The sequence below is a fragment of the Acipenser ruthenus genome, chromosome 58 (genome assembly GCF_902713425.1).
Source record: "Acipenser ruthenus chromosome 58, fAciRut3.2 maternal haplotype, whole genome shotgun sequence".
Classification (NCBI taxonomy): Eukaryota; Metazoa; Chordata; class Actinopteri; order Acipenseriformes; family Acipenseridae; genus Acipenser; species Acipenser ruthenus.
Window position 1 is genome coordinate 2,757,057 of NC_081246.1, and position 60,948 is coordinate 2,818,004.

Below are 60,948 nucleotides of genomic sequence, written 5' to 3' on the forward strand. Positions count from 1 at the left end.
GGCGTTCCACACCGTATAGATCGGATTCCTATTCAGTCAGCAGGTGGAACAAACCCTGTTGTTTCCACAATTCTGTTATTATTTGTTCTCTACTTACCGTTTCTCAATTCCTGTTTACCTCCATGGAGATTTAAGATGCTCGGCTTCTCCCAGCCTGTTCATTCTCACATTGAGCGCTCCTTGGGTGTTACACAGATCAAAGCTAGGAACCCCCTTTCTTTCCATTCCCCGCTCACTTTTAAACTGGATAATTGCAAAGCATACAACGTGGTTTATTTAGATTTCCAGAAAGCTTTTGACAAAGTCCAGCATAAAAGATTAATTCTCAAATAGAATGCAGTACGGATTCAAGGAAATGCATGCACATGGATTAGGGAGTGGTTAACATGTAGAAAACAGAAAGTACTGTTTAGAGGAGAAACCTCAAAATGGAGCGAGGTAACCAGTGGTGTACCACAGGGATCAGTATTAGGTCCTCTGCTATTCCTAATCTACATTAATGATTTAGATTCTGGTATAGTAAGCAAACTTGTTAAATTTGCAGCCAAAACAAAAATAGGAGGAGTGGCAAACACTGATGCAGCAGCAAAGGTAATTCAAAATGATCTAAACAGCATTCAGACCTGGGAAGACACATAGCAAATGACATTTAATAAAGAAAAGTGTAAGGTACTGCACACAGACAATAAAAATGTGCATTATAAATATTACATGGGAGATACTGAAATTGAAGAAGGAATCTATGAAAAAGACCTAGGAGTTTATGTTGACTCAGAAATGTCTTCATCTAGACAATGTGGGGAAGCTTTAAAAAAGGCTAACAAGATGCTTGGATATATAGTGAAAAGTGTTGAATTTAAATTGAGGGAAGTAATGTTAAAACTTTGCAATGCATTAGTAAAACTTCATCTAGAATATTGTGTTCCATTCTGGTCATCTCGCTACAAAAAGGATATTGCTGCTCTAGAAAGAGTGTGAAGAAGGGCAACCAGAATTATCCTGGGTTTAAAAGGCATGTTGTATGCGGACAGGCTAAAATAATTGAATCTATTCAATCTTGAGCAAAAAAGACTAAGCAGCGATCTGATTCAACCATTCAAAATTTTAAAAGGTATTGACAATGTCGACCCAAGGGACTTTTTCGACCTGAAAAAAGAAACAAGGACCAGGGGTTACAAATGGAGATTAGATAAAGGGGCATTCAGAACAGAAAATAGGAGGCACTTTTTTACACATAATTGTGGGAGTCTGGAACCAACTCCCCAGTAATGTTGTTGAAGCTGACACCTTGGGATCCTACAAGAAGCTGCTTGATGAGATTCTGGGATCAATAAGCTATGAATAACCAAATGAGCAAGATGGGCCAAATGGCCTCCTCTCATTTGTAAACTTTCTTATTTTCTAATGAGTCTCCACCTGCTGGACTAATATTCCCATTAAGCCGCGCACATGTGACACTTTCTCGCATTCACACAAAGCTTGAGGCCAAGTTGCCAAAGTAAGGTAAAAGTTTGAACTCTTTTTAGAAATCCTATATCAGGTAACAATAGGTAACTTTGATAATATTACTACTATAGTATTGAAAAACAATTAATATTGTGCATCTAATGTTGTATCTCAATTTATGGTACTGACATTGGAATACCTGGACACCTTCCTCAAACCTGTGATGATCCATGGAGAGGTGGCAACCCTAATATCTATAGAATTAAAAAAATACAGCTTCATGAGTAGTAATTGCATCCTCATGTTTGCAATGTGCATGATCATGAGCTAAATCATTGTGTGTGTGTGTGTGTGTGTGTGTGTGTGTGTGTGAATGTGTTTAATATTTAATAAACAATACAGAAGTGAAGAATTGAATGGTGTCTGTTCTGTTAATTTTGATAAGTTCTGCTTTCTAAACTATTTTTAGCGGATTTTGACAGGATAGCGCAAGGTGTTATTAACAGGAAGCAGACAGAGTCAGGAAGCTGCAGTTCAATCGCTAAAGTTCACATTTATTACACAAACAGGAATCAAACAAACGGGACATGAGGGCCAGAATAAAAGGCTAAACAAATAATAATAATAATAATAATAATAATAATAATAATAATAATAATAATAATAATAATAATAATAATAATAATAAGCACCAGTTGGCTGGGCATTTGCCTTCACTGCTCAGTTTCTACAAAAACACTGGTCCAAACTCACCAAACCCCCTCTCTCTCCAAACAAAGGATTTTGCACCCCTTGTATACAGGTGTAGCCATTCTCCAACTAGCACTCAGTTACCTAATTGGAGAATGGCTACACCTGTGATTGTTGGCAGGGGTTTAATTAACCCTGTCAACCTTCCATTTCCACACACACTATTTACATTTTAGGGCTTTTGCCCTGCCACATGGATGCATTTAGTCTAACCTGACAGGGGCCTCAGTCATTAATTGCATAACGTCTAACTCCCAATATGACCTGCCTATGAGGCATAAATAGAAGATCATATGAAATAACAAGCTTAACTGGATCAGTTTCAATACATTTTGTGTTATCATCATAATCTTTAACCACATGTTGTGGACACATGCCAATCAGTAAATCGAATGAAGTTTCATGACCTTGTAGAGCAGACAGTTTCATATGGGTTTGCGGGTATCTTTAGTGAGTAAAGTTTCATGACCTTATACAGAAGCCAGTTTTGCTGGGCTGGCAAAATGTTCTTAATAAAATCAGAAGCACAGAGCCTTCACCCTCACTGATAGGCGTGTCAAGTAGTGGTAAGTAGCTTTATCTTCAAGTTGTTTTACTTTGATGTCAGCCTTAGAATAAGCAGCACAGCTAATAATACAGTGACTATACTAATACTAGAACAATACATGGATTAGCATTTAAACATCATTCAGACAGAAGTGTTTACATGCTTGGAAGAAGAATTTGCAAACACAAACAAGTTGCGCAGATTACCCATTTGTTAAATAGTAGAACACGCTGAAAAACTGAATCAATTTAGCCTAAAACAAAGAAGATTTTTAAAAAGTAGATCTAAATAGATAAACACATATATGTCAAATGCATACTTAATAACTTTACAATTGTATATAAAACTTATATATAATATATATAAAACTGTTGAATCCCAGTTGTACATTATATATAAAACTGGGATTCATCTCTACCAGGGAATGTTAAGGTAGAAAAAAATGTGTATTCTTTTATTCTTTTTATCTATATCATTTTTATATATTAATTTATTTACATCAAATTGTGTTATTTCTTTATATGGTGTTTTAATCTCTAGATAATACTGCTAATATAATCCCACAACATTGCAGAACTGCTAATTCGACAACCATATTTGTTGTTATGATTTCCTTTATTGTTCTTTGTAAGGATAGGGCAGCTCATTGTGGATTAGACTTGTGTTATGAATTTCGTTACTAGACATTTTAAATATATGCATTATTGCTATACTTATCAATACTACAACTAATGTCAGAATAATACTGTTTTTTATGGCCATGTTCTAAACATTTCACACAGACATGTGTGTTTTAATTGGGTTTCATATCACTAGCGTGTTGTGTTGTCTTCATTTCAGTGGTCTAGTGGAGTCCAGTGAAAACCTCTATTGAGTGTTATCTACAGTGACAGGGAGTCAGTATTAGTGCACTGAATAAATGCTTAGGGGAGTCCAGAAAGAGCAAGATAAAAAAAAAAACAGGATGAATAAATTGCTTTTCTCTTTTTTATTTGCAGTGCTGTGGGTATCAAAATTATCATCTTCCTGCGCGTGTTGTGAAGGAAGGTAAGGAATATTTGTAAAATCTGCCTTGTGAATGATATCATTGATAAGATCAGCTGTGATGAGTCAATTACAACACCATGGTCTTTCTGTTGGTGAGCCTGTTCCAGTTCTATACCCCCCCATCCCGCCCATTTGGTAATTGGATCTTCCATTTTTGTGACTGGCATTCATCACTTTAATGCCACATGTTCTTGGATTCCTTGGGTGGCTGAAGGCATGTTAGCCACTGTGACAAGCTTTGTGTCATCTAAAAATTTGCCACATTTGCTAATCATCCCATGATCTAAGTCGTTGATGTACAATTGAATTAACTCGTTACACCAGCTTGCCATGGATCACTGGGTTTTACATTACTGTACTCCAGATATAATATAATAATGACCAACATGTTCAGTTTACTGTTTTCATTATGCATTCCCACAGTAAACCGTCATCATGAGTACGGACGCAGAGATGGAGATATACGGGGCGGCGGCCATCTACCTCCGGAAACCCGAGAGGGAAAGAATTGAGGCGCAAAGCAAACCCTTTGATGCAAAAACCGCCTGCTACGTAGCAGATGCCAAAGAGATGTACTTAAAAGGTGTTATCCAGAGTAAAGAAGGTGGCAAAGTCACTGTAAAAACTCTGGAAGGACAAGTAAGTCACATTAGAGTAAAAACAGCATCTTCTTATGGCTTAGATTTCTGTTATTTACTACTGCATTGTATAAAAAAGGGTAACCTGCTCTTTCCCATTATTTGGGTAGCATGCACTTTCTTTATGCTAGATAAATGCTTCCAATTACCTGGATAACCGTAGTATTTTTAATTAGTTTTCTAACATTTACATTTTATTTAAAAACATGCAAATTGCATATTAGTGAGGATATACCCCAATATTCTGAGTACCAGCAATTATAATATCTTGATATGAAACACATAAAAATAGTTATAAATGTACATAGGCATTTACTCCAATTGTGTTGTAAATATGTATGATGTATTAAACCCTTGCCTTTCAAAAACTTTTGTTTCTCAGGATTTAAGTTTGTCCTTTTTTTGCATTTCAGACCGTCACTGTTAAAGAAGATGACGTCTACCCTATGAACCCTCCCAAGTATGATAAAATTGAGGACATGGCCATGATGACCCACCTCAGTGAACCAACTGTGCTGTATAACCTCAAAGAGCGTTATGCCGCATGGATGATCTACGTAAGAGTGTTCATACAAAATAAATAAATACAATCAAAAGACTATTTTCTTATGAATGAACTGTATGTAATATTCCATTGTACAATTTCAGACTTACTCAGGACTGTTTTGTGCTACTGTGAATCCATACAAGTGGCTTCCAGTGTACGACCAGTCTTGTGTTAATGCATACAGAGGCAAGAAGCGTATGGAGGCTCCCCCACACATCTTCTCTGTCTCTGACAATGCCTATCAGTTCATGCTTACTGGTAAGTACATTAAATTCATTCCATCTGTTTCTATATCTCATGCCTTTTGGTGTAGTAATGGATCTGATATCATGCAGTTCTGATCCTAAATGGAATGAGTTATGAAAAGCATTGTTTTTGTAAATTCTAATATCATGACAGGGGAAAGAAATTAAAATATGGACATTGATTTACTGTGACCCCACACTGGATCTGTAACTCATTATTATCAGTTAAACTAAATAATAATTCAGATACCGTCTTTAATCAAATTCTTAATATAATTACCTTTACAGATCGTGAAAACCAGTCAGTCCTGATCACGTAAGTATGGGTATAATTACAAACATTATTAAAATATAAACCTCTCCAGAAATATCATCTTATGTGTTTCTGTTTTATTTAGTGGAGAATCTGGTGCAGGAAAGACTGTGAACACCAAACGTGTCATCCAGTACTTTGCGACAATCGCAGTGGCTGGTGGTGAGAAGAAGAAAGAGCCGGCTCCTGGAAAAATCCAGGTTGGAAACTATTGTCATTGACATCAAATAGTACAGAACATTCAACGAGTTCCAGTTCCATTATCTAACTCTTGGATTGTGTCTTATATAGGGAACCCTGGAGGATCAGATTATTTCAGCTAACCCTCTGCTGGAAGCTTTTGGTAATGCCAAAACTGTGAGAAATGACAACTCGTCTCGCTTTGTAAGTGACAACGCTTTTGTTTCCATTATATTACTACATGTTAGGACTTTCTTAAACCATTAACCATGTATTAGCATATTTATATGATTTAATTTTATTTTCATTAAGGGTAAATTTATCAGAATTCACTTCGGAGCAACAGGAAAACTGGCTTCTGCTGATATTGAGACCTGTAAGTTTATTTTTTTCTACTGTAGTATATCTTTTACATCTGTGTCTCATTTTTGGACATTTCAAATTCTGACTGTAATACTTATTCATCACAGACTTGCTGGAAAAATCCAGAGTCACGTTTCAGTTGAAAGAAGAAAGGAGCTACCATATCTTCTATCAGATCATGACCAACCACAAGCCAGAGCTTATTGGTAGGTGAAACGAAATCATTCTGTTAACTGGCTGATTGATCTGTCTGTCTCAAAATAATCTATTATGTGTTTGCTGCTCTTCTTCCTTCCAGACATGCTTCTCATTACCACCAACCCCTATGATTTCCCTATGATCAGTCAAGGGCAGATCACCGTTGCCAGCATTGATGACAAAGAGGAGTTGGATGCCACAGATGTAAGTTCCATCAACTAGCTTTGTTTAATGATTTTGTTACCCTTTTATGTGCATAATGTTGTTTTTATTATCCAGTCTGCCATTGACATTCTTGGGTTCACAAATGAAGAGAAAATGGGCATCTACAAACTAACTGGTGCGGTGATGCACTACGGTAACATGAAGTTCAAGCAGAAGCAGCGTGAGGAGCAGGCTGAACCAGATGGCACTGAAGGTAATTTGGATGTACAAGTAGAGACAATATGTGTGCTTTAAATCATACTTTAAAACATTTGCTATTCTTATCATAGCTATCTTAATTTCTTTTGATTTTCATATAGCAGTAAATTGAATATGCATAATTGTGTCAGTTCTGAAAATAACTATTGATTGTAAGTTAGCTAGAATGAAAGTTTGCTAGAAAAATGTCCTTAGGTCCCCTAAACTCAAAAGTTGCACCAATAAAAGCACTATAAAAAATATAATACAGACATTTTTGTTTGCTTGTTTGACTTCTGCATCTGATATTGAATAACACAGAGAAATCATATATACAGGGCAGTTTACACGTCAATCATGCACTTTTTAAATGATGTGAAAGATACACCATTTAAATATTTTGAGAGCTTAAATCCTTCTACACTCTGTAAAAAAAATGAAATGATCTGATGCTCACAGTCGGCGCTACAGTGAGATTTATTTTAGGACGTATGCCCTACACCCCCTAGCAGTTTGAGGACATTTTTTGGGAGTATGCCGTACGCCCACTAGCACTGAAGAGGTTAAAGACAGCACTACTTATTTCTACTTTATACATGTAGCATATTTGGGTAAGACAACATGTTATACATTTCAAGACAATAAGATATAACCTTTCTAATAATTTATAGATTACAATGAATTTAGGCTCTAAGCTACAAAGTACAGAAAATATAACATCTTGTGTTTGGTTTCAGTGGCTGATAAAGTCAGCTATCTGTTGGGATTGAACTCAGCTGACTTGCTGAAATCCTTGTGCTTCCCGAGAGTGAAAGTGGGGAATGAGTATGTGACCAAGGGGCAGACTGTCCCCCAGGTAATGTGTTTGCTCTCAACCTCCATGCACACTGCACACAATTCAACTTCATATTATTTTCATTTAACAATTAATCTTGTATCTTTTATTAGGTCAATAATTCTGTTGGCGCGCTGTCTAAATCTGTCTATGAGAAATTGTTCTTGTGGATGGTTATCCGTATCAATGAGATGCTAGCTACAAAGCAGACAAGACAATTCTACATTGGAGTCCTGGATATTGCAGGATTTGAGATCTTTGATGTAAGTTTAATTTGCCATACTGCTTATATATTTTTTACTACTTTGTTTTATTATTGCTATTGTTAATATTCATATATTTCATACATGTATTTAGTACAATAGCTTGGAGCAGCTGTGCATCAACTTCACCAATGAAAAACTGCAACAGTTCTTCAATCATACCATGTTTGTACTGGAACAAGAAGAGTACAAGAAAGAAGGGATTATTTGGGAGTTCATTGACTTTGGTATGGACTTGGCTGCTTGCATTGAGCTTATTGAAAAGGTTTGTAAAAACATAATCATCTTTGCACCATCCTTGGCCTCTCGCTATTCTATTTCTAACATTTACATCTTAATTTCCACTAGCCTATGGGAATATTCTCCATCCTTGAAGAGGAGTGCATGTTCCCCAAGGCCTCAGACACTTCTTTCAAGAACAAGCTGTATGACCAGCACCTTGGCAAGAGCAACGCCTTTGAGAAACCTAAACCCGCCAAAGGGAAAGTTGAGGCCCACTTCTCCCTGGTGCACTATGCTGGCACTGTGGACTACAACATCACCGGCTGGCTGGACAAGAACAAGGACCCACTGAACGACACTGTAGTGGGGCTGTACCAGAAATCATCCGTGAAACTCCTGGCCAACCTTTATGCCGCTTTTCCAGCTGCAGGTGCTTGAAAAATGCCATACCTTCATTCACCTTTGAAATCACATTATGTGTGACTCATTTCATTACAGTAACACTTTCACTTATTATACTGAATGTTCATTGCTGTTTAGGGCTTTGAGTGGTTTTCCTTTTTGACAGAGGCTAAATGCTATTGTTATTCATAATATCTAAATGTGTTTCAATGCATCTTAGAAAAACAGCATTATTACCCCTCTTTTCAGGTAGACACTTGTTCATTTCAAGCACCCCCTAGAAATAGGAACAGATGCTAGGAATCAACCTTGGAGTATTAAAGATTGTTTTAGAATCATTTTTATTTTATCAGTCTGAAGATTATTCTTTGTATTTAAAGAGGCTGCTGCTGCAAAGGGGGGTGGAAAGAAGAAGAAGGGTGGCTCCTTTCAAACAGTGTCAGCTCTTTTCAGGGTATGTGTTTTTGCTTTCTCTTCTGCAGTCTTGTCAGTTTATTTCTGTTCCTCCCACCATTTAAAGTCTGTGCTAGTTATGTAAATTACAAATGTTAAATGTATCATATATTTGTCACTCTACAGGAGAACTTGAACAAACTGATGTCCAACTTAAGAAGTACCCATCCACACTTTGTGCGTTGCCTAATTCCCAATGAGTCAAAGACTCCAGGTAATTATAATATGATCATAAGAACATAAGTAGAACATTAGAAAGTTTTCAAACAAGAGGAGGCCATTCAGCCCATCTTGCTTGTTTGGTTGTTAGTCGCTTATTAATCCCAGAATCTCATCAAGCAGCTTCTTAAAGGATCCCAGCGTGTCAGCTTCAACAACATTACTGGGGAATTGGTTCCAGACCCTCACAATTCTCTGTGTAAAAAATTGCCTCCTATTCTGTTCTGATCATATATGTTTGTGACAGGTATCATGATTTGAAAATAAGTTTGTGACACACTTCTAATTGTAATTTTAGGTTTAATGGAAAACTTCTTGGTCATCCACCAGCTGAGATGCAATGGTGTGCTAGAAGGTATCAGAATTTGCAGAAAGGGATTTCCAAGCAGAATCTTATATGGTGACTTCAAGCAAAGGTATCAACACCATTGAGTTTACCCTCTCATTAATATGTTTTCTTTCTTTTACATTTGTCTGTGCAGCTATTAAACTTGTATAATCACATGTATTTGCTATTTTTGACAGATACAAAGTGTTAAATGCAAGTGTTATACCTGAGGGTCAGTTCATGGACAACAAGAAAGCATCAGAGAAGCTTTTGGGATCAATTGATGTAAATCACGAGGAGTATAAATTTGGCCACACTAAGGTTAGTACACATAATATGTCTTTACAATTAGCATCACCTTGAGAATAGTATTGGATAGTGTAACAGGGTTGAAGCCCTGCACATGTAAATGGTGTGTTTGTGTCTGTAAATAAAGATTGTGTATTTTGTATTTAAGGTTGGCAGGGACAGGGTTAATTCCATCCCTGCCAAATACAGATGTAAAATTTGGCCATGTCTTGATTTGATAATTGATCATCAATCATGTCCCAGCCACATGGTACAAAATGGATTCCAAATCCTGTGTTTGCAGGAGGGTTCAGTGAAGGTGAATGGCCAGCCTGAACAGGAGGCATTTAAAAGGGGAACTTCCAGTGAAGCTTGGATAGTAGGGATTTGTTTTGTTTAAACCTTTTATTGTGGTCCTTGTTCTTGTTCTTGTGTTTATTTGTTTTTGCTTGTTTCATTAATAAAAGTGTGTTGAGAGCCCCCTTGAGATTCAGACTCAGGAAGCTGTAGTGCAATTGCTGATATGCATGTTTATTAATGAACAAACAAAAACACAGGAACAAGATCAAAATAGGTTTAAACAAAACAACTCTCTTCTTTCCAGGCTGGGCTGTGCCTTGACTGGAATTTCTCTTTGTTGTTTTCCATCTGCAGGGCTTCCGACCTGTCACATAGAGTAACAATTCATTTAAAGGTCAATGTAAACCACATTACACTTATGAAAATCAATCATTTTCAAGATAGAGACTCTTTGTTTATTACCTGATTAAGTGAACTCCCTTCTCTTAATTGAATGCTGTGCCATGCTGAGACAAAACCATATTTCACCTTAAATCTCTTGAATACAGGTCTTCTTTAAAGCTGGTTTGCTGGGTGTACTTGAGGAGATGCGAGATGAAAAATTGGCCGCACTCGTCACTAGTACCCAGGCTCTCTGTCGTGGGTTTCTGATGAGAAGGGAATTCCAAAAGATGATGGAAAGGAGGTGAATGAAGAAATACTGTAACCTCGGAATAATTGCAAAAACATTTGAACTGCTTGATATATTTGAGTTACTGAGCAAATTGTAAACATTTAGAACAGTTCTGAATCCCACACCACTTCAGGAGAAAATTTAAAAAAATAAATAAATAAATAACTTTCCAGATCAATGCAATTATGTAATCTGACTGCAAGCAGGGCTTAACAGGTATTAATATTACAGTCATGACTACAGCACCCCTTGTTTCTCAATAGAATCAAAAATCAGTTTATCTAACGGTTCCCCATGCTTGTTTTTTAAAATTTAGTAGTGATCTTGTTCACAACAGCCTAGCTTAAGAAGTAGCCAGATCGTGAATTGTATTATTCATATTGCATGTAGTATTGAGTCAGCATGTGCACTTGCATAAAATAATTATAGAAGTAGTCTAGAACTGAAGTTATTACCTTGTTCTTGTATTGTAGGGAGTCCATTTTCACCATCCAGTACAACATTCGTTCATTCATGAATGTGAAACACTGGCCGTGGATGAAGCTCTACTTCAAGATCAAGCCACTCCTGAAGAGTGCCGAATCTGAAAAGGAAATGGCCAACATGAAGGAAGAATTTGAAAAGTGCAAAGAAAATCTGGCCAAAGCAGAAGCAAAACGAAAGGAGCTTGAGGAGAAAATGAATTCTGTGATGCAGGAAAAGAATGACCTGCAGCTTCAAGTCCAGTCGGTACGATGGCTTTTTAGTCCACATACATGATGTTACTTTCGATGTCCAATTTAGTCACAACCTAGAGAAATGAATGATGTACTAGATTTAAAGTGTCTTCTTATGGATTAAATAAGTACACTTTATGGACAGGAGCCCGCTATCTGAAGACTGTGGAGACCCATAAAAAGTATTAAGTCACAATGGGCCCCACCGTACAGTATTGATTAATAGTTACTCAATTAAGTGAAGACAGGTTATAATTGAACTTTATTAACTACTTTATATACTTTCTCTTAATGTAATTCAAGCACTTCCATTAGCAACATAGGCCACAAATGTGCAGTTTTGAAAGAAACACATTATAGCACACAGGAATTTTCTATTTAAAACATGAAGCTGGAAGCTCTCAGTTTCTAAGCCGTATTCTCTGGTTATCTGTTTGCACTTCCTGGGTCATTTCACCTCAAAAGTGTTTTCTGGGCTAAAACAAGTTACAGGCTGAAAGCATGTCAATCAATAGGGGCAGCAGCTGATTTGGTTATTTACAGGAAAGAAGCCAGTGAAGATGAGAAAATATACATTAGAAAACAAAATTCAATTGTTGAGACAGTGAATCCCAATCTCTAGCAAAGATGCTCTCTGTGGATTTAATAAAGTGTCTTCTGTTACACTTGCCTACTATTAAATGGGTGGCAATGTTTGCATCAGCATGATCTCATTATTAGTGCCATGTAGTAGCTCAGTATTTAAAGCACAGAAATGAAGATTCATTTTTGGAAGTGGGGAATGGGCCCATTTTAACTGATATCTCAGGAGATTGCTGGGGATGAGAGCACCACAAATAACTTCGCTGTTGCTAATCATTTCAGGTATTCTCAGTATTGTGCAAATGTGCTGCACTAAATAAGTTATGCATTCAAATCTACATTTGTTGATAACAATACTTTGACAATGTCTTAACAGGAATCGGAAAGTCGCTCTGATGTTGAAGAAAGATGTGAGGGGCTTATCAAAAACAAAATCCAGCTTGAGGCTAAAGTTAAAGAGATTACTGAGAGATTGGAAGATGAGGAGGAAATGAATGCTGAGCTGACTGCCAAGAAGAGGAAACTGGAAGATGAGTGCAGTGAGCTCAAGAAAGACATTGATGACCTAGAGCTTACATTGGCCAAAGTTGAGAAGGAGAAGCATGCCACAGAAAATAAGGTGTGGCTCTAACAAATGACAATGCAATTATTTATTAAAAAAACTGAACAGCAAATAAATCAGTTTGTTTCTAACCCTTTTATACAGGTTAAAAACCTTACTGAAGAAATGGCTGCTCAGGATGAAAGTCTTGCAAAATTAACCAAGGAAAAGAAAGCCCTCCAAGAGGCACACCAACAGACCCTTGATGACCTGCAAGCAGAGGAGGACAAAGTCAACACTCTGACCAAAGCAAAGACTAAGCTGGAACAACAAGTGGACGATGTGAGTGAAGCCGACGGTGCAGACTCTCTCAATGGGGTTTAATTTAATAAAACATATTAATATAATATAATTTGCTATTTCTTTCATTTAGCTTGAAGGTTCATTGGAGCAAGAAAAGAAACTCCGTATGGACCTTGAGAGAGCCAAAAGAAAGCTTGAGGGTGATCTGAAACTAGCCCAGGAATCCATAATGGATCTGGAAAATGACAAGCAGCAATCAGATGAGAAGATAAAGAAGTAAGATTGTATTTTGTAAAATGTATATCCTAAATAAACTTTGGATGTTTAACAAAATAACCATGTAATATATATATTCATTTTACATATACATATTTAAACTTTACAGGAAGGACTTTGAAACAAGTCAACTGCTGAGCAAAATTGAAGATGAACAAGCTCTGGGTGCTCAACTTCAAAAGAAGATTAAGGAGCTACAGGTATTTTGCGGAAATCAAAATCTTTTAATTCACAGATGAGAAATGATTATAAATGTTTAATTCATCTGCTAATTCATTTTTTATTTTCTAGGCGCGCATTGAAGAACTTGAAGAAGAAATCGAGGCCGAACGAGCGTCTCGGGCAAAGATTGAAAAGCAGAGAGCTGATCTTTCCAGGGAACTTGAAGAGATCAGTGAAAGGCTTGAGGAAGCCGGCGGTGCAACTTCAGCTCAGATTGAAATGAACAAGAAACGTGAAGCTGAGTTTCAGAAGCTCAGACGTGACCTAGAGGAGTCCACTCTGCAGCATGAAGCTACTGCCGCTGCTCTTCGCAAAAAGCAAGCCGACAGCATGGCGGAACTGGGAGAACAGATTGACAACCTCCAGCGTGTGAAACAGAAGCTTGAGAAAGAAAAGAGTGAATATAAAATGGAACTTGATGACCTCTCCAGCAACATGGAATCTGTAGCCAAATCCAAGGTAAATAGCACAAGTTTGTGCTCTTAATGTACAACAAAGAATTGAGTTATCGTACACTAATCTTTTTCAACTTTTAATTAAAGGCAAACCTGGAAAAGATGTGTCGTTCTCTGGAGGACCAATATAGTGAAATTAAGACGAAGAACGATGAGAATATCCGTCAGATCAATGACATCAGTGCTCAAAGAGCCCGTCTCCTGACAGAGAATGGTATGCTTCTACTGCAGTTACTGCATGATGTTATTCTACATGTTGTAAAGGAAGGACTGTTTTTAAATAGCTATGAATATTTTTGCTTCAGGTGAATTCTCCCGCCAACTGGAAGAGAAAGAATCTTTAATTTCTCAGCTCACAAGAGGAAAACAGGCTTTCACTCAGCAAATTGAGGAGCTCAAGAGGCAAATTGAGGAAGAAACAAAAGTAATACATGTCTCCTTCCTTTCTATATATAGTGTTTTTAAACTTGCACTGTTTTTAAATTTAATTGGTAACATTTCTGTCATTCTAGGCCAAGACTGCCCTGGCTCATAGTGTGCAATCTGCCCGCCATGACTGTGACCTGCTTCGTGAGCAATATGAGGAGGAGCAGGAAGCCAAGGCTGAGCTGCAGCGTGCAATGTCAAAGGCTAACAGTGAGGTGGCTCAGTGGAGATCAAAATACGAAACTGATGCTATCCAGCGCACGGAGGAGCTTGAAGAAGCAAAGTAAATAGTCATAGTTAACTTACAACTTTATCTTCATTTAAATTCTATCATTCTTTAACTGTTTTCTGTACTTGAACACTTTTCCCAGGAAAAAGCTAGCACAGCGCCTTCAAGATGCTGAGGAACACATTGAGGCTGTGAACTCAAAGTGTGCCTCTCTGGAAAAAACAAAACTGAGACTCCAGGGTGAAGTTGAAGATCTCATGGTTGATGTAGAAAGAGCAAATGCACAAGCCTCTGCTCTCGACAAGAAGCAGAGAAACTTTGACAAGGTACCCGAAAGATGTTTATTACAAAGGCAGCTATAGAGGGATAAGATATTGTCTGCTGTTGACCATCTGTTTTCCACAAATACATAATGACAGCTGGAGGATTGATAGTTCTCACACATACTGTGATGAATTGATTAATGTGTTTTACAGGCACGAATGATCATTAATGCCCAGTAAAACAGACAATAGGTTCTCTCTTAAATCAAGAAATTATCTCCTTGTACATGTATTTAAAAGACTCTCACACTAATCACTTCACTCTGCAGGTGTGATTGAATAGTTTTCCATTTAGTATAATTGTGTACCCATTTGTTTCACTGGCTAACGTGCTGTTTTAGAAGGAGCATGAACTTCTTGATTGTTTTAGGTTGTTAAGAATGATGACAAACTAAAAAATCAAAAACTCTGTGTACTTGAAGAACCGCAACCCCCCTCCTCCTGAAAACAAAGAACATTCATATTGTTATTGTAAACCTGTTGCAATCCCACAGCTGAATTAGTTTGCTGAATTAAAAGGATTTGACATAGTTAACCCGAATCAATACTTTAAGCACGGTACAGTAACCAGGACCAGAGACTTAGTTGGAAAATAAGCAGAAATAGACTTAGGACTGTGTAGGGAAAAATAAAACTGATAAACATAATTATCCAAGTCAAATATATGTTTGTTTGTATAGCTTAGAAATAATAATTTTAAATGAATGATTTCCATGAGAGAAGTTGTTAAAATTTCATGCTGATTTGATCTTGGCTCTCACCAAGATAAGCACCAACTAAGATGTAGCTTTACAGTAAATTAATGTGATCCATCTGCATCTCCATCCATTTATGTTTCCTTCCATCTGATGATATCCTTCTGCCTGGTGTTGATGGCTGAAGTGTAATGCTGGCTCCAGGAATCAGCTTATTTTGCCTCCCCAGCATATCAGCACACACAACAGCTGCGATGCTGGCTCCAGGGATCAACCACAGTGCGGTCTCCCCAGCGCCTCAGCATGACTGTCTGGACTGAGCTGAGCAGGGTACTTCACTGGGGTCTTCAAGTGGGGAACTTCTACCCTCTGTGTTTCGTTGACTAGCCCATGACACCTCAAGAGGGCTCGATGGTGACTCTGGCGTCCCAGCATCACCCCCCTCTGTCCCCCACTCAGCTCAGCCCACCTGACTCACCTGTGAATTAATGTTGCTTTCTTTCTATTGTGCTTGAAATCCCCAACCAGAATCTTTCTATCTCAACCACAGCCAGTTGCTGCTCCTCTCTGCTGCTTCGGAAAAGTTCTTAAAACTGATAAACAAAATTATTCAATAATTTTAAATGAATGGGTTTATAGGCCCCAGGCTACAGAGAGATCAACTGACTCCGAGAAATACATTCAATGCAGTTTTATAACTTTCAACACACGCCCTTGTAGTGACATAATTCATGACCATTCCTTCCTCCTATTCTGTATAAGCAATACAACCAAAGCAGCACAAACACATTGCTTTGCTTCATAAGAGGCCCCTATTGCATTCCTGGCTCAAACTCTCCACCCATGTTCTCAATTTTCTGTTGTAGAAATATATATATATATATAACTATTATGAAATTCTTACAACAAAGAGAAGGAGACATTTCTTCAGACAGTGAGTGGTGAGGGTATGGCATGGACTACCTAGCCATGTAGTTGAGGAAGAATCACTTGGATCCTTTAAGACCAAATTGACAAAGTTCTGAGATCAATCAGCTACTAGGACTATTAACAGAAATCTATTGATGTATATTTATGACACATATTCATTCAGGTTCTAGCTGACTGGAAGCAGAAATTTGAAGAAGGCCAGGCAGAGCTGGAGGCTGCACAGAAAGAGGCTCGCTCTCTCAGTACTGAGCTTTTCAAGATGAAGAACTCCTATGAAGAAGTTTTGGACCATCTTGAAACCCTCAAACGGGAGAACAAGAACTTGCAGCGTGAGTCCTGACTTCTATCTCCTAACTATAAACACTGTTAACAGAATTTGGTTTATAGTGTGACATTTCATATCTGCAACGCCTGCGTAGGCTTTTACGGCATGTAATTCTCTATAAACCACAGGAGTCCTGAGTTTGGTATCAAACAGTGCAAATAACATGTTTTGACATCTGAATACCATTTACCATTTTTAACCAATTTGTTACTCAGTGTCCTGCACTAAAAACTGTAGTGTGTCATTCCCGGCTGTAGGAGCCAGTAGCGTTATAGTCCACGCTTGTGTTTTACAGTTCTCTGATGTGCTCAGAACCTGCACTCAATCTGATATTATACTGTATATAAAAACCACCCAGTTAAATATTGGATTCTGATATTAACAGCATTATTTATCTTCATCTTGTAGAGGAGATCTCTGATTTGACTGAACAGATTGGTGAGGGTGGGAAGGCTATTCATGAGCTGGAGAAGTCAAAGAAGCAGATTGAAACTGAAAAGTCAGAAATCCAAACCGCCTTGGAGGAAGCAGAGGTAATTCTTTAAAAACACACACCTTCTCATCTCCATTTTCATTATCTCTATACTAAGGCAAAGGTATTGAGTTTAAAACACACACACATATATAGGAATAGGCTGTATGACCGTTAAAGAACTGAAATAGTGTCCATTGAATAATCCCAACAACTGACCATTTAAAAGGTGTCTCTTGCCAGCTATTAGTAACTTTACTTCCCAAATGTATGGAGGACAATCTGATGTTTTACCAGCAGGAATTCAGGTCTGCCTGTCCACATGAGATCTACAATTTTGATTTATCTATCAAAATTGGCAATTGTTGAGTCCTCCCAAAGCAATCATCCCATAACTCAAAACCAGTATTTCATGATCACCTGGTAACCAAAACAACAATGGCTATCACCCCAGATATAAAATAATAGATCACATGGTGGTGTGTTTAATACAGGTGTACCAACTGTCATATTTTCTGAGACATTACCTTTAAGAAATTAGACATTGTTAGGTATTAATTAAATGGAATATAACCTATTAATTACTCAACACAAAACAATGCTCGGTCGCCCTCGTTTACAATTATTGGGTATAAATCAGTAACAGTCAGTGTGATTTAATATAGAACCTGTCATGATCAAACCTATTCATATTTTCCAAGTTATTATTTGTTTTACCTTTGTTTATTCGTTTGATATGAAATCATTTTGATTTCACCTTTTCCTCAGAAATATGTCATACATGCATTGCATTGTGGGGTTGTAGTCCTAGGCAAGATGTAATCTCTGATTAAACTCGAAGAAGAAATACATATCCCAGTTTCCACCGCTCTAGCTCTTCAGTTAGGGCTACAGAAAGGTCATGTTTACATGACGAATCAGTTATTTGCTAGTCTTGCAACATATATTCATTCTGTTTTCTGCCATGTAAAAATGTCAGCACACAGGATGAGAGAAAATGTTGCTTCAAAACGTATTTTAAATCCTCAGAGCGGAATGTAATTGCCATGGATTGTTACTCAATTGTAAAGGTGAGAGAAAGCCAACATGTCTAGTTTCAAAATCAACATTTATTAATATATGTGTTGGTAATTACATGGAAAATACAAGTATAGCCACACCCCTACTGTTTAACATGTGCAAATGCAAGAATGGGTGAATGATGCTTACATTCAAAGAACTGAAATAGAGTCCATTGAAATATCCCAGAAATTGAGCATTAATAAAGGTTAGTTAGTTTTTTATGGAGGACAATCTGACAAATGTTTTATAAACAGGGATTCGGGTCCACAGGTCTGCATAAGGACTACAATTTAAAACACAGACACAACAAATAGAATGTGAGTCTGGTAAACTATATTAAATTAGAGTGGGCATATCGGAGTGCTCCCAAAGCAAGCATACCATAATAAAACACTACCAGTATACATTTCATGATCGCCTAGCAACTACAACAATACATATTTTACAAAGCTGTGCAAGGTAAAGCAGAGTATGAAACGTTAAAAAATTATCATCAGGAAAAGGTAGCTTGTTAGGTGTGATTGTCATTTCCAATCATACGCTCAATATTATCACATCTGTTTGCATGTGCTACTTTTAAACAAATATTTTTCAAGTAACCAATGCTGTTGGAACACATTTAAAAAATATATCCCTGCACCACATTGGTATAGGAGCAGTCTCGTGTAAGTACAATTATTTTAAATTAAATATTGTTTCCTTGGTATAATTGGTGATGACTTCAGCATGCTGTCATGTTTTTAGGTACGATAGTGCAAAACAGGCACAGCAAATTCAGGCATAGCACTAGTTGAATCAATGTATGATTTTTTTTTTTATAAATTTAGTCGTCGCCAATTATTTTACCCCGGTTTTCACCCCAATTTAGCATGCCCAATTATTATCTGTATCCCCGGCTCACCGCTCGCAACCCCCCCGCCGACTCGGGAAACGGAGGCTGGAATACGCGTCCTCCGAAACGTGCTCCTGCCAAGCCGTCATTTTTCGCACTGCAGATCCACAGCAATGCCACCAGACCTATAGTGCCGGAGGACAACACAGATCTGGCGGCTCCGCTGCAGAGCCACAGGCACCCTATCGGCCACAGGGGTCGCTGATGCGCGGTGAGCCGTGGATTCCCCTGCCGACCTAAGCCCTCCCTACCCGGGCAGCGCTCAGCCAATTGTGCGCCGCCCCCTAGGAACTCCCGGTCACGGTCAGCTGTGACATAGCCTGGATTCTAACCAGCGATCTCCAGGCTATAGGGCACATCCTGCGAGGAGCGCCTTTACTAGATGCGCCACTCGGGAGCCCCCATCAATGTATGTTTTTAACAACTTTTATAATACATGTTTTTTAAAGGCCTCGTTGGAGCATGAGGAGTCAAAGATTCTTCGCGTCCAGCTTGAGCTGAACCAGGTGAAGTCTGAGGTTGACAGAAAGATCGCTGAGAAAGACGAGGAGCTTGAGCAGCTGAAGAGAAACAGTCAGAGAGTGATCGACTCAATGCAGAGCACTCTTGACTCTGAAATTAGGAGTCGCAACGATGCCCTGAGAGTGAAGAAGAAGATGGAGGGAGATCTGAATGAAATGGAAATTCAGCTGAGTCACTCCAACCGCCAAGCAGCTGAAGCTCAGAAACAACTGAGGAACGTCCAAGGTCAACTCAAGGTGCGGACTGTTTCTGTCATTGCAGCTATTAAAGAACACTTCCATTGTCTTAAAAATGTTCCTAATGATTTTACTGATTTCTTTGTTTGTCCAGGATGCCCAACTGCACCTTGACGATGCTCTCCGAGGACAGGAAGACATGAAGGAACAGCTCGCCATGGTGGAACGCAGGAACACCCTGATGCAGGCTGAAATTGAAGAGATGAGGGCTGCCCTGGAACAGATAGAGAGAGGCCGCAAAGTGGCTGAACAGGAGCTCCTTGATGCCAGTGAGCGTGTGCAGCTGCTGCACTCTCAGGTTGGAAGATTTTGTTGCCCACCTAGTATTTAAATTCTTGTTCTTTTTATATTTATCAGTTTTCGTCAACTTAGAACCTTTACCTTGACAGAATACCAGTCTTATCAACACCAAGAAGAAGCTTGAGAATGACATTTCCCAGCTGCAAGGTGAGGTAGAGGATGCCATCCAGGAAGCAAGAAATGCAGAAGAAAAAGCCAAGAAATCTATTACTGATGTGAGTCGCAGTGTCTGTCCGTATGTCTGTCCGTCTGTCTCACCAATTTTGACCAAGCAATTCAACACACCAGTGTAAGGTATACATTTCTGATTTATAGTGTTCAGGGTCAGAGCTCTACCATCAAGCTATTGAGGTTAGCACCAGTGGCTAAATCCCTTACAATCCCCCACTCCTACTGTTGCTACAGTTCTAAATCACTTCATTCCATTCATATATTTTATTCAAATATCAGGCTGCCATGATGGCAGAGGAGCTCAAGAAGGAACAGGACACCAGCTCTCATCTGGAGAGAATGAAGAAGAACATGGAGCAGACAGTGAAGGACCTGACCCACCGTCTGGATGAGGCTGAGCAGCTGGCCATGAAGGGTGGAAAGAAACAGCTCCAGAAACTGGAGAGCAGGGTGAGCTGAACATACAGACTAATAATTCCCTTGTACAAGAAACTGAACTGGGTTTAATATTTGCAATAATTTCCAGGTGCGCGAGCTGGAAAATGAGCTTGAAGCCGAGCAAAGACGTAGTGCTGAGTCAGTTAAAGGAGTCCGGAAATATGAAAGAAGAGCCAAGGAGCTCTCCTACCAGGTAATACACCAGCTTCTGAAAGTCTTAATGAAGTTTCAGCTTTACATTATCAGGTTTAGACATTTATTATTATTATTATTATTATTATTATTATTATTATTATTATTATTATTATTATTATTATTATTATTATTATTATTATTATTATTATTATTTTATTGCATGCAGGCTGAAGAAGACAAGAAGAATGTGTTCAGACTTCAGGATCTGGTTGATAAGCTGCAACTGAAAGTGAAGACTTACAAGAGGCAGGCTGAGGAAGCTGTAAGTGACACTTTTGTTGTTTTCATATATTCCCTTTTTTTAGGACATTGTTGTTTTCTTGAATTACTACCCTTAAGCCCTTTGCAGACATATCATTATAATTTTGATAGAATTAAATCGATGATGTAATTGCATACAAAGTGTTTTTTTTTTATTAGCATAAAAGACTTGGGTGATATTTTAAAATAATTTTTATAAAGCAGCTTTTGCTTTTTTCTGCTGGGAGATTCAGTGATCAAAAGGCAAAGCTTAACCGAATTAACACTAAATTGCCCAAAATGTTTATAAACCAAATATAAATTATTATTATTATTATTATTTATTTCTTAGCAGATGCCCTTATCCAGGACGACTTACAATTGTTACAAGATATCACATTATACATTATTTCACATATATCACATTATTTTACATACAATTACCCATTTATACAGTTGGGTTTTTATTGGAGTAATCCAGGTAAAGTACCTTGTCAAGGGTACAACAGCAGTGTCCCCCACTGGGGATTGAACCCACAACCCTCCGGTCAAGAGTCTAGAGCCCTAACCACTACTCCACACTGCTGCCCTAAATTAGCATCTATTGGAGAAAAATTCAGGGATAAAATTCCAAAATGCATTTTACTAAGCCCCAAGCCAATAGAGATACTTTTTAATGTGGTGCAGCATTTCAGTAGCTATGGTTTGGATTACTGTATACCACGGCTTCAAAGTGCAAAAATTACTGGAACGCACACTAACAAAACATTCTTTAAAGTTTTATGATAGACGTGATTCCCTTCTCTTAGCAGTTTATTTATTTGCATGTCAAAACATATTCAACATTTTAAATGGCAGCTTTACCTACTAGTTCATTTGATTTTAAGAAACTGAATTCAAATGGATACACTCAGTGTTCATTTACACTGGCTAGTGCACATTGTTCATATCAAGTTATGTTTTCAATTGCTCCTGCACGCTCCTGAGAATGTGTTATAAACAGAAAACATGATCCATGGCTTTGGTGATGCAAATAAACTGACAATTAAATCTGTCCGTGTGGATATGCACAGTCACAAGATCTGACAGTTACACATTACTTTTCATTGTGATTCAACCCCTGATGTATTTAATAGGCACTGGCCCTCACAAGTAAAACAAATGTTCCTGTTCATTGTATTTGCCTTTCAGGAGGAACAAGTCAACACCCACCTGTCTAGGTTCAGGAAGGTGCAGCACGAGCTTGAGGAGAGTGAGGAGCGCGCTGATATCGCTGAATCCCAGGTCAACAAGCTGAGGACTAAAACCCGTGATGTGGGAAAGGTAAGTTAAAAGATGAAATCTCAGTGGTAGGGATGTCACACACAGTTTCTGGACTACAGTCTCACTACACCACCATGTTTTATGATATGAGATATCTAAACAATTACTGATTACTCAAAGGAGTAGCCGAAACACAGTTTACATCTCAGAACTCTATTCTTGAGTGTAGTGTTGCACACTATATAAAGTAACCTGTAACCTAACAGAGGTGTGCCTCAGGGTGCACACTATGAACAGGGTCCATGCCTGACTGTATAGTCTTTGCTGTCGGGTAGTGACACAAAAGGATTTGTCTGTTACACAATAACAAACAAAACTGTCATAAACAGTGAACTCTGGAACAGTAACACAATTAAAATCATTAGCAAAGGTAGTACTGCAAATGAAATATGATTTATAAACAACCATTTATGCTTTATACTTTACCAAATAGAACTAGCCTGATGTATTATGGTCAACACTCAAAAATGAAATCTGTCCTGTTGTTTCTTGAAGTAAAATAAGACTCTTAATAATACAAAACTTGTGACGAACTTGAAATGTATTTTTGTTTACGGTTGTAAGTCGCCCTGGATAAGGGCGTCTGATAAGAAATAAATAATAATAATAATAACAATAATAATTAACAAATGAATCACAGTGTTTTCTGAATGCAAGGTGGATGTGTCAATCAGACAGACATTGTTACTATAATCAATTATCAAGCCAGTAATAATGTTACATTTTTTATTGTGATAGCAGTTATTTAACTAATGTCTTAGACATACAATATACGATATGAGGCGTTGTGTAAATGCTGTATACAGTTTGCAACAGTCCTGTGTTATGTTCTAGCATGTTTCTGTTTTTTAATTACTAGTTCAACAGTAAATCTGTGTTTGTGTTTTCCCTCAGTATTTAATGATGCATTTATTTATTTTTCAAAAGGTTAAAGAAGCAGCAGAGTAGAAGAGCAGCAGAAGACTCAAGCTGAAATGTAGAGAGATTCATAAAATATGAATTTCACAGTGAACTAGTTCCTGTAATAGCGCTGGTAGTTTATAGTGTTGAAACAGTAATTGATTATTGTGATGTTATCGATCATGTTTTTGCATTGATTATTTTATTGCGTTGAGACATTATTATCGATAATCATATTATCATCCATTACCCAATAGGATACATTAGTGGGTAACAGTAGCTCTGCATTGAAGCAGTAAGCATCACTGAACTTCTTTGTGAGGCGTAAATGTCCTAAAAGGCAAGGGTAACATTATTATCTTTAGAAAAGACCTGGAAAGCATTTTTTGAAACAATGTTTTCTTTTTTATTGTGTAGCCTACATTTTGAAATTTGAAAAGCTACCAAAGAAACTTAAATCAAGTTAGCAATAACATGACACGTTACAAGTAGTGTTATTTATTTTATTTAATCAGCTGATAATCATGATTATTGTTATAATTTACAGCCGATAATCGAGAACAGAAAATGTCATTATTGTCCAGCACTAGTAGTTTTGAGAATAAATGTGGCATGCAAGCATCTACTCAAGGCTTTGTGGTGTGTGTTTTTTTCTGCTAGTCTTTATTCTGCACATGAATTATTTTCTTTACTTATCGACAGTTTTGGACGAGCCGCTCAATATGAGAAATATTTTGTTATTAAAGAGTACATTTGATGATAAAATCTATTGCTGCACACATCAACTAAATAGACTACATAGACTACAAACTGGTAGCCATGCAGACTTCTGCCTCACTTACTTTAACAGGGAATCGAAGAAAACTCAATATTTGAGCAGCTGCACTCAGACCTACTTGGAACGATTGCAGACATCACAAAAAAGAGAGGGGACTTTGATAGGGTAGCTGATTCAGGAAATCACACCAACACTGAATGAGTTCAAGGATGTCTGCTTACATTTATCTCCTAAAGATTGCAACGATGTGTTATCCAGTATAAAAAAGAAATGCATCCAGCAAGGCTGCTTTTAGAATGAGGCTTAAAGCCTACCTCCTTGTCTCAGGGCAGCTTATTTATCTGAAGTAGTCATTTCATTTCTCAGTCAGGGTCAATTAACTGATCACCCCCAATCTACATTGCACAGGAAATTCTTTCTAAAATCCTTGTGCATACTGGCTGATTGCAACCTATTCACGATACTGGGCACTTCTATACCCAGCATTCATCCCCATTATTAAACAATGACCAGCAAACTTTATACCAGGGTTCTTGCTAGCCCATCAAATTCCCTTTGACATGCAGTAGTCCTTAGGTATTTATAAAAATAGCATGAAACTAGTTAAGCATGTTAATAACAGCACCTCTTAACAGCACCCGAAACGCTGTCAATATGGTGTTTTCAATCAGTGGCAATAGCAGCTACCCTATGGTTTTAATGACAAGCTGTAAAAATAAAACGAATGGATGCTCACATTGAGCAACTTGATTTCAGTAGTTCATTATACAACAGCAGACATTGAATAAACTTTATGAACACACTAAAAACTGAACAAACAACATGATTAGCAACAACACGTTGGCTACTAGATGTCAAGTTATATTACTTTCGCCAATACATTTTAACACATAATACTAAATACAGTAAGTTAGGGTCTACTGAAACCTACACAACTAACATGCACTGAAATAATATTCATTAAAAAAATACTTGTTTAACATAGTTAGTTAAAAATAAACAGTCAACAAACCAGGACCATTTTAAGGTACATACACTGCGTGTAAAGTATTAAGAATATTTTTTCTTATGTGCTGTTTACTGTGCTGCTGGGATACTGAACCAAAGCCTGAACAGGGTCTAACCACACATGGAATTCAGAGAAAACCACGTGGAATATTGAGGTAAACGTTTTCAAAAATAACTAAAAAATAATGCTTAATAATATTACGTGGGGAAGAAAATCAGCAAAACTGATAAAATAACTAACTTATCTTGTATCTGACGGGCCTACTCTCACAGTCACCCATGCCGAAGCCCTGAAACTCATAGTTTATAGGGATGGGAAGTTTAAACGTATAAACTCTAAAGAGGAAGTGGTAAAAAGTTTAATATCCTACATGTATAACCGGTCACGTGACAAATGTCACCATATGCATATTTTTATGCATTCATTTTAGTAATTTATCATCAGTAGTCCGTCGCGTATGAGAGTGCTCTAGTGCCACAGTAAGGGTGGATATTATAAAAAGGAAGGTGTTTGGCAATTGCCTCCAAGTAGCTTTTCTAATTGGTGCAACAGAAAGATTGACACTTGGGCGGGTTTTATTCTCAGTCGATCTGGCACTTTATTGGTGCACTGTGTGTGTTTATGCCTTAGTAGGCGTGGTATATTATCAATTCCAAGGCGAGGTAATAATGTTAATGACAAGCGTTTTTTTCTGAGTTTGTTCTATATTTAAAATGGCATCTCTATACAAAGGAAGCCACGTTTGGAAGTATTTTGAGGAACCAGACAAGAAAACCGTGGTATGTAAATAATTATGCCAAACAAAATTGCCGTATGAAAACATTGAGAATTATTGTGTTCTGCTTCCGACCCAGACCCTCTACTACAGAACCCAACCCGAACCCGTAACCTGCTGCAACACCGTTTTCTTACCCGTGACCCGACCCGACCCGCTATAATAAGACCTGCAACCCGCAAGTGTTTGTGCTTTACCTACTGGCTGTGCCGACTGACTCTCTCACGCTCTCACATTCACACACAGGTATCTCTACCATTCTCCACATATTGAGTTATAGTCTATACAGCATGGTAGCTTTCTCTAGTGGTCTGGATATATTTTAACATTGTAACATTAACTATCTCTACTTACTTTACTATAAAATACCTCAGGTATTCCTTTCGTGCCACCAGTTGAAAGGGAGCTATACCTTTGTTTTCGCAGAGATATACCAGTTCCCTTTCAGTTCGAAGATGACCGCCAAATTGAATACTTTGGGATATGCCTGCTTGTCAGATATTTGCTGAGCATTTTATATCAAAGCTGCTGATAGGCCCCTCTCTGGAGTGACGTCCTTGGTCCCGCCTCACCGAAGTAATAAATAGTCACAGAGCGGAGAATCAGTTTCTTTTTTTCCTTTCACAGACAGGTAGGTAAAGTGGTGAGTATTACTCTAACCTCTTTTTTCCAGTTGTGATTGACTCTTTAGAACTCTTTCTTTGAGTTTTTGTGAGTTCCCTTGTAATTAATTGCTGGAAGTAGGCTTGACACTTACCAGGAATCAGAAACTTGGCAACTGAAGGCTGAGCAATGCATACTCAACTGTGTTTTGTTTAAAAAATATATATATATTTCTTCATCAGCCTGCTACACTCGGCGATTGTAGCCTGCTTTCTAACCTCTGCAGCTTGCTGCATGTTCTGCAGGCTACGCTCCACACCGTTACAAGCTACGCGTTGTTCCTGGTTGTGTGACTGCAAGCAGCCCAGACATGATGTCAGCTGTACCCTCGGGTCCTCGGTGCCTCAGAGCCTTGGCGCCTCCATGCTTCGGCATCCTCAGTGCCTCGAGAGCCAAATGCCTTGGCGTCTCGACGCCTCGAGGTTTTTCAAGCCTGTGCAGCGTTGCCTTCGGTGGCATGCTGCCCCAGAGCCTTGGTACCTCAGAGCTTCAATGCCCTTGGTGCCTTCAGGACTCCACCCCTCAGCGCTTCTACGCCTCGAGGTCTTTGTAGTCTCAGTACCCTCAAGACCCTCGGGCCCCTGGTGCTCGGTGCCTCGGTGCTGCGACACCTAGAGGACTCGCCACTTTGGCGCTTTGACGGCCTCAGCATTTTACCAGCACACTCAATCCCCTGGGGTTTCTTTTTTGGTGTCTCGTGTTATACAGCATTGACACCTCGGTGCTTTGGCTCCGTCGACATTCCAGAGCTACACACTTCGACTGAAATGTCTAAATGTCTTCCCAGTGACAGCGTGTGGATGTGACAGCGCGGGAGAAGTTCAGTCATGGAAAAGTACAGAGCAGTTAGAAGCAGTAAGGAGAAATTACATCTTTAACCCTTTGCGGTCCTATGTCGGACCTGGTCCGACATTGCAATTTTCCCTTTCCGGTCCAATGTCGGACCCTGTCCGACATCATCAAAAAGCTGAGAAAACCATTCAATGGCCGAGTGAGACCGATAGGAGCCGAAAGAAGCCTGAAAAAAGGCGTATCTCATGAATATAGATAACAAGGACATATCAAAGAATATCACAGACATTTGCAGAGCTTTTTTTAAATGTTATAGTAATAAAATAATGACTTGGATTGCATTATTGAGGGTTTGGTGATAAAACGAGTGATCAGGAGATGATTTATCGGTATGCACTACTATGAGGAGGTATGTAAAAAATACAGTGAACGAGGGGTGGGGCAGGGCTGGAGATGCAGTACTGAGTGTCCTGTTGATATGCATGCAGTGCCTTTTAAACCTGTTTTACTGTGAAAAAAATATTTTTAAACAGCGCGTCTAAAATAAACTGCGCATGTGAAAATAAATTGGACCTGATGCACCTGAGACACGCTGAATAAATGGACCGCTAAGGGTTAAATTACATCTTTAATTGCTTTAATCTGATAACAAGCTGAAACTCAGAGCAGCTGATACAAATTCACCGCCGTTCTGAGACAAGGGGGAGGGGCGGAGCCAGCAGCACAACACAGATAAACAAAAGCCAGCCAGTCTTCCCAGCGACAGCATGTGGGGCAACACGGTGGGAGAAGTACAGTCGTGGAAAAGTTCAGAGTAGTTAGAAGCAGTTTGAAAGCAGGTTGACAGCTGCAGAAGCTAAACTAAACTTCCAAAAAAGAACAAAATTAACATGGTCTTCAAGCCAGTAATCTGTGAAACCTGCATGATGTGGGAAATTCGAGAAAACCCGGCAGAGCTCAACCAAGTGTGTGTAAAGTGCCGCACGATCCAGGACTTGCTTAAACTAGTAAGTATGCTAGAAATGGAGCTGCAGGAAATGAGACAGCTTGAGGAGCTGGAACACCCACAATTCATGGAAGTCTGCACCCCTAGCAGACTGAAAGCCACCAGGGAGATCGAAGAGAGTCGAAACAGCTGGGTTCAGATAGGCAGAAGCAGGGAAAAAAAGAAACTTCGTCAAACACAACCACCAGAAATCCAGACATCCAAATTTGAGCCACTTCAAAATTTAGATGACCAAAACCAACATCAAGAGAATGAAAGGAACAACATCCAGGACCCTATAAACAGTGCTGACCAGGCAGCAAACAGAAGGGAGGTCATGATTGTTGGGGACTCCATATTGAGAAACACAGCAAGTTCAGTTCGCAGTTTGGACCCCTTTACTACAATAGTGTGCTGCCTCCCAGGAGCCTCTGTCAAGCACATAACTGAGAACGTGGACAGGCTCCTAGAACAAACAGGAGACGACCAGGTAGTAGGCGTCCACATCGGTACAAACAACATTGGAAGAGACAGGCCAAGATCCCTGCAAAACAAATTCAGAGAGCTAGGAAGGAAATTAAAAGACAAGACCAAACTGTGGTATTTTCTTGGATACTGCCGGCACCTTGCAAAGGACCATATGGACAGCTGGAAATACAAAAACAAAATGCATGGTTGAAATCATGGTGCACACAGGAAGGCTTCATCTTTCTTGAACATTGGTGCACATTCTACAACAAGGACTATCTATATAGGCAGGACGGACTGTACTTAAACAAAAAGGGAACCAATCTGCTCGGACCAAGGATCCTTTAGGAGGTCCAGAAGCATTTAAACTAGAAAGGAAGGGGGGAGAAAACAAAAAAAACTGAACAGAGACCACATCAAAACAAGGGCAACAACTCAGGTAAGACATCCATTAAATGTATTTATCTAAATGCTAGAAGACTCAGAAACATAATGTTAGAACTTGAAGCTACTGCACTCACAAATAACTACGATGTGATAGGTGTTGTAGAAACTTGGATGTCTGAGAGTGATGGAGATGAATATAATATTAGTGGGTATACACTGTATAGGAAAGACAGGCAGGACAGAAGAGGCAGAGGGTCAGCGTTATACATAAGAAATAGTCTTGAAGCCCAGGTGTTAAATCTGGACAAAGAAAACAACACCGAATCAATATGGGTCAGAATAATGGACAAAAATTCAAAGGGCATAATAACAGGAGCATGCTATAGCCTGCCAAATTCAGACGCCGAGCAAAATAATCTGTTATACAATGACATTAGAAATGCATGTAGCAAAAGAGAAGCCATACTAATGGGGGATTTCAACTTCCCCATATAAAATGGGAAAACCTGGTGGGGAGCACGACGGACTAAATTGAAATGGTGGAAATGACAAATGACTGCTTCCTAGTGTCACCAGTCGTCAAAGCACGAGGCTGCTTAATCTGATATGTTATTTATAGTAAACTTTTGGTTTACCAGTAGCCAACTACGCCACGTGGTGATGGTCAGGCACCAGGACCCAAATTTTAAACAAGCTTACACAGGTTTGTTTTAAAATGTGACAAGTTGAGAACCAGCACAGATGCTGACCACACCAAGAGGCAGTCACAAATTGCACGGTATAAAACAGTTTATTAAAACAGCACAATAAACCAATAAGTTAAAATCACAAAATAAAAACCCAAAACATAACACCCACGTTGGTGGCTAGGGCGTAAAGTAGCAAAATAAACCCCCCCACTACAGTGACTAAGGAGCAAAGTAACAAAATAATTAGTGAAACCCTCCAGTAATAGCCAAAGAGCTATCGCTTCAATTCACTCAATCTCCACTCGAGTCCCCAGGGGCAGGTAAACAACGTCTTCCCAGCTCCACAAAATCCCTGTCTTCTGTACCACAACCGGGACAATCCCCCATTAACATGTGCTGGAGAAAAGGGAAGGAAAGGAAACACAGCAGCAATAATCTGTTCCAACAGCACTTAGTTCTTCTCAATGACACACCTTGCCAGATTAAAACAATGGCAATATAAAGGAAGTGAATTAAAAACATATCTAAAATCCCACAAAGAATAGAAACACTTCCAATCAGAATCAATAAAAAAATAGGTAGAAAGGGTGCACCAGGGACCACTGTAACAACTAGGGTTGCTGACAATTATAAAATCATACCGCAATTTCCATTACCCAATGATTTGCTTAATACACCCATTTATCTAGGTAGCAGTCACAATCCAATGCAGCCTCAAACAATAATCCCAGTTCCAGTTCCAGTTCCAGTACTCCAGTATTCCAGTACTTCAATCAGCAATCCCATGGTGCACCATAATTCTTCTCCCCAATTCTCATCCTCTGTATCCTGACATCCATCTCCCTCTGTATCCTGGTGTGTCTCCTTCTGTATCCTGGTGTGTCCCTCTCCCAATTCATGCTGTGCTGCTTATAAACCCAGTTGGCCACTCCTATTCCTGCTCAAAACCAATCAGACACACCCAATATCCAATTGGCACTAGCACTGGCTCAAAAAACTACATTTCCCAAAATCTAACAGGAAATGTCTATATAAGGCACGGGCTGATGACGTCACACTCCTGCTTCTCCTCAATCACAGTGCTCCGTGCAATACAAACAAAAAAAGAGGTGAGTAACTTAACTTGCATAAAATGAATAAATGTCCTTCAAAAGAAAGTAATAAAGTGTTCTCACAACAAAAACAAAAGTTAACCCTTTGCAGTCCATTTATTAAATGCACGTCAGGCGTGTCAGGTCCAATTTATTTTCACACGCGCAGTTAATTTTAGACGCGCTGTTTAAAAGTATTTTTTTCACAGTCAAACGGGTTTAAAAGGCCCTGCATAACAACAAAGCACTCACTAGGCATCTCCAGCCCCGCCCCACCCTTTCGTTTGCTATAGCTTCCACATATGTAAGAAATAAATAATAATAATAATAATAGTCGTACATACCGATCAATCATCTCCTGATCACTCGTTTTATCACCAAACTCCTCAATAATGCGATCCAAGTCATTATTTTATTACTATAACATCTCAAAAAAGCTCTGCAAATGTCCGTGTTCTGTGTGCGCTGATGCACTGTCAGCCAGCTTGTTTACTTATGACTGCCCCGTTATCTGATACCAGGGCCATGTATGACTATTCATGAGATACGCCTTTTTTTTTTTTTTTGGACTTGTCTCGGCTCCTGTCGCTCCCACTCGGCCATTGAATGGTTTTCTCGGCTTTTTCCAGAGAAAAAACAACTAGAAACCCGTGTTTTGCATTTCTATAATGATGTTGGACAGAGTCTGACAATGGAACTGATAGGAATAATTGCAATGTCGGACCAGGTCCGACAATGGACCACAAAGGGTTAAAACTGGATAGGAACAGGTCAACATGTGGGGCATGTTGTCCGTGTCCTCCTTTGTAAAAACCTGTGAAAAGTAATCATTTAATATATTTGCTATTTTTTTTTCTTCATCTATGATTTTGCCATTTGTGTCTCTTAGACATTTAACCTCTTCTTTGAATATTCTCTTGCTGTTATAATATTGCAATGTTCATTTCTATCTCTCTCTTGGCCTTTCTAACTTCCTTTTTGACTTGTGTTTGCAGTTCCATGTACTCTTTCTGTGAATTTTGTTTTTGGTCCCTTTTAAACGCTCTGTAAAGTGCCTTTTTTCGCTGACTATTTTTTAAAATTGATCTATAGATTTAGATTTGTCTACTTTTGGGATGTAATTGTTTTGCGCCTCTAGTACTGCATTTTTTAAAAAAAAAAGCCATCCTTTTTCTGTGGATGTTTTCTCTATTTTACTCCAATCTACTTCTACTAGTCTCTGTTTCACACCTTCATAGTTTGCTTTTCTAAAATTGTAAACCTTAGCTTTAGTCATTACTTTTGGGGTTTTAAAAAATACTTCAAATGAGACCATATTGTGGTCTGAGTTTGCCAATGGCTCTCTGACCTCTGTTTTAGTTATTCTGTCTTCATTATTTGAAAAGACTAAGGCATGCCTCCCCTCTAGTCAGTGCCTTGACAAATTACGTTAGGAAGCAGTCATTTGTCATTTCCACCATTTCAATTTCGTCCGTCATGCTCCCCACCAGGTTCTCCCATTTTATACTGGGAAAGTTGAAATCCCCTATTAGTATGTCTTCTCCTTTTCTACACGCATTTTGAATGTCAAGCGTCTGAATTTGGCGGTCTATAGCATGCTCCTGTTATTATGCCCTTTGAATTTTTGTCCATTATTCTGACCCATATTGATTCTGCATTGTTTTCTTTGTCCTGATTTAACACCTGGGCTTCAAGACTATTTCTTATGTATAGCGCTACCCCTCCGCCTCTTCTGTCCTGCCTGTCTTTCCTATATAGTGTGTACCCACTAATATTATATTCGTCTCCATCACTCTCAGACAACCAAGTTTCTGTAACACCTATCACATTGTAGTTACTTGTTAGTGCAGTATCTTCAAGTTCTAAAATTTTGTTTCTGAGACTTCTAACATTTAGATAAATACATTTAATAGTTGTCTTATCTAAGTTGTTGCCCTTGTTTTGATGTGGTCTCCCTTCTGTTTTTTTGTTTTCTAGTTGGTACATGGGGTATAATGTGGGTAATGAGCACAAGTGTTTAAAATGTATAATTGTATTTAGTCACAGGGTTTGCACTTCATGTGCATTTAAAGTATGTAATATGTGAGCATGGGGTTGCACAGAATTAGTTCACGTGCTGGGATTCAAGTGAATAATTAATTATTAATTGAATCCCGGCACAACAGTATATATAGATGCACAAAGCACTCACTCAGGGTTGTGTGTTTGGTGAGTGGAGAACTGGTGTGGAGAAGGAGTAAATAAAAGTATAATAAAGTAAATATAAGTTGTTTTGACTCACTGTGTTTGTTTGTCTGTTCATCCACTGTTTGTTTAGTGTTAATCCATTTTGTTTGTCTATTTATTCTGGCCTGTGTCGTGCCGTGTCCTGTGTTTTGCTCAACCTTTTATTTGTGTTTGTTTATTAAACACTGAGCGCAACCATTGCGTCTCAGTTTCAACCCCAGTACTTTCTGTCTGTGTACTCCTTTCTGGTGTGATGTCACCCCTACAGCCAGCCTGTCACACGTGGTGTCAGAACCGGGACAACAGTGCCTCCAGGACTCAGTCCAGAAAGAGTACTGCGGGAAAAAAGGGGGCAATGGCAGAAGACGCCATCAGGCTGCGGGACTGCATCCTGGACAATGCTGGGCTGGCGGCCCAGTCTATACCCATAGCCATCCAGGTCCTGTGGCTGATGGACAGGGAGCGATGGGAGGCATATGAGAGGGAACACACCCCAAACACCTTGGAGGAAGGTGTGGAGTTGGTCCTCAGCTACCTGGAGGCAGCTATAAACATAACAGCAGCCCAGGTAGCAGGGTCTCCAGCAGAGGAAGAATGCCTGCTGTCCCCATTTCCACCAGCAGAGGAAAAATGTCTGCTGTCCCCATCTCCACCAGCAGAAGATGAATGCCTGCTGTCCCCATCTCCACCAGCAGAGAAAGAATGCCTGCTGGTTTCCCTTTCCGAGACAGAGGGAGAACCGCACCTGTCCCCTGCATGAGAGGGAGAGTCGCTCCCATCCCCTGCAAGAGAGGGAGAGCCACACCAGTCCCCTACAAGAGAGGGAGCGCCGCACCAGTCCCCTGCAAGAGAGGGAGACTACACGCTGCTCCCACCTCTGTTGCCAGGAGACTACACGCTGCTCCCACCTCCGTCGCCAGGAGACTACACGCCTTACTCCCACCTCCGTCGCCAGGTAACTACACGCTGCTCCCACCTCCACCAGGAGCAGAGCTGCCTCTGCTTTCCTCACCTCCACCACCAGGAGCAAAGCAGCAGGAGCTGCCTCTGCCTCCACCGGCAGGAGCAGAGCAGCAGGAGCTGTTTCTGCCTCCGCCAGCTCCACCAGCAGAGGGTGAATATCTGCTAGTTCCGTCTCCACCAATGTGGGAGGACTGCTTGCTGCTCTCACTACACCACCAAAGGAGCTGGAGCTACCTCCACCACCTGAGGGAGAAGAACTACAGCTGAGTTGGCCACCACCCGAGGATGCCTTCACGTCACTGCCCGGGGGTGCCTTCAAGTCCCCGCCCGGGGATGTCTGCCTCGAACCCCCAAGGATGCCTGTCTCGCACTGCCCAAGGATGCCTGCCTCGCACCGCCCCAGATGCCTGCCTCGCACCGCCCCAGATGCCTGTCTCACTTCGCCCAAGGATGCCAGCCTCGCTTCGCCCAAGGATGCCAGCCTCGCTTCGCCCAAGGATGACTGCCTCACTTCGCCCAAGGATGCCAACCTCGCTTCGCCCAAGGATGCCTGCCTTGCATTGCCTGGGGTTGCCTGTTGCTCCGCATCTCCTGGGGTTGCCTGTTGCTCCGCATCGCCTGGGGTTGCCTGTTGCTCCGCAATGCCTAGGGCTGCCTGTTGCTCCGCATTGCCTGGGGTTGCCTGTTGCTCCGCATCGCCTGGGGCTGCCTGTTGCTCCACATCGCCTGGGGCTGCCTGTTGCTCTGTGTCGCCTGGGGCTGCCTGTTGCTCCACAGTGCCTGGGGCTGCCTGTTGCTCTGCGTCGCCTGGGGTTGCTGCCAGCCCTGCATGGCAGCAGGAAGTATGGTGGCCGGAACCCCACCAAGGGGAGCTGCCGGCCACGAAGAAGGGGGAAGATGTCCAGAGACCACCAACCCCTGAAGCAGTGTCACTGCTGGAGATTGTGGGGGAGGTCAGGAGACTTTTGCTGCTGGAAGTACTGTGGCTGAAGTCCCACAAAAGGGAACTGCCGGCTTTGAAGAAAGGGGGGAGTTCTGGAGGCCACCAACCCCAGCAGCCTTATTAAACACACTGAGCGCAGCCATTGCATCTCGGTTTCATCCCCAAAACTGTCTGTCTGTGTACTCCTTTCTGGTCTGATGTCACCCCTACAGCCAGCCTGTCACAAGCCGTCAGAAAGACTGCTGCTGGGCTTCTAGGTATGAGTATATCTCTGGTCCTTCTAGTGTTAATGATCTTTTCAGTCTGCATATGGATAGCACTGTCGGGTTATGGGAATGTAAAGCAACGTTTTTTGAAAGGTACAGGTGTCCCCTATACAAGGGGTATACTTTTTGGACCATAATTCAAAGGGGTATGATGGTTAGCTGCTCATGAATTATTTAGTCTCTAATGGTATCCTCCCCCCTGGATCATTGCCCGGGGTAGTAAATTTATGTGTTTTACAGATTAAACTTTTAACATGCGGTATATCGACTTTTTAAGTCAGGACTATTGGTGGTGCTGGGGTTAGCCCGCTTTGTGGCCACTCCGGCCAGGTGGCTTTCCCCCGTGCGCCATATATAGGGGCTGCAGAGGACCACCAGCATCCTGTCCTGGTCCTTCTCGTGGTGGTGACAGAGGCAGCTCCTGCTCCTCTCCTCCAGGTGGCAAAGGCGACGGGGGCTCCTTCCCTTCTGGCGGCAAAGGCGGCAGGGGCTCCTCCCCTTCTGGCAGTGAAAATATATTTTATGGCAGGGCTTTGCCCTGCCCCCTCTTCGTGTACAGAGCTCCTGGCCCTGTTACAGGCTCTTTGTGGTGGCCCTCGTTTAAGCCGCTGTACAAAAATAAAGATTGATTGATTGATTGATTGATTGATTGATTTAATATCTTTTTGAAGAGGCTTCTGGTCTACCTAAATGACTTCCAGCTCCAGTAGTTCAAGCTTACAATAATAGTAGCCCTGCTGTCAGAGAAGGTGCTGTTTGATTGATTGGTACTCAATAATTGTATAGGTTAAATGAGACACACCTCTGTTCTGGGTACTATTATTAACATACTTAACAGGTTTATGTTATTTTTAAAGGGAATTTGATGGGATAGCAAGAATCCTGGTATAACGTTTGCTGGTTATTGTTTAATAATGGGGATGAATGCTGGATATAGAAGTGCCCAGTCTCGTGAATAGGTTGCAATCAGCCAGTATGCACAAGGATTTTAGAAAGAATTTCCTGTGCAATGTAGATTGGGGGTGATCAGTTAATTGACCCTGACTGAGAAATGAAATGACTACTTCAGATAAATGCCCTGAGACAAGGAGGTAGGCTTTAAGCCTCATTCTAAAAGCAGCCTTGCTGGATGCATTTCTTTTTTATACTGGATAACACATCGTTGCAATCTTTAGGAGATAAATGTAAGCAGACATCCTTGAGCTCATTCAGTGTTGGTGTGATTTCCTGAATCAGCTACCCTATCAAAGTCCCCTCTCTTTTTTGTGATGTCTGCAATTGTTCCAAGTAGGTCTGAGTGCAGCTGCTCAAATATTGAGTTTTCTTCGATTCCCTGTTAAAGTAAGTGAGGCAGGAGTCTGCATGGCTACCAGTTTGTAGTCTATGTAGTCTATTTAGTTGATGTGTGCAGCAATAGATTTTATCATCAAATGTACTCTTTAATAACAAAATATTTCTCATATTGAGCGGCTCGTCCAAAACTGTCGATAAGTAAAGAAAATAATTCATGTGCAGAATAAAGACTAGCAGAAAAAAAACACACACCACAAAGCCTGAGTAGATGCTTGCATGCCACATTTATTCTCAAAACTACTAGTGCTGGACAATAATGACATTTTCTGTTCTCGATTATCGGCTGTAAATTATAACAATAATCATGATTATCAGCTGATTAAATAAAATAAATAACACTTCTTGTAACGTGTCATGTTATTGCTAACTTGTTTAGCAAAAATAACACAACCAGATTTAAGTTTCTTTGGTAGCTTTTCAAATTTCAAAATGTAGGCTACACAATAAAAAAGAAAACATTGTTTCAAAAAATGCTTTCCAGGTCTTTTCTAAAGATAATAATGTTACCCTTGCCTTTTAGGACATTTGCGCCTCACAAAGAAGTTCAATGATGCTTACTGCTTCAATGCAGAGCTACTGTTACCCACTAATGTATCCTATTGGGTAACAGATGATAATATGATTATCGATAATAATGTCTCAACGCAATAAAATAATCAATGCAAAAACATGATCGATAACATCACAATAATCAATTACTGTTTCAACACTATAAACTACCAGCGCTATTACAGGAACTAGTTCACTGTGAAATTCATATTTTATGAATCTCTCTACATTTCAGCTTGAGTCTTCTGCTGCTCTTCTACTCTGCTGCTTCTTTAACCTTTTGAAAAATAAATAAATGCATCATTAAATACTGAGGAAAAACACAAACACAGATTTACTGTTGAACTAGTAATTAAAAACCTGAAACATGCTAGAACATAACACAGGACTGTTGCAAACTGTATACAGCATTTACACAACGCCTCATATCGTATATTGTATGTCTAAGACATTAGTTAAATAACTGCTATCACAATAAAAAATGTAACATTATTACTGGCTTGATAATTGATTATAGTAACAATGTCTGTCTGATTGACGCATCCACCTTGCATTCAGAAAACACTGTGATTCATTTGTTACTTATTATTATTATTATTATTATTATTATTATTATTATTATTATTATTTATTTATTTATTTATTTATTTATTTATTTATTTCTTATCAGACGCCCTTATCCAGGGCGACTTACAGTCGTAAACAAAAATACATTTCAAGTTTGTTACAAGTTTTTAAGAGTCTTATTTTACTTCAAGAAACAATAGGACAGATTTCATTTTTGAGTGTTGACCATAATACAGCAGGCTAGTTCTATTTGGTAAAGTATAAAGCATAAATGGTTGTTTATAAATCATATTTCATTTGCAGTACTACCTTTGCTAATGATTTTAATTGTGTTACTGTTCCAGAGTTCACTGTTTATGCCAGCTTTGTTTGTTATTGTGTAACAGACAAATCCTTTTGTGTCACTACCTGACAGCAAAGACTATACAGTCAGGCATGGACCCTGTTCATAGTATGCACCCTGAGGCACACCTCTGTTAGGTTACAGGTTACTTTATATAGTGTGTAACACTACACTCAAGAATAGAGTTCTGAGATGTAAACTGTGTTTCGGCTACTCCTTTGAGTAATCAGTAATTGTTTAGATATCTCATATCATAAAACATGGTGGTGTAGTGAGACTGTAGTCCAGAAACTGTGTGTGACATCCCGACCACTGTAATTTCATCTTTTAACTTACCTTTCCCACATCACGGGTTTTAGTCCTCAGCTTGTTGACCTGGGATTCAGCGATATCAGCGCGCTCCTCACTCTCCTCAAGCTCGTGCTGCACCTTCCTGAACCTAGACAGGTGGGTGTTGACTTGTTCCTCCTGAAAGGCAAATACAATGAACATGAACATTTGTTTTACTTGTGAGGGCCAGTGCCTATTAAATACATCAGGGGTTGAATTACAATGAAAAGTAATGTGTTACTGTCAGATCTTGTGACTGTGCATATCCACATGGACAGATTTAATTATCAGTTTATTTGCATCACAAAAGCCATGGATCATGTTTTCTGTTTATAACACATTCTCAGGAGCGTGCCGGAGCAATTGGAAACATAACTTGATAAGAACAATATGCACTAGCCAGTGTAAATGAACACTGAGTGTATCCATTTGAATTCAGTTTCTTAAAATCAAATTAACTAGTAGGTAAAGCTGCCATTTTAAATGTTGAATATGTTTTGACATACAAGTAAATAAATTCCTAAGAAAAAGGAATCACACTTATCATAAAATTTTAAAGACTATTTTGAAACTTTAAGAATGGTTTGTTAAAAAATGCTTTCAAGTTAAACATTATTAAACTAATCAACGCTCTTTAAAACAGCTGAAAAGGGTTTAGACCCCTAATCAAATAGGGGTTTAACCCTTTGCAGACCGTGAAGATTTCTACCCTTTTCAGGTCCGCCTGCCTTTCTAAAATGCTAAAGGTCTGAAGAGTATTAAGAAAATTACATTTTCAATCTCTGATGAAGGATACTCTACGAGTACCTATTTTGAATTTGAAAAGAAAGTTAAAAAAAAATGCAAATAATTACTGAACAATTTTCCTTGTCTCATAAATGCAATTTAGTGATCTCCTACCTAAATACTGTACTATTACCAGTGGTAGCCACAACCCTCAGTAACTAGAATCATAAAGAATTGAATATATTTTTATTTATGTTTATTTATTTATTTATTGTTTTCTTATTATTTAGTGTGTCCAATTAATATTTTACCCCTGATTTTCTCCCAATGTGGAATGTCCAATCGCTTTTCCCCCTCACTGCAGAAATTCCCCACAAGGCTCAAGCGACCTGAAGGCTCAGGGGGTGTCTGCCGATCCCACGACAAAGCCAGCTTCCTTTTTCACCCATGAACTTGAGAGCAGATGTCAGCAAGCTACCGACCTCTGAAGGATAAAGGCCAGCCCTGCAGGTGTCCGCTCTCAACTCGGGCACCTGGCCAACAGGGTTCGCTATGGTGCAATGAGGAGAAATAGTCTGTGCCGATTTTGCCATCCGAATCCTCGGGAGCGCCAGAGCCAATGCGACGCTCCCTTCGGAGATCAGCCTACTTCGCACAGCCAGGAAGCAAACCTGCACTGTATGACTCACCCTGCACACCATGCGACTGCGCTTCTTACAAGGTGAGCCACTCGGGGACCCCTACCCTGCATTGATTTGATTTAGATTTTAATATTAAATAGTTTAAAAATATCACCATGGTTTATTGACCCAACTAAGTCTTTTTGGTGGATTGTCTGAAGTCTGCTGAAGTATTTTATGTTTTAAAAAAAAAAAACATTGCATGCATATTTCATTGATTTAATTAGATAAAAGTTATAATGATATGTCTGCAAAGGGTTAAGGTTAGTAATTCAAGAAAACAACAATGTCCTAAAATAAGGGGATATATCAAAACAAAAAAAGAGTGACTTACAGCTTCCTCAGCCTGCCTCTTGTAAGCCTTCACTTTCAGTTGCAGCTTATCAACCAGATCCTGGAGTCTGAACACATTCTTCTTGTCTTCTTCAGCCTGCAGATAATAAAATAAAGAATTATTATTATTATTATTATTATTATTATTATTATTATTATTATTATTATTATTATTATTATTATTATGTACTTCCAACTGTGCATTATTTGAGCTTCTGAATTCTGGCTTGAAATGATAAAAAACAATAAAACACGACAGATACAAAAACATTATATTGGTGTATATCCAATAAACACTGTAAAATACCTACACCAGTGCAGTTGGGCAATGTCCTTACTGACTTGTATTTCGCATTGATTCATTCTGAATAGTTTAAACCCACCCAGATACCAAGTGGCAGCAAATTCCTACATTTTATTGGAGGATTGTAACACGCTGATGAGATTTACAATGAAATGTTCTTGCTCACGAGATATATATAATATAATATAATCTATAATATATATTACAGTACACATTGTATTTACATGATTGTGGAATTTAAAACAGAATTGCAAATTGTGGTGAAATCCAAATAAAGAAAAGAAGGTACAATTGAGTGTGCAAGTGCTGTCTAGTTACTATACATATTGTGATAGAAAGAAAAAACCATAGTAACCAAAAACAATAATTTCAAACAGTAAATAAAAGGGAAAGCTCCCCCCCAAAAAAAAAAAAATGAAAAAATGAAATGTTTGAAAACTGAAAAACAGAAGCCCTAATTATCAGTCTGCAATTCTGTCGAGGGTTTCAGGTGACATATATAAGAAATACATAATAAAAGGGAACTAGCGCAAGTGATTTATCAGTGTCACCAGAAACCTGAGAAAACTACATGTATTATTATGTTTTATTGCACTTGACTTTTTTGGAGGGTGGAGTTGGATGATTTCCGTGTCACTCAAGAGCCTCTGCTTTCAGAGAGCCATCACTCTAAACCAGCTAACATCCCACAGAGGGCATGTGGCTGAGGTAATCTGTAGGTAAAATTCTGTTGCTTATTATTTTTTTTAAGAGTGCTTGCAGTATTCTGCTCTTCCACAAATTCCCTCTGTCTTCTGCAGATACAACTTAAAATCACAGGCCACTGTTGTTTGTTTTGGATTGACAGTGTTTGTTTGTGTTCATGTACTGGTGGTAGAGTTTGTCTTTAAAACAACTGAGGCTTGCAGTTTTATCACAACCCTTATTATACATGAGCAATCTTATTATACAGAGGCTGCGTTCCACCACCGTGTATAAGACTGTAAAACACTGAAGTGTATAGGAATCTTATCGTTCACCATGTATGATTATAGCAGCAGTAGTTATAATAATAATAATAATAATAATAATAATAATAATAATAATAATAATAATAATAATAATAATAATAATAATGCACAATACCCTATGAATGCTGATACTTCATTAGAACTTTCAGAAGCTGGTGTATTACCTGGTAGGAGAGCTCCTTGGCTCTTCTTTCATATTTCCGGACTCCTTTAACTGACTCAGCACTACGTCTTTGCTCGGCTTCAAGCTCATTTTCCAGCTCGCGCACCTGGAAATTATTGTAAATATTAAACCCAGTTCAGTTTCTTGTACAAGGGAATTATTAGTCTGTATGTTCAGCTCACCCTGCTCTCCAGTTTCTGGAGCTGTTTCTTTCCACCCTTCATGGCCAGCTGCTCAGCCTCATCCAGACGGTGGGTCAGGTCCTTCACTGTCTGCTCCATGTTCTTCTTCATTCTCTCCAGATGAGAGCTGGTGTCCTGTTCCTTCTTGAGCTCCTCTGCCATCATGGCAGCCTGATAATTGAAGAAAGTAGATGAATGGATTCAAGTTATTTAGAACTGTAGCAGCAGTAGGAGTGGGGGATTGTAAGGGATTTAGCTACTGGTGCTAACCTCAATAGCTTGATGGTAGAGCTCTGACCCTGAACACTATAATCAGAAATGTATACCTTACACTGGTGTGTTGAATAGCTTGGTCACAATTGGAGAGGCAGACAGACATACGGACAGACGCTGTGACTCACATCAGTAATAGATTTCTTGGCTTTTTCTTCTGCATTTCTTGCTTCCTGGATGGCATCCTCTACCTCACCTTGCAGCTGAGAAATATCATTCTCAAGCTTCTTCTTGGTGTTGATGAGACTGGTATTCTGTCAAGGTAAAGGTTGTAAGTTGAAGAAAACTGATAAATATAAAAAGAACAAGAATTTAAAAACTAGGTGGGAAACAAAATCTTCCAACCTGGGAGTGCAGCAGCTGCACACGCTCACTGGCATCAAGGAGCTCCTGTTCAGCCACTTTGCGGCCTCTCTCTGTCTGTTCCAGGACAGCCCTCATCTCTTCAATTTCAGCCTGCATCAGGGTGTTCCTGCGTTCCACCATGGCAAGCTGTTCCTTCATGTCTTCCTGTCCTCGGAGAGCATCGTCAAGGTGCAGTTGGGCATCCTGGGCAAAACACAGAAATCAGTAAAATCATTAGGAACATTTTTAATACAATGGAAGTGTACTTTAATAGCTGCAATGACAGAAATAGTCCGCACCTTGAGTTGACCTTGGACGTTCCTCAGTTGTTTCTGAGCTTCAGCTGCTTGGCGGTTGGAGTGACTCAGCTGAATTTCCATTTCATTCAGATCTCCCTCCATCTTCTTCTTCACTCTCAGGGCATCGTTGCGGCTCCTAATCTCAGAGTCGAGAGTGCTCTGCATAGAGTCGATCACTCTCTGACTGTTTCTCTTCAGCTGTTCAAGCTCCTCGTCTTTCTCTGCAATCTTTCTGTCAACCTCAGACTTCACCTGGTTCAGCTCAAGCTGGACGCGAAGAATCTTTGACTCTTCATGCTCCAATGAGGCCTATACATTTTTTTTAATTAAAAAAAAGAGAAATAAAAAAATAAGCATTGTAAAAGTTGTTATAAACATGTCTGTGTTTACATTACTCCAATTGAAGGAAATACATTGGTTCAGCTACAGTAGCTTTTGTTATCACTGAATCATTAACATTTCTAAGGTAAGAAAAAAGATTGTTTTGCAATATCGTATGTGAAAACAAGACATCATGCTGAAGTCATCACCAATTATACAATATTTAATTTAAAATAATTGTACTTACATGAGACTGCTCCTATACCAATGTGGTGCAGGGATATATTTTTTAAATGTGTTCCAACAGCGTTGGTTACTTGAAAAATATTTGTTTAACAGTAGCACATGCAAACAGATGTGATAATAGTGAGCATATGATTGGAAATGACAATCACACCTAACAAGCTACCTTTTCCTGATGATAATTTTTTAATGTTTCATACTCTGCTTTACCTTGCACAGCTTTGTAAAATATGTATTGTTGTAGTTGCTAGGCGATCATGAAATGTATACTGGTAGTGTTTTATTATGGTATGCTTGCTTTGGGAGCACTCCGATATGCCCACTCTAATTTAATATAGTTTACCAGACTCACATTCTATTTGTTGTGTCTGTGTTTTAAATTGTAGTCCTTATGCAGACCTGTGGACCCAAATCCCTGTTTATAAAACATTTGTCAGATTGTCCTCCATAAAAAACTAACTAACCTTTATTAATGCTCAATTTCTGGGATATTTCAATGGACTCTATTTCAGTTCTTTGAATGTAAGCATCATTCACCCATTCTTGCATTTGCACATGTTAAACAGTAGGGGTGTGGCTATACTTGTATTTTCCATGTAATTACCAACACATATATTAATAAATGTTGATTTTAAAACTAAACATGTTGCCTTTCTCTCACCTTTACAATTGAGTAACAATCCATGGCAATTACATTCCGCTCTGAGGATTTAAAATACGTTTTGAAGCAACATTTTCTCTAATCCTGTGTGCTGACATTTTTACATGGCAGTAAACAGAATGAATATATGTTGCAAGACTAGCAAATAACTGATTCGTCATGTAAACATGACCTTTCTGTAGCCCTAACTGAAGAGCTAGAGCTGTGGAAACTGGGATATGTATTTCTTCGAGTTTAATCAGAGATTACATCTTGCCTAGGACTACAACCCCACAATGCAATGCAGGTATGACACATTTCTGAGGAAAAGGTGAAATCAAAATGATTTCATATCAAACGAATAAACAAAGGTAAAACAAATAATAACTTGGAAAATATGAATAGGTTTGATCATGACAGGTTCTATATTAAATCACACTGACTGTTACTGATTTATACCCAATAATTGTAAACGAGGGCGACCGAGCATTGTTTTGTGTTGAGTAATTAATAGGTTATATTCCATTTAATTAATACCTAACAATGTCTAATTTCTTAAAGGTAATGTCTCAGAAAATACAAGAGTTGGTACACCTGTATTAAACACACCACCATGTGATCTATTATTTTATATCTGGGGTGATAGCCATTGTTGTTTTGGTTACCAGGTGATCATGAAATACTGGTTTTGAGTTATGGGATGATTGCTTTGGGAGGACTCAACAATTGCCAATTTTGATAGATAAATCAAAATTATAGATCTCATGTGGACAGGCAGACCTGAATTCCTGCTGGTAAAACATCAGATTGTCCTCCATACATTTGTGATGTAAAGTTACTAATAGTTGGCAAGAGACACCTTTTAAATGGTTAATTGTTGGGATTATTCAATGGACACTATTTCAGTTCTTTAACGGTCATACAGCCTATTCCTATATATGTGTGTGTGTTTTAAACTAAATACCTTTGCCTTAGTATAGAGATAATGAAAATGGAGATGAGAAGGTGTGTGTTTTTAAAGAATTACCTCTGCTTCCTCCAAGGCGGTTTGGATTTCTGACTTTTCAGTTTCAATCTGCTTCTTTGACTTCTCCAGCTCATGAATAACCTTCCCACCCTCACCAATCTGTTCAGTCAGATCAGAGATCTCCTCTACAAGATAAAGAAGATGAAGAATGTTGTTAATATCAGAATCCAAGATTTAACTGGGTGGTTTTAATATATAATATCAGATTGATTGCAGGTTCTGAGCACATCAGAGCACTGTAAAACATGTGTCGACTATAACGCTGCTGGCTCCTACAGCCGGGAATGACACACTACAGTTTTTAGTGCAGGACACTGAGTAACAAATTGTTTAAAAATGGTAAATGATATTCAGTTGTCAAAACATGTTATTTGCACTGTTTGATACCAAACTCAGGACTCGTGTGGTTTATAGAGAATTACATGTCATAAAAGCCTACGCATGCTTTGCTTATATGAAATGTCACGCTATAAACCAAATTCAGTTAACAGTGTTTATAGTTAGGAGTGTATTCAGCATTTCATAGAGTATCAAGCACAAACAAATCCTATTGAATTCAAAGGGAGATTTATTTAATTGACTTGAAGGTTATTGTGTAGAGGGTCATTGTGTTGACATGATAATAAGTTGTACTATTCTCAAGCTGCTGTTAGGAAACTGCCCTGAAGTTTAAGAAAACTGTAGTCTTAAGCTTAGTTTCTGGCATGTTCTGTGATTCACAAATATCACAGATTTTACTTAAAACAGCAGCAGTTAATATTGTTGTCTCTACATGTTGTCTCATCATCCAATATCCTCACACAATTAGTACCATACAAGATTCCAGGCTTCTTGAAAGTGTGAAGTTCACCAAACCTCATCACATCACCAATAAATCTAAAAAGGAACAGCTTCGCATTCAAAATGATCATTTTTCTTTACAGTCATTATACAACGAATATTCTTACATACAGTAGTTAAATACTTACTAGAACAACAGTAAATGCTAAATTCCAGAAGATATACATATTTTTTATCTTTGATACAGTTAATTAAATTTGAAATATTTAAATCATGCAGCTCTATGCAATGTGTTCAATCATTTACCGGTAGTGCATAAGTAAAGCAAACCTTTGCTGTATCTCTTTGTAAGTGCTAAAAATATTTACATTATTCCTTCAGAAATGGGGATTTTCACAGCATTCTCTACATTTCCTTGGAATCTTATAACCTTCGATGACCACGACAGGGTGTTGAAGTTGGGACTCACGCTGTAAGTTCTTGTTCTCCCGTTTAAGGGTTTCAAGGTGGTCCAAAACTTCTTCATAGGAGTTCTTCATCTTGAAAAGTTCAGTGCTGAGAGAGCGAGTCTCTTTCAGTGCAGCCTCCAGCTCTGCCTGGCCTTCTTCAAATTTCTGCTTCCAGTCAGCTAGAACCTGAATGAATATGTGTCATAAATATACATCAATAGATTTCTGTTAATAGTCCTAGTAGCTGATTGATCTCAGAACTTTGTCAAGTTTGGTCTTAAAGGATCCAAATGATTCTGCCTCAACAACATGACTAGGTAGTCCATGCCATCCCCTCACCACTCTCTGTCTGAAGTTGTTATATATATATATTACATAGATATTTGGAGAGTTTGAGCCAGGAATGCAATAGGGGCCAAGTGTGCAAAAATAGAGGAAGGAAGGGTCATAAATGATGTCACTACAAGCGCGTGTGTTGAAAGTTATAAAACTGCATTGAATGTATTTCTCGGAGTCAGTTGATCTCGCTGTATCCCGTGGCCTATAACTCCATTCATTTAAAATTATTATTTCTAAGCTGTACAAATAAACATATATTTGACTTGGATAATTTTGTTTATCAGTTTTATTTTTTAATACACAGTCCTAAGTCTATTTCTGCTTATTTTCCGACTAAGTCGCTTGTCCTTGTTACTGTACCATGCTTAAAGTATTGATTCGGGTTAACTATGTCAACTCCTTTGAATTCAGCAAACTAATTCAGCTCTGGGATTGCAACAGGTTTACAATAACAATATGAATGTTCTTTGTTTTCAGGAGGAGGGGGGTTGCGGTTCTCCAAGTACACAGAGTTTTTGATTTTTTAGTTTGTCATCATTCTTAACAACCTAAAACAATCAAGAAGTTCATGCTAATTCTAAAACAGCACGTTGGCCAGTGAAACAAACAGGTACACAATTAAACTAAATGGAAAACTATTCAATCACACCTGCAGAGTGAAGTGATTAGTGTGAGAGTCTTTTAAATACATGTATAAGGGGAACCTTTCTAGATTTAAGAGATAACTCATTGTCTGTTTTACTGGGCATTAATGATCATTCGTGCCTGTAAAACACATTAATCTACTCATCAACGTATGTGTGAGAACAATCAATCCTCCAGCTGTCATTATGTATTTGTGGAAAACTGATGGTCAACAGCAGACAATATCTTATCCCTCTATAGCTGCCTTTGTGATAAACATCTTTTTGGTACCTTGTCAAAGTTTCTCTGCTTCTTGTCAAGAGCAGAGGCTTGTGCATTTGCTCTTTCTACATCAACCATGAGATCTTCCACTTCACTCTGGAGTCTCAGTTTTGTTTTTTCCAGAGAGGCACACTTTGAGTTCACAGCCTCAATGTGTTCCTCAGCATCTTGAAGACGTTGTGCTAGCTTTTTCCTGGGAAAAGTGTTCAAGTACAGAAAACGGTTAAAGAATGATAGAATTTAAATGAATATAAAGTTGTAAGTTAACTATGATTATTTACTTTGCTTCTTCAAGCTCCTCCGTGCGCTGGATAGCATCAGTTTCATATTTTGATCTCCACTGAGCCACCTCACTGTTAGCCTTTGACATTGCACGCTGCAGCTCAGCCTTGGCTTCCTGCTCCTCCTCATATTGCTCACGAAGCAGGTCACAGTCATGGCGGGCAGATTGCACACCATGAGCCAGGGCAGTCTTGGCCTTTAAAGAATTATGGGAATGTTACACATTACATTTAAAAGACAAAAACACTGTATATAAAAAGGAAGGAGACATGTATTACTTTTGTTTCTTCCTCAATGTGCCTCTTGAGCTCCTCAATTTGCTGAGTGAAAGCCTGTTTTCCTCTTGTGAGCTGAGAAATTAAAGATTCTTTCTCTTCCAGTTGGCGAGAGAATTCACCTGAAGTAAAAATATTCATAGCTATTTAAAAACAGTCCTTCCTTTACAACATGTAGAATAACATCATGCAGTAACTGCAGTAAAAGCATACCATTCTCTGTCAGGAGACGGGCTCTTTGAGCACTGATGTCATTGATCTGACGGATATTCTCATCGTTCTTCGTCTTAATTTCACTATATTGGTCCTCCAGAGAACGACACATCTTTTCCAGGTTTGCCTTTAATTAAAAGTTGAAAAAGATGTGTACAAGAACTCAATTCTTTATTGTATATTGAGATCACACACTTGTGTTGTTTACCTTGGATTTGGCTACAGATTCCATGTTGCTGGAGAGGTCATCAAGTTCCATTTTATATTCACTCTTTTCTTTCTCAAGCTTCTGTTTCACACGCTGGAGGTTGTCAATCTGTTCTCCCAGTTCCGCCACGCTGTCGGCTTGCTTTTTGCGAAGAGCAGAGGCAGTAGCTTCATGCTGCAGAGTGGACTCCTCTAGGTCACGTCTGAGCTTCTGAAACTCAGCTTCACGTTTCTTGTTCATTTCAATCTGAGCTGAAGTTGCACCGCCGGCTTCCTCAAGCCTTTCACTGATCTCTTCAAGTTCCCTGGAAAGATCAGCTCTCTGCTTTTCAATCTTTGCCCGAGCAGCTCGTTCGGCCTCAATTTCTTCTTCAAGTTCTTCAATGCGCGCCTAGAAAATAAAAAATGAATTAGCAGATGAATTAAACATTTATAATCATTTCTCATCTGTGAATTAAAAGATTTTGATTTCCGCAAAATACCTGTAGCTCCTTAATCTTCTTTTGAAGTTGAGCACCCAAAGCTTGTTCATCTTCAATTTTGCTCAGCAGTTGACTTGTTTCAAAGTCCTTCCTGTAAAGTTTAAATATGTATATGTAAAATGAATATATATATATTACATGGTTATTTTTTTAAACATCCAAAGTTTATTTAGGATATACATTTTACAAAATACAATCTTACTTCTTTATCTTCTCATCTGATTGCTGCTTGTCATTTTCCAGATCCATTATGGATTCCTGGGCTAGTTTCAGATCACCCTCAAGCTTTCTTTTGGCTCTCTCAAGGTCCATACGGAGTTTCTTTTCTTGCTCCAATGAACCTTCAAGCTAAATGAAAGAAATAGCAAATTATATTATATTAATATGTTTTATTAAATTAAACCCCATTGAGAGTCTGCACCGTCGGCTTCACTCACATCGTCCACTTGTTGTTCCAGCTTAGTCTTTGCTTTGGTCAGAGTGTTGACTTTGTCCTCCTCTGCTTGCAGGTCATCAAGGGTCTGTTGGTGTGCCTCTTGGAGGGCTTTCTTTTCCTTGGTTAATTTTGCAAGACTTTCATCCTGAGCAGCCATTTCTTCAGTAAGGTTTTTAACCTATATGAAAGGGTTAGAAACCAAACAAATGGATGTATTTGCTGTCCAGTTTTTTCAACAAATAATTTTATGTCATTTGTTAAAATCCTAACCTTATTTTCCGTGGCATGCTTCTCCTTCTCAACTTTGGCCAATGTAAGCTCTAGGTCATCAATGTCTTTCTTGAGCTCACTGCACTCATCTTCCAGTTTTCTTTTCTTGGCAGTCAGCTCAGCATTCATTTCCTCCTCATCTTCCAATCTCTCAGTAATCTCTTTAACTTTAGCCTCAAGCTGGATTTTGTTTTTGATAAGCCCTTCACATCTTTCTTCAACATCAGAGCGACTTTCCGATTCCTGTTAAGACATTGTCAAAGTATTGTTATCAACAAATGTAGATTTGAATGCATAACTTATTTAGTGCAGCACATTTGCACAATACTGAGAATACCTGAAATGATTAGCAACAGCGAAGTTATTTGTGGTGCTCTCATCCCCAGCAATCTCCTGAGATATCAGTTAAAATGGGCCCATTCCCCACTTCCAAAAATGAATCTTCATTTCTGTGCTTTAAATACTGAGTCACTACATGGCACTAATAATGGGATCATGCTGATGCAAACATTGCCACCCATTTAATAGTAGGCAACTGTAACAGAAGACACTTTATTAAATCCACAGAGAGCATCTTTGCTAGAGATTGGGATTCACTGTCTCAACAATTGAATTTTGTTTTCTAATGTATATTTTCTCATCTTCACTGGCTTCTTTCCTGTAAATAACCAATCAGCGGCTGCCCCTATTGATTGACATGCTTTCAGCCTGTAACTTGTTTTAGCCCAGAAAACACTATTGAGGTGAAATGACCCAGGAAGTGCAAACAGATAACCAGAGAATACGGCTTAGAAACTGAGAGCTTCCAGCTTCATGTTTTAAATAGAAAATTCCTGTGTGCTATAATGTGTTTCTTTCAAAACTGCACGTTTGTGGCCTATGTTGCTAATGGAAGTGCTTGAATTACATTAAGAGAAAGTATATAAAGTAGTTAATAAAGTTCAATTATAACCTGTCTTCACTTAATTGAGTAACTCTTAATCAATACTGTACGGTGGGGCCCATTGTGACTTAATACTTTTTATGGGTCTCCACAGTCTTCAGATAGCGGGCTCCTGTCCATAAAGTGTACTTATTTAATGCATAAGAAGACACTTTAAATCTAGTACATCATTCATTTCTCTAGGTTGTGACTAAATTAGACATCGAAAGTAACATCATGTATGTGGACTAAAAAGCCATAGTACAAAACAGACTCGTACCGACTGGACTTGAAGCTGCAGGTCATTCTTTTCCTGCATCACAGAATTCATTTTCTCCTCAAGCTCCTTTCGTTTTGCTTCTGCTTTGGCCAGATTTTCTTTGCACTTTTCAAATTCTTCCTTCATGTTGGCCATTTCCTTTTCAGATTCTGCACTCTTCAGGAGTGGCTTGATCTTGAAGTAGAGCTTCATCCATGGCCAGTGTTTCACATTCATGAATGAACGAATGTTGTACTGGATGGTGAAAATTGACTCCCTATAATACAAGAACAAGGTAATAACTTCAGTTCTAGACTACTTCTATAATTATTTTATGTAAGTGCACATGCTGACTCAATACTACATGCAATATGAATAATACAATGCACGATCTGGCTACTTCTTAAGCTAGGCTGTTGTGAACAAGATCACTACTAAATTTTAAAAAACAAGCATGGGGAACCGTTAGATAAACTGATTTTTGATTCTATTGAGAAACAAGGGGTGCTGTAGTCATGACTGTAATATTAATACCTGTTAAGCCCTGCTTGCAGTCAGATTACATAATTGCATTGATCTGGAAAGTTATTTATTTATTTATTTTTTAAAATTATCTCCTGAAGTGGTGTGGGATTCAGAACTGTTCTAAATGTTTACAATTTGCTCAGTAACTCAAATATATCAAGCAGTTCAAATGTTTTTGCAATTATTCCGAGGTTACAGTATTTCTTCATTCACCTCCTTTCCATCATCTTTTGGAATTCCCTTCTCATCAGAAACCCACGACAGAGAGCCTGGGTACTAGTGACGAGTGCGGCCAATTTTTCATCTCGCATCTCCTCAAGTACACCCAGCAAACCAGCTTTAAAGAAGACCTGTATTCAAGAGATTTAAGGTAAAATATGGTTTTGTCTCAGCATGGCACAGCATTCAATTAAGAGAAGGGAGTTCACTTAATCAGGTAATAAACAAAGAGTCTCTATCTTGAAAATGATTGATTTTCATAAGTGTAATGTGGTTTACATTGACCTTTAAATGAATTGTTACTCTATGTGACAGGTCGGAAGCCCTGCAGATGGAAAACAACAAAGAGAAATTCCAGTCAAGGCACAGCCCAGCCTGGAAAGAAGAGAGTTGTTTTGTTTAAACCTATTTTGATCTTGTTCCTGTGTTTTTGTTTGTTCATTAATAAACATGCATATCAGCAATTGCACTACAGCTTCCCGAGTCTGAATCTCAAGGGGGCTCTCAACACACTTTTATTAATGAAACAAGCAAAAACAAATAAGCACAAGAACAAGAACAAGGACCACAATAAAAGGCTTAAACAAAACAAATCCCTACTATCCAAGCTTCACTGGAAGTTCCCCTTTTAAATGCCTCCTGTTCAGGCTGGGCATTCACCTTCACTGAACCCTCCTGCAAACACAGGATTTGGAATCCATTTTGTACCATGTGGCTGGGACATGACTGATGATCAATTATCAAATCAAGACATGGCCAAATTTCACATCTGTATTTGGCAGGGATGGAATTAACCCTGTCCCTGCCAACCTTAAATACAAAATACACAATCTTTATTTACAGACACAAACACACCATTTACATGTGCAGGGCTTCAACCCTGTTACACTATCCAATACTATTCTCAAGGTGATGCTAATTGTAAAGACATATTATGTGTACTAACCTTAGTGTGGCCAAATTTATACTCCTCGTGATTTACATCAATTGATCCCAAAAGCTTCTCTGATGCTTTCTTGTTGTCCATGAACTGACCCTCAGGTATAACACTTGCATTTAACACTTTGTATCTGTCAAAAATAGCAAATACATGTGATTATACAAGTTTAATAGCTGCACAGACAAATGTAAAAGAAAGAAAACATATTAATGAGAGGGTAAACTCAATGGTGTTGATACCTTTGCTTGAAGTCACCATATAAGATTCTGCTTGGAAATCCCTTTCTGCAAATTCTGATACCTTCTAGCACACCATTGCATCTCAGCTGGTGGATAACCAAGAAGTTTTCCATTAAACCTACAATTAGAATTAGAAGTGTGTCACAAACTTATTTTCAAATCATGATACCTGTCACAGACATACATGATCATATTATAATTACCTGGAGTCTTTGTCTCATTGGGAATTAAGCAACGCACAAAGTGTGGATGGGTACTTCTTAAGTTGGTCATCAGTTTGTTCAAGTTCTCCTATAGAGTGACAAATATATGATATATTTAACATTTGTAATTTAATAACTAGCACAGACTTTAAATGGTGGGAGGATCAGAAATAAACTGACAAGACTGCAGAAGAGAAAGCAAAAACACATACCCTGAAAAGAGCTGACACTGTTTGAAAGGAGCCACCCTTCTTCTTCTTTCCACCCCCCTTTGCAGCAGCAGCCTCTTTAAATACAAAGAATAATCTTCAGACTGATAACATAAAAATGATTCTAAAACAATCTTTAATACTCCAAGGTTGATTCCTAGCATCTGTTCCTATTTCTAGGGGGGTGCTTGAAATGAACAAGTGTCTACCTGAAAAGAGGGGTAATAATGCTGTTTTTCTAAGATGCATTGAAACACATTTAGATATTATGAATAACAATAGCATTTAGCCTCTGTCAAAAAGGAAAACCACTCAAAGCCCTAAACAGCAATGAACATTCAGTATAATAATTGAAAGTGTTACTGTAATGAAATGAGTCACACATAATGTGATTTCAAAGGTGAATGAAGGTATGGCATTTTTCAAGCACCTGCAGCTGGAAAAGTGGCATAAAGGTTGGCCAGGAGTTTCACGGATGATTTCTGGTACAGCCCCACTACAGTGTCGTTCAGTGGGTCCTTGTTCTTGTCCAGCCAGCCGGTGATGTTGTAGTCCACAGTGCCAGCATAGTGCACCAGGGAGAAGTGGGCCTCAGCTTTCCCTTTGGCGGGTTTAGGTTTCTGGAAGGCGTTGCTCTTGCCAAGGTGCTGGTCATACAGCTTGTTCTTGAAAGAAGTGTCTGAGGCCTTGGGGAACATGCACTCCTCTTCAAGGATGGAGAATATTCCCATAGGCTAGTGGAAATTAAGATGTAAATGTTAGAAATAGTATAGCGAGAGGCCAAGGATGGTGCAAAGATGATTATGTTTTTACAAACCTTTTCAATAAGCTCAATGCAAGCAGCCAAGTCCATACCAAAGTCAATGAACTCCCAAATAATCCCTTCTTTCTTGTACTCTTCTTGTTCCAGTACAAACATGGTATGATTGAAGAACTGTTGCAGTTTTTCATTGGTGAAGTTGATGCACAGCTGCTCCAAGCTATTGTACTAAATACATGTATGAAATATTTGAATATTAACAATAGCAATAATAAAACAAAGTAGTAAAAAATATATCAGCAGTATGACAAATTAAACTTACATCAAAGATCTCAAATCCTGCAATATCCAGGACTCCAATGTAGAATTGTCTTGTCTGCTTTGTAGCCAGCATCTCGTTGATACGGATAACCATCCACAAGAACAATTTCTCATAGACAGATTTAGAGAGAGCACCAACAGCATGATTTACCTAATAAAAGATGACAGATTAATTGTTAAATGAAAATAATATGAAGTTGAATTCTGTGCAATGTGCATGGAGGTTGAGAGCAAACACATTACCTGGGGGACAGTCTGCCCCTTGGTCACATATTCATTCCCCACTTTCACTCTCGGGAAGCACAAGGCTTTCAGCAAGTCAGCTGAGTTCAGTCCCAACAGATAACTGACTTTATCAGCCACTGAAATAAAACACAGAATCATGTTAATGACATCTGGTAATCTTCGATGTTTAAATGGGTTGATATCGTTAGAATATCTACATCTGTATTTCATAGCTGATAGCCCATGTGTTTCTCAAACTCTTTTTAACTGTCATGTAAGCTGAATGTTTTGTGGTGTAAATGTTTTGGGCTGTGTAGGGCATTTGTAGAGAATCACACCTGTTCAGTAATCAGTCAGGTTGTTTTAGTTTCCAACTTTCTATTATTATTATTATTATTATTATTATTATTATTATTATTATTATTATTATTATTATTATTATTAATTAGTCATTTAGCAGATGCTTTTATCCAAAGTGACTTACAAGAGACCAGGGTGAGAACTATGCATCACAACTACTGCTGCTGCAAAGTCACTTACAATAGGACCTCGGTTTTACTTCTCATCCGAAGGCTCATGATACAAATTAATGTCCCATCAAGTACCAGAATAAAGCAATAGCGATATCTTTCACTCTCGGCTAGCATAAGGCTTGCAGCAAGTCGGCTGAGTTTAGACCCACTAGATAACTGACTTTATCAACCAGTGAAACAGAAGATATTATATTTTCTGTACTTTGCAGTTTAGATCCTAAATCCATTTTAATATATAAATTGATGTTGTAGTTACATATTATTGTATTGAAATGTGTAACAAATGATCTTACGCCAAATATGGTACATCTATGAGCAGGAACAAGCAGTGCTTTCTTTAATATTGTGATTACATAGGAAGTAATTATATAGAATATAATGTCAATGAAAAATAATGCATATTCAGTTTACTGCTATATGAAAATTAACATGAATTAAGATAGATATGATAAGAATAGCAAATGCTTTTAAGTATGATTTAAAGCACACATATTGCCTGTGCTTGTAAATCAAAGTTACCTTCAGTGCCATCTGGTTCAGCCTGCTCCTCACGCTGCTTCTGCTTGAACTTCATGTTACCATAGTGCATCACCGCACCAGTTAGTTTGTAGATGCCCATTTTCTCTTCATTTGTGAATCCAAGAATGTCAATGGCAGACTGGATAATAAAAAGAACATTAGGCACATAAAAGGGTAACAAAATCATTAAACAAAGCTAGTTGATGGAACTTACATCTGTGGCATCCAACTCCTCTTTGTCGTCAATGCTGGCGACGGTGATCTGCCCTTGACTGATCATAGGGAAATCATAGGGGTTGGTGGTAATGAGAAGCATGTCTGGAAGGAAGAACAGCAACAGCAACACAAAATTGATTATTTCAAGACAGACAGATCAATCAGCCAGTTAACAGAATGATTTCGTTTCACCTACCAATAAGCTCTGGCTTGTGGTTGGTCATGATCTGATAGAAGATATGGTAGCTCCTTTCTTCTTTCAACTGAAACGTGACTCTGGATTTTTCCAGCAAGTCTGTGATGAATAAGTATTACAGTCAGAATTTGAATTGTCTAAAACTAAGACACAAATTTAAAGAGATACTTCAGTAGAAGAAATAAACGTACATGTCTCAATGTCCGCAGAAGCCAGTTTTCCTGTTGCTCCGAAGTGAATTCTGATAAATTTACCCTTAATGAAAATAAAATTAAATCACATAAATATGCTAATACGCGGTTAATGGTTTAAGAAAGTCCTAACATGTAGTAATATAATGGAAACAAAAGGGTTGGCACTTACAAAGCGAGACGAGTTGTCATTTCTCACAGTTTTGGCATTACCAAAAGCTTCCAGCAGAGGGTTAGCTGAAATGATCTGATCCTCCAGGGTTCCCTGTATAAGACACAATCCTAGAGTTAGATAATGGAACTGGAACCCATTGAATGTTCCGTACTATTTGATGTCAATGGCAATAGTTTCCAACCTGGATTTTTCCAGGAGCCGGCTCTTTCTTCTTCTCACCACCAGCCACTGCGATTGTCGCAAAGTACTGGATGACACGTTTGGTGTTCACAGTCTTTCCTGCGCCAGATTCTCCACTAAATAAAACAGAAAAACATGTTAAGATGATATTTCTTGAGAGGTTTATGTTTTAATAATGTTTGTAATTATACCCATACTTACGTGATCAGGACTGACTGGTTTTCACGATCTGTAAAGGTAATTATATTAAGAATTTGATTAAAGATGGTATCTGAATTATTATTTAGTTTAACTGATAATAATGAGTAACAGATCCAGTGTGGGGTCACAGTAAATCAATGTCCATATTTTAATTTCTTTCCCCTGTCATGATATTAGAATTTACAAAAACAATGCTTTTCATAACTCATTCCATTTAGGATCAGAACTGCATGATATAAGATCCATTACTACACCAAAAGGCATGAGATATAGAAACAGAAGGAATTAATTTAATGTACTTACCCCAGATAAAATCAGCTTGTTTTTGAAATACTTACCAGTAAGCATGAACTGATAGGCATTGTCAGAGACAGAGAAGATGTGTGGGGGAGCTTCCATACGCTTCTTGCCTCTGTATGCATTAACACAAGACTGGTCGTACACTGGAAGCCACTTGTATGGATTCACAGTAGCACAAAACAGCCCAGAGTAAGTCTGAAATTGTACAATGGAATATTACATACAGTTCATTCATAAGAAAATAGTCTTTTGATTGTATTTATTTATTTTGTATGAACACTCTTACGTAGATCATCCATGCGGCATAACGCTCTTTGAGGTTATACAGCACAGTTGGTTCACTGAGGTGGGTCATCATGGCCATGTCCTCAATTTTATCATACTTGGGAGGGTTCATAGGGTAGACGTCATCTTCTTTAACAGTGACGGTCTGAAATGCAAAAAAAGGAAAAACTTAAATCCTGAGAAACAAAAGTTTTTGAAAGGCAAGGGTTTAATGCATCATACATATTTACAACACAATTGGAGTAAATGCCTATGTACATTTATAACTATTTTTATGTGTTTCATATCAAGATATTATAATTGCTGGTACTCAGAATATTGGGGTATATCCTCACTAATATGCAATTTGCATGTATTTTTAAACAAAATGTCAATGTTAGAAAACTATAAAAAAAAAATAAGGTTATCCACGTAATTGGAAGCATTTCTCTAGTATAAAGAAATTGCATGCTACCCAAATAATGGGAAAGAGCAGGTTACCCTTTTTTATACAATGCAGTAGTAAATAACAGAAATCTAAGACATAAGAAGATGCTGTTTTTACTCTAATGTGACTTACTTGTCCTTCCAGAGTTTTTACAGTGACTTTGCCACCTTCTTTACTCTGGATAACACCTTTTAAGTACATCTCTTTGGCATCTGCTACGTAGCAGGCAGTTTTTGCATCAAAGGGTTTGCTTTGCGCCTCAATTCTTTCCCTCTCGGGTTTCCGGAGGTAGATGGCCGCCGCCCCGTATATCTGCATCTCTGCGTCCGTACTCATGATGACGGTTTACTGTGGGAATGCATAATGAAAACAGTAAACTGAACATGTTGGTCATTATTATATCTGGAGTACAGAGTACAGCTGGTGTAACGAGTTAATTCAATTGTACATCAACGACTTAGATCGTGGGATGGTTAGCAAATGTGGCAAATTTTTAGATGACACAAAGCTTGTCACAGTGGCTAACATGCCTTCAGCCACCCAAGGACTCCAAGAACATGTGGCATTAAAGTGATGAATGCCAGTCACAAAAATGGAAGATCCAATTACCAAATGGGCGGGGTGGGGGGTATAGAACTGGAACAGGCTCACCAATGATCTTATTAGGGCAGCAGTGTGGAGTAGTGGTTAGGGCTCTGGACTCTTGACCGGTGGGTCGTGGGTTCTGTCCCAGGTGGGGGAACACTGCTGCTGTACCCTTGAGCAAGGTACTTTACCTAGATTGCTCCAGTAAAAACCCAACTGTATAAATGGGTAATTGTATGTAAGATAATGTGATGTCTGTATAATGTGAAATAATGTATAATATGATATCTTGTAACAATTGTAAGTCGCCCTGGACAGGGGCGTCTGCCAAGAAATAAATCATAATAATAATGATATCATTCACAAGGCAGATTTTACCAATATTCCTTACCTTCCTTCACAACACACGCAGGAAGATGATGATTTTAATAGTCCACAGTACTGCAAATAAAAAGAGAAAAGCAATTTATTCATCCTGTTATAATTTTTTTTTTATCTTGCGCGTTCTGGACTTCCCTAAGCATTTATTCAGTGACTAAAACTCCCGGTCACTGTAGATAACTCTCAACAGAGGTTTTCACTGGAGTCCAGTAGACCACTGAAATGAAGACAACACGGCAGTGTTATAAATCCCAATTAATATTAACATCATCAACCAAGGGACTTAATATTGAACATAAGAACATAAGAAAGGATACAAACGAGAGGAGGCCATTCGGCCCATCTTGCTCGTTTGGTTGTTAGTAGCTTATTGATCCCAGAATCTCATCAAGCAGCTTCTTGAAGGATCCCAGGGTGTCAGCTTCAACAACATTACTGGGGAGTTGGTTCCAGACCCTCACAATTCTCTGTGTAAAAAAGTGTCTCTTATTTTCTGTTTTAAATGCCCCTTTATCTAATCTCCATTTGCAACCCCTGGTCCTTGTTTCTTTTTTCAGGTCAAAAAAGTCCCTTGGGTCGACATTGTCAATACCTTTTAGGATTTCGAATGTTTGAATCAGATCGCCGAATAGATTCAATTATTTTAGCATACGACATTAAACCCGGGATAATTCTGGTTGCTCTTCTTTGAACTCTAGAGCAGCAATATCCTTTTTGTAACAAGGTGACCAGAACTGAACACAATATTCTAGGTGAGGTCTTACTAATGCATTGTAACATTACTTCCTTTGATTTAAATTCAACAGTTCTCACAATATATCCGATCATCTTGTTGGCCTTTTTTATAGCTTCCCCACATTGTCTAGATGAAGACATTCCTGAGTCAAGGTCTTTTTCATAGTTCCCTTCTTCAATTTCAGTATCTCCCATATGATATTTATAATGCACATTTTTATTGCCTGCGTGCAATACTTTACACCTTTCTCTATTAAATGTCATTTGCCATGTGTCTGCCCAATTCTGAATGCTGTCTAGATCATTTTTCATGAGTGAAGTTTTTATAGATTAAAAAAAAGAAAAATGATACATATTTTTTTCTAACTTAACATTCCCTGGCAGAGATGAATCCCAGAAGTTTCATATACAATTGTAAAGCTATGAATATGGCTTTGGCATACTTATTTAAATTCAGAATCAAGCAAAGTTTCAGAGTTTCTGCATTTTGAACATCTTTATATGAATAGGCTGCATATGAACAGAGAACTGAAAGTCAGTTGCTAAACTTAATTACTTACCTCTTCTTGTCTCGTCAACCTGCAGTTTTACTCCACAAATTCAATAATTTGCTATATATTATATATATATACTTTTATTTTTTGTTTTAATGTATTGAAAGAGTTTTCATTATTTTATAAATTCAAAATATCATTCTCTTAAAAATCTAATTTATTTTGCAAATGTTTAATAAATTAATTATAAAAATGTGAGATACATCTATGTGTTTATCTATTTATATCTGCTTTTTAAAAATCTTCTTTGTTTTAGGCTAAATAGATTCAGTTCTTTCATCGTGTTCTACCGTTTAACAAATTAGTAATCTGCACGACTTCATTATGTCTGCAGATTCTTCTTCCAAGCATGTAAACACTTCTGTCCTAATCATGTTTAAATGCTAATCCATATATGTTTCTAATATTAACATATTCACTCTGTATTAGTAGCTGTGCTGCTTATTCTAAGGCTGCCATCAAAGTACAACTTACAGAAAAATACAGACACTTAAACCTAAAGCAACTTACCACTACTTGACATGCCTATCAGTGAGGGTGAAGGCTCTGCGCTTCTGGTTTTATTAAGAACATTTTGCCAGCCCAGCAAAACTGGCTGCTCTATAAGGTCATGAAACTTTACTCACTAAAGATACCCACACACCCATATGAAACTTTATTCCATTTACTATTTGCGTGTGTCCACAAGATTTGGCTAAAGGTTATGATGATAACACAATATTTATTGAAACTGATCCAGTTAAGTTTGTTATTTCATATGATCTTCTATTTATGCCTCATAGGCAGGTCATATTGGGGGTTAGATGTTGTGCCATTAATGACTGAGGCCCCTATCGGATTTATCAGGGTAAAC

The 60,948-nt window shown here is 38.6% G+C and overlaps 2 protein-coding genes across 2 annotated transcripts; one reads left to right on the forward strand and one right to left on the reverse strand.

The window, feature by feature from the left end:
- Nucleotides 1-3,765: 3,765 nt before the first annotated feature.
- On the forward strand, nucleotides 3,766-24,058 carry LOC117967272 (myosin heavy chain, fast skeletal muscle-like). The gene is made up of 40 exons (XM_059018164.1): nucleotides 3,766-3,790; nucleotides 4,214-4,429; nucleotides 4,842-4,985; nucleotides 5,077-5,233; nucleotides 5,509-5,536; nucleotides 5,619-5,733; nucleotides 5,825-5,917; nucleotides 6,026-6,089; nucleotides 6,184-6,282; nucleotides 6,375-6,478; nucleotides 6,554-6,692; nucleotides 7,414-7,578; nucleotides 7,623-7,774; nucleotides 7,869-8,039; nucleotides 8,123-8,426; nucleotides 8,779-8,852; nucleotides 8,978-9,065; nucleotides 9,369-9,486; nucleotides 9,596-9,719; nucleotides 10,535-10,671; nucleotides 11,133-11,388; nucleotides 12,334-12,576; nucleotides 12,664-12,840; nucleotides 12,932-13,077; nucleotides 13,187-13,277; nucleotides 13,369-13,758; nucleotides 13,842-13,968; nucleotides 14,060-14,178; nucleotides 14,267-14,463; nucleotides 14,552-14,735; nucleotides 16,521-16,686; nucleotides 17,091-17,215; nucleotides 19,558-19,866; nucleotides 19,961-20,164; nucleotides 20,256-20,381; nucleotides 20,617-20,787; nucleotides 20,864-20,968; nucleotides 21,137-21,232; nucleotides 22,402-22,533; nucleotides 23,461-24,058. Exons 2-40 carry the CDS (start codon nucleotides 4,226-4,228, stop codon nucleotides 23,479-23,481), a joined length of 5,865 nt encoding a protein of 1,954 aa, XP_058874147.1. The 5' UTR covers nucleotides 3,766-3,790; nucleotides 4,214-4,225; the 3' UTR covers nucleotides 23,482-24,058.
- Nucleotides 24,059-37,026: 12,968 nt separating this feature from the next.
- On the reverse strand, nucleotides 37,027-60,640 carry LOC117962996 (myosin heavy chain, fast skeletal muscle-like). The gene is made up of 41 exons (XM_034914603.2): nucleotides 60,606-60,640; nucleotides 58,817-58,866; nucleotides 57,973-58,188; nucleotides 57,415-57,558; nucleotides 57,167-57,323; nucleotides 56,829-56,856; nucleotides 56,629-56,743; nucleotides 56,445-56,537; nucleotides 56,273-56,336; nucleotides 56,082-56,180; nucleotides 55,884-55,987; nucleotides 55,670-55,808; nucleotides 54,636-54,754; nucleotides 54,394-54,543; nucleotides 54,129-54,299; nucleotides 53,742-54,045; nucleotides 53,315-53,388; nucleotides 53,103-53,190; nucleotides 52,900-53,017; nucleotides 52,667-52,790; nucleotides 51,715-51,851; nucleotides 50,998-51,253; nucleotides 49,796-50,038; nucleotides 49,527-49,703; nucleotides 49,292-49,437; nucleotides 49,090-49,180; nucleotides 48,609-48,998; nucleotides 48,401-48,527; nucleotides 48,191-48,309; nucleotides 47,912-48,108; nucleotides 47,640-47,823; nucleotides 46,406-46,571; nucleotides 45,157-45,281; nucleotides 42,926-43,234; nucleotides 42,627-42,830; nucleotides 42,410-42,535; nucleotides 42,009-42,179; nucleotides 41,828-41,932; nucleotides 40,351-40,446; nucleotides 38,617-38,748; nucleotides 37,027-37,647 (listed from the first exon to the last, which is right to left on the reverse strand). The coding sequence occupies exons 3-41, from the start codon at nucleotides 58,174-58,176 to the stop codon at nucleotides 37,627-37,629; spliced, it is 5,817 nt and encodes a 1,938-aa protein (XP_034770494.2). The 5' UTR covers nucleotides 58,177-58,188; nucleotides 58,817-58,866; nucleotides 60,606-60,640; the 3' UTR covers nucleotides 37,027-37,626.
- Between the last annotated feature and the right edge of the window lie 308 nt (nucleotides 60,641-60,948).

Bases quoted from the DNA above. Each gene is read 5' to 3' on its own strand.
- LOC117962996 (XM_034914603.2), bottom strand. From the start codon at position 58,176: ATGAGTACGGACGCAGAGATGCAGATATACGGGGCGGCGGCCATCTAC. The intron at 50,039-50,997 runs GTACGAGTCTGT...ATGTCTTAACAG, and splicing joins TGCAGCTTCAAGTCCAGTCG to GAATCGGAAAGTCGCTCTGA. The intron at 40,447-41,827 runs GTAATACACCAG...TATTATCTGCAG, and splicing joins CCAAGGAGCTCTCCTACCAG to GCTGAAGAAGACAAGAAGAA.
- LOC117967272 (XM_059018164.1), top strand. From the start codon at position 4,226: ATGAGTACGGACGCAGAGATGGAGATATACGGGGCGGCGGCCATCTAC. The intron at 5,734-5,824 runs GTTGGAAACTAT...TGTCTTATATAG, and splicing joins CGGCTCCTGGAAAAATCCAG to GGAACCCTGGAGGATCAGAT. The intron at 12,577-12,663 runs GTGTGGCTCTAA...CCTTTTATACAG, and splicing joins AGCATGCCACAGAAAATAAG to GTTAAAAACCTTACTGAAGA.